Consider the following 60,708-nt stretch of genomic DNA (forward strand, 5'->3'; position numbering starts at 1 on the left):
CGACGTGCTTCGCGTCGCTCTCAGCAGTGATGAAGATGCCTACGCCTTGCTTGCAGGCTACAGCGAAGCAACGAATGCATTGTGGATTGTGGACTGGGAAGTCACTAATCCAAAAAGTTATTGCGTCACGCAGATTGCGTCACCGTTCATATCCAGATGTCTGCAATATTTTCTATTACGCACTAGACCACTGAGTTCGCTTCTCTGATTTTGCAACACACTGAGCCAACGAAGAAATATAAAATAAAAAATAATAGAATTAATTTAAAGGTAAAGTATAAAGAATAGTTCAATCGTAACATTTTGCAAGATGTGCTTAACCAGGCGATTTTCGAAGCACCTGTTTAGCACGATCGTGTTAGTAACGTCATGGTAAACTATTGATCCTTTTGATATCTATAGAACCAAACAAAAAAAATTACGAATCTAACGCGGAGTCAATTTAAGAATAAATTAGTACCTTTGTCAGAAACAGTGGGCGACTGATTTTGTTATATTAGTTCGCCGCCACTGGTCGTCAGAGGTCGAGTTCTCATTGCGTAATTACTGAAGAACCCAAAGGCTCGCGCATGGTGGGCTAACCCAGGTAGCACGCCAGAGGAATGCCCAACTTGGGCAAAAGTCTGGCAAACATAAGGGCCCAACTTTGGCGCAGTTAGGTTTTCGCGCCATGACACTCATCAGTGCCAAAGTACGGTGCCTAACTATATCCTTAGTTGGGCGATCCTAGGGCATGTCAGAATTTGGCTGTTCTCTGGTTCGCCAGAGGAGTGCCAAAGTTGGTGCCACATTGGAGCCCATAACTGCCATAGTAAATCCTAATCTGGGAATTCGGGGCATGCCAAGGTTTGGCGTTTCTCTGGTCCACCAGAGGAGTCCCAAAGGTGGTGCCATACTTAAGCCATAACTGCCATAGTTAGTCCTAATCTGGGAATTCGGATCATGCCATGGTTTGGTGTTTCTCTGGTCCGCCAGAGGAGCGCCAAAGTTGGTGGCATACTTCAGCCATAACTGCCAGAGCAACACCTAATTTGGGTATTTCGGACTAGGCAAAGTTTGGCTTTTCTCTGGTACGCCACAGGAGTGCCGAAGTGTGCCATACTTGAGCCAAAACTACCAAAGCAAAGCCAAATTACGGTATTTCGGCCACGCCGAGTTTGGCTTTTTTCTGGTCCGCCACAGGAGTGCCAATGTAGTGCCATATTTGAGTCATAACTGCAAGAGCAACGCCCAATTTGGGTATTTCGGACATGCCAAAGTTTGGTGTTGCTCTCGTCCGCCAGAGGAGCGCCAACGTTGGTGCCATACTTGAGACCCATAACTGCCATAGTAAATCCTAATCTGGGAATTCGGGGCACGCCAAGGTCTGGCGTTTCTCTAGTCCGCCAGAGGAGCGCCAAAGTTGGTGCCATAATTCAGCCATAACTGCCAGAGCAACGCCCAATTCGGGTATTTCGGACATGCCAAAGTTTGGCGTTGCTTTGGTCCGCCAGAGGAGTGACAAAGCTGGTGCCATACTTGAGCCATAACTGAAATAGTAAATCCTAATCTGGGAATTCGGGTCACGCCAAGGTTTGGCGTTTCTCTTGTCCGCCAGAGGAGTGCCAAAGATGGTGCCATAATTCAGCCATAGCTGCCAGAGCAACTCCTAATTTGGGTATTTCGGACACACCAAAGTTTGGTGTTTCTCTGTTACGCCACAAGAGTGCCGAAGTGTGTCATACTTGAGCCATAACTACCACAGCAACGCCTAATTTCGGTATTTCGGCCACGCCGAGTTTGGCTTTTCTCTGGTGCGCCACAGTTCTGCCAAAGTAAGTGCCAGACTTGAGCCATAACTGCCGCAGTAAATCTTAATTTGGCGATTCGGGGCATGCCGAAGTTTGGCTCTTCTCTAACTACCCACTGAAGTGCCAAATAATTGCCAAATGTGGCAAAGAAAGCCGAGATGCCTGCCCAAGTTTCGAATATGTCTGGTGTGTCACAGAAGTGCTCTTTCACACGTCCCAGAAGATAATTAAATTAAATAAGCGTTGGAAACACGATGGCAAGATGTCATCACCTCCGTTCCCAAGGCGCACGGCAATACTTTGCCGTATCGTGCCAGTGCCGGCCGAAAGTCGGTTCTAATATCGCTAAAATGTCCGGTTTTGCACCGCCGATTGATATCCGGCAGGTATTGCCGTACAGCTGCTTTGTCCCGGCCTAGCGTTCGCGCAATATTGTGCGAATACTCTACGATGCGTCTGCTCCGTATTGGCCGAACGTCGTGCAAGTATGTGTAGGTTGCATATCATTTGTTGCATATCCAATCACATATACGGACAAACACATTTTTTTATCACACCCAGAAGTTTATTAAACCACTATCATAACACACACTGTATTCTCGACATATTTGCAAAGGTCACACTTCTCTTACTCTGTAAAACGAGAAGCAAATTATAAAATAGAATTAACACTGTCCTCATGCCAAGCAAAACTAATCACACAAAAAAACCGCGCGGATTGAGAGGAAAGCAGGATTACTATCACAAGCATGCTTTCAGTGTACTTACTAATAACCCAAGCAGCACAGAGTGGGCCAGTCATCAGCCAATGGCTGGCAATGGTCCTTGGCCAAGTGGCCAGACAGTGGCCAGAGACTGCCCGGTGACTGGACGTTATCTGGCCATTGGCCAATGGCCACTGGCCATCAGCCATCGGCCAAGCATTGGCCAATGAATGGCCACTCTCTGCCAACTGGCCAAAAGACCACCGCCAGACACTGGCCATTGCTTGGCCAAACACTGTGCTGCTTGGGAAAGCTTTTAGTGTAATTACTAATAAAAGAGCAATATCATGTATTCCTTGATAGATGCATAATCTAACTCAGGCACCTCACAAACATATTCGAGAAAGAAGGTTGCGCACATTCAACTGACGTCTCGTCGTCGGCGAAGAGCAGTTTTTGTCGAAGCGTGTCCAACAGACAGATCACAAGAATTCCACGAACTCCAGTGAAAAAAATGGCTGTTACCGAAAAATTGGCATGGACGTATTCCGACCGTTTACGATGAAAAAACACGGCCGCGTCTGCAACGCACGAAAGCAACAGAACACTCAAGAGCGCAGTTCGAAAACCGGACCTACGTGGCCCGCCTATTTCTATAACTGGGCAAACGGCGAAAACAACAGCCCCAGAGAGAGAACGTCACGTGACAAATTTTTTGTCCAAACATTTTTGTCCTACGCATCCTGCGTAGAGAGGTCGCGCCGGGTCACGCGTTTCGCTCCACCCTTTTGATTTGCTTCAAGCGGCTGTCACGCTCTCTGACACCCAAACGAAGACACAAAAGCAGGTGGGGAGGATTTGCAAAAGGCGAGGCCACTTCTGCCGGTGACCTTGTCGGCTTACCTAGTCTGTCAGCGTTCGGCTTCCATTCTGGGCCTCAGAAAGATAATCTTCTTTCTTGGTGCTTATGCTTTGCGGGCATTTCGCCATCCGATAGGCCTCAATTATTTCTCTCCCGACTCGCTCCCAGTGGCCTCCCATGGCTGTCGTGCCGGCGAAATTAGGAGCGCAGCCGGGACATTTTCTCCCGTGAATGACGATCGGGTGCTTAGAATCCGAAGCATCTCTCTCGGTGTCCATTTGATGTTCTCGGAGTCGGTTGTTGAGCCATCGCCCCGTTGGCCCGATGTACCTGGCCCCGCAGGACAGGGGGATCGCGTACACTTCCTACGCTTCCTCTCCTTCCCCCAAGATTTCCCTTTCCGGTACTCCCACGGACCGGGTGGGCTTTGAGCTTGAAGCCGAAAATAAATGTTGTTAAAGTTGAAAGATTGTCCCGTCTGTATCATCCCTTTTGTGTCTCCACCTTCTAAATGTTTTAAAAGTACCAACACGCTAAAATAGTACAAGTTCCGGGATTTCATTTTCATTCCCCAAGTGTGATGCGGGAGCCGCGCCACGGAGCCTCGGTCGTTTCCGCTCTTTGTTATCGCTAGGATTTGACAGTGCTCAATCACAATGCAAGACACGTACAGAGCCACGCTCGCTTTTGCAATGCGCCGCCTAATAATGATATCTCTTGTGGAGACGTGTGCACATCAGTCTCGCGCAGTGCTAGCTCAATGGCAGCACTTTTTGTAAAGGTGGATTCACACCGGGGATGTAAGCAGTCGCGCGATCTGAGTAAAGCGCATTGCGAAAAAAAAGTAATTAGATTATCAATCTGGTGTGCGCGATAAGCGAATTCAACGCCTTCGTTGGCGCGTCGCTTCTCAAAAGCTCCGAACGCCGTTGATTGTCTCGGCCTCTCCGCGACTAGAGCGCATCGCAAAAAGTCGGGTCAGCAAGCGACTGCTCAAATCCCGTCGGTTTTTGCTCGCGATGGTCGCTTTTGCGATGAATGTTATCGCGCGACTATATCTCATCGCCGGTGTGAACACGCCTTAATGTCGAACCGGTCTCACGGCGCGTCCCGATATTGGCGTGTGTACCTACGCGCGAGTACAACATCCGGCACAAATTGCGTTTGCAAAGCCTGGCCCAGCCGGGTGAAAACATTCAGCCAACCTTTAGACTGAAGAAATCAAGAGACACCCAAAAAAGATAAAGTTGCCAGCCTAATAAAACGTGATTTCTATTTTATTAAGATGAAGACCACCCGCGTACATCAAATACCTAATCAGCCGAACTCCAAGGCAGTAAGCTTAGTTCTGGCACTCGTTTGGCGACTTTGGCCCGTAGCTGCCAGATGACAGCCGAACTATCGGGAAGCGAAACCTAACTTTGGCACTCGTTTGGCGACTTGGGACCAAAGATGCCAGATGTCAACCGAACTACAAGGTAGTGAGCCTAACTCTGGCACATCTGTGGCGATTTTGGCCCGAATGTGCCAGATGACAGCCGAACTATCAAAAAGTGAAGCTTATCTTTGGCATTAGTTCGGCGATTTTGGCCCAAAAATGCCAAAGATCAGCCGAACTACTGGGCAGTAAGCCTAAATCTGGCATTTGTTAGGCGATTTAGGCCCAAAGATGCCAGATGACAGCCGAACTACCAGGCAGTGAAACCAAAGTTTGGCACTTGTTTGGCGAATTTGGGCCAAAACACCCAGACTGTTGCCAAGGGAGGTCAGCTTTGGCTCTATTTTGGCTTCTTCGGGCTTTTTAATGCCCTAAATTCCCAGACGCAAGCCAAGTTTTGGCCCAGAACTCAGTGCTCGCCTGGGATAAAACACAATTTATATCACCAACTCGCCTGCGCGTCGTCAATGTTTGTACCTCGGTCCCGAATTTCCAAGATGTTGAAATTTCACCACCTTGCCTGCATCTTGTTTATGTCGAGCTCTTGCCGCCTTCTTCCCTGATGATGCTTTTCTAAAACCGGCGGCGTACCGCACTCGTTGCATTGTCAGTCACCATCCCCGTCGAGAAGTGCAGGAGAAACAAATTTCGTGGCTCCGGAACAAAACAACGCAGTAGGTGCCACAGTGAGTGACAACGCAAAAACCGAAAGCCTGGTTGACTTTACGCAAACTGTGTGAACTACAAAAAACAAAACCACGCCACCGCGCGAACCGCGCGTTTAAGTGGATTTGGATTTAACTCTTTTCACAGAGTATCTAGATAGGTACATGTTGCCAGCTGAAGAGAGGAAAATGGGGAAAAATCATTGGAAAACCACGATAATGTTAATATCGTGCAACGAGGCGTGGATTTGTTCCAGTTAATTGAGCATTAGTAAACTGGAACAAAAACACGAAAAAACTGCTCAAAAGACGGAAGGTAAGTTGCAGTGCAGACATATAACGCTGTGTACTTTTTAACTTGCCTTCATTCCTTAGCGGTTTTTTTTCTCACTTCTTTAATTTGATTTGAACGCAGGTCTAAGTCTAGAATACAATTTTTTTTTGAGAAAGGACAACTTAATCGAATACGGTAACTATTTTAATATTCATACATAGAAGGTACCAACAGTTGTACTACTGGCTCTCTAGGACTGGCTATACTCTGTATTGGGGTGTAGCTCGCGCCACCTAGCCTAGAAATTTCGTCTTAATTTTACTCTAAATTTTTTTTAGGGCATTTGCATATGTGTCATTTTGACTGCATGTTCGTGGGGCTTGACCGACATTAGAAAAGAGGATGACATACAAAACTGTTCCGCTGAGCTTCGCTTCTCCCCTCTTCCTCGTCCTCCTCCTCCCCCCCTTTCCGCCCTGCTTGTTCAAGTTAGACGTGTGTCGCGAACTTTTGTCGAACCGGATTTTTAGGTCAAATATTCGGGGTTCCACTGGTTTGAACCGGTTCGACGAACCTTTGTAGTGTTAACCCGATTCGACGGGTTTGACGAACCTTTTAACCAGATTCGACCGTTTCGACTTTGCGGACAGTGTGACCAGACCTTGATACAAGCATGTCTAGGTTTTGAGTATTTTTGTTATGCGAAAGGGCATCTTAATTGTATCAACAGTTGCTATAAAACAAACCAATTCTAATGATCATGGAAGTTAACCTAATTTGTTGTACTGTATTAACTGAAATAACCAGTCAGTGCTGCCCTTAATTTGTCCCTTAGACATTGTTACGGAAAAGATCCCGGGCATGTCCGTTTCGATGGTGTCGGCTTATCGTTCTCTCTCGCGCCGTTTATGAGCTCGTGGTTCTGTGGCTTCCGCTGGACACGGGTCTCCCTGTATTCGTCTTCTTCTTCAAACTGGAAGTGGGGTCTTATGTCTTCGGCGGGTAGTGAGCTCCTGGTCATACCTCTCTAACGGCGGTAGTAGCGGCGTAAACAGGGTCTCCCAGGCTGCAGCCATCGCTGCGGTGGCGGCTGCTGCCGCTGCGAATCCGGCACGAGCACAACGTCATGGAAGCCGGCCGAGTCCTGCGCACCGTGGCGCGGGTTGGGCATCGGTCGGCGTTGACTCCGTCTAGGAAACCAGCGACCTCTGAAGCGTCTTCCTTCCATGATATAAGGGAGGCACTGCACGGGCTGGCCGTCGGAACCTGTCACATTGGCGGCCTCGCGTCCCTTCTCGCCTACGGCGACGTCAAACTCGACGGTCTCGCCCTCGTAAACGGTGCGCGTGAGCTTCTGCGGGTGGTTCCGCGTGATGGCGGTCTGGTGGACGAAGATGTCTTCCCGCCTGTCGTTGCGGTTGATGAAGCCGTAGCCATCCTTTACGTTAAACCGCTGGACGGTGCTCAGCACCCGCTCAGCGAGCACGGGTTTCTTCGTGGTCATTTGCATGGCGCCAATGTCGACGGTGGGCGCTTTTCGGCGTTGCCCAGTAACACTTGCTGAAGTGTGAAAGATGGCTTGGGAGTACATTCCTTGGACCATCCAGCCAAATATGGTTTCTACAGCGGTGAGGTCGTCTGTTATGCGCTGGATCCGTCCTGTGACGACTTGCCAGTAGAAGTCAGAGCCTATAAGAACACTAACGTCGTTGTCCACTTTGCCTTGAGCTCCAGCAGGGATGATATCTGCGGCTTGAAGTCCGCTGGAATGAAGTTGCCTCAGTATGTTGTCATCTAGCTGCTGGTGTGATACTCTACACAGGTCTGGGACTTCCAGTGCTTCAAGTGATGTCTTCTGCTTGCTTTGATGGCTATGGAGGGTCACAACCACTCGTCGACAGGACCGTTTGGTGGCTGTGTTTCCAAATATGTATATATTAAGCTCCTCCTGGCCAACGACTTCACAGCCCAGTTTTTCAGAAATGTCCTGCCGGATAAACGTGCGCTGACTCCCACTATCCACTAACAGCCTCAGTAGGGGGTGTTTCGGTGTCCCTAGGGCCCAGGTTCTAGCAGTTTGCAGCAAGACAGCAGAAGAGCGGAAACTGGTGGTTGGGGCGCTCACGACTGTTGCGGTACCTTCACGAAGTCCTCCTGGGTCTGGGTTGTCGGATGCGGCTGATGTGGTACGTGATAGATCGCAGAGTATAGTCACGTAGTGACCTCCACAAGTGGCAGATGTCAAGTTACTGCATGAACGGCAAACACGAGCGATGTGATTTCGCTTGCCGCATTTGAAGCAGCAGCGTGCTCGCGCAAGCTTGGTTCATTTTTCTTGTGTTGAAAGTCTAGCCTGGCAGTTTTGCAACGCGTGCTGGGTGGTATCACACAAAGGGCACGTGGCCGCTCGGTAGCCAATAGCCTCAGTCGAGAGCGCGAGTGCTGAAGGGTGGCTCGCCTGTACGGATTCTTGACGTGGTATCGGCTATGACCCATACCGGGGAGAGTGACTTGGGTGTTCCATTTGGGCGTCTTCTCGAACCTCCACTTGAGTCTGTAGAAATAGCATGATGACGCGGACCTGCTCTTCCGGGCGCATGTCAAGTGTGTCGGCTGATGGTGTTAGTGCTGCCTCCCTTAACTTCTGTCGGTATAGCATAGATAGGTCAGCAGGAAGGCACCGCATGAGGACACGATGTAGGACGACAGCGTAGTTGCTAGGCGGGACATCCAGCCCTTGAAGAGATGTTGTTCGGAAGCGTATCGCATCGTAGAGTTCACGAAGCTGTACTGTGTTTGTTGAACTGTTGACCGCAGGCAAACTCAGAAGCCGATCAATGCGATCATCAATTAGGATGTCCCGTCGTCCAAATCGGTCTTGTAGTGTCTGTACCGCGAGGTCATAATTTTGTTCTGATAGTCGGATTCCTTCCACGGCTCGCTTCGCGTCATCTGTGAGGTACGTGAGAAGGTACTTAAACTTCTCGATTGGCGGGAGTTCGGAATTGGTGTGTATTGTACAATTGAAATGATCCCAGAACCCCTGCCAGTCGCGACGGCTCCCGGCAAAAGTCGGTACCTGCAGTTTCGGTAGGGCGACCGCCCTTTGGCTCCTTGAGGTCAGAGTTGGAAGAAGACCACCGGACTGGGCCCTGTCGAGAGGGACGTTGGGCGTGATGTTCGTGGGTTTTGGCACAGGGACTTGAGAGTCGAGGGCGTGTCGGACGCGCGTGAGGCTGTGACTGATGCGAAGACGGTACTCCTCTGCTCCCTCAGGCTCGCCCTCAAGATCGTCATCTGAGGTGGACGTCTGGATGTCACGGTCAAGGCGGATTAGGTCGCTTTCTTTCTGAAGCAGGTAGTCCAGTTGTAGTCGGAGGTCAAGCTCTGTCGTGTTCTCGTCTTGCAGAAGATTGTCTATTCGGGTTAGTGTTCGGGTGACGGCTGAGCGGACGATGCCGCGGGTTCTTTGGCTGCGGTCCATCTCGTTTCCCGGGTGTCGGAAGAGATGTGTTAAGGAAGCGATCCCGGGCACGTCCGTTTCGATGATGTCGGTTTATCGTTCTCTCTCGCGCCGTTTATGAGCTCGTGGCTCTGCGCTCCTCTATCTCCTTTTCCTCTCGTTACCTGCTACCAGATGGCATAATCTACAACAGCCATCACCATCCAATCCGAAGCCAACCGGCGAGCCTGTCGCGCATGCTTTTAGCAGTCGAACCTGAGTCAAACCTTACGTCGAACTTTTCACAAGTTTGAAAAAGTCGAACTTGGTCAAACTTGAACCTCGACCGGTTCCCAACATCCCTGGTTAAAACTATGCCAAAAGGCTGCCAGCAGTGTTGCCCGGTATGTATGCAAGTCGAAACCGCTCTTCCACGCAACAATCAATCAATCTTTATTTGCATAAAAAAGTGGAACACGGGAAGCGTGCATGGCTGGCAGAAAGGTTATGAAACCTGTACACTGAAGCGCCTGCAAGCCAACACTCCATTCTGGGCCAAACTTCAGGCGTTCTTTCTGTGTCATATCAAATTCATCTAAGAAAATCTATCGCTGCATATATATCTGTCAGTTGGCATTTAGGAAATATTTCATTTCTTACACATGAAGTCAAAGAATTTTGCACTTTCAGCCGACAAGTCAAACCTAACAGACATTTATTTACTTACCGGCTCATTGTGCTCAAAATCCCCACTGGTTCTTTCGTTGATACATGTGGCGAAGCAGTAATTGCCCATAATTCTCAATTGATGCCGGCCACTCGAATCTGTTGTTGCACTTCACCTGTGACAGCTGTTGGGACCCAAACGTTTCAATCCACTTAAGACACCATGTCGCATCGCTGCACTACATGGCGCACGACTGCTATAGGAACAAAGAATTAATAACTTGCCAATTGTATGTCCGGGAAAGGAAGCCCCAGTTTCATTCCCTCACATTCTATTATAGACAAGCTTACAAACATTACAGAACGAAAGAACTACATGTGAAGCAGTGTCATGCTGCGGCACACTGTTTTTATGCCAATTCTGCAAACTTGAGGCTGGTTCACACAGCACCTTCTTCTTATGTTAATTTAGAAGTCACCAAAACATTGGTATCTCGAATGCCGCGTGCCAGGCTATCTCCTTGAACTTGCAGCCACGCTTAATATGAAGCACAGATGTCCCGGTGACTTGTGGCGTAAGCAGACATAAGCTTCCCTAACATAAGACAACGTTAGAAAACGGAGCTGTATGTAAGAAAACAAGCCTTTAGCCTCACAACTGATTGCATTTCAAACTGTTATTGCAATGTTACTCAGAAAAATATGAATAGGAGTTAATATATTTGTTAACTATACGACTAACTCTGAAGGTTATCCACCCATTTTATATGTGCTGAAACTAATCAATTCACAGTGAAGACACCATTAATCTAACTGCCACTACAATTTCTTTTGTTTACACAACTGTTTGAATGAAAAGCACTCTATATTGGAAGGAACAAAAATGTTTAACTTGTGAGATCATACCTTATGTTCACATTAGGCATGCTCAAATTTGTAAGTAAACATATTCGACAGATCTGTACTCAAATGCTTGCCAGATCACCAACTGCTTCAAGAACTAATTTCAGTCGAACATGCCTTGATTGAAGCTGAGAAGCAATTAGTAATGGTAAAACTAATTCCCTTCCTTCTTAAAAGGATGGTGTTCCACAAAGTCTGTCGATGCCAACAAAGTGACAAAAGCAAGAGTTTTGGTGTGAACTCCACAAGTTGCGAAGCATTTGTAGACATCAAAATTAAAAAGATCACCAAGGCAACGAAGCGATACGACCCCTATTTGAAAGGAATGGCACCACTGAGTGCAGTCGTCAAAGTTCGAGAAGACCATAATCATGCCCTGGACTGTGCTGATGGACTCCGCCTCCTTCGGCCCAGTCCCGGCACCCGAGCATCGTTCTACAATTACTTCAAAGATGGCCTCAGCCGAGCAGAGGCCATGACACTACACCGACAGAAGCTCGTAGCTGGGGAGAACGATGCCATCCAGCTGCCCAGTGGTGCCCTCATCCCGTCTGGAGGTACTGTCTACCACTGGTTCCGCATCTGGCGCAAGGAGCACTATGGTCACACAGTGGACCCGCTGTCAAAGCTGGCGGGAAAGGCTCCATCGTACCTCCAGCATGGTGAGTTGTCATTTGCCATTAGAGTTAAGTATGTTTTCCCAAAAGTTGCCGCCCCTAAATTCCTATAAGGTTGTCATGGCACCTTTATAGTTTTTGGTTTTTTCAATATTACTAATTCCGGAATTCAGCGCCTTCTGGTGGCTGAAAAGGCAGTTTAACTTTTACCAAACCATTGACAGCGGTGAACCTGTAGTCTGCAGTATTTCATCGGGCACCGTCACTTTCGCAAGTCAACGGCAAATGTGAATGTGCGCTTCACCGTACATTTCTTTCTCAATATCTTTCGGTTACGATGGCGGAGAAGATGCGACCAGCCAGAACAAAGTGCCAACCCACATAGACGCCTTGATAAAGGTCTATACATCAACGGTCTTTGAAGCCGATTGTGTGCTATAACAGGTTGACTGGGCCGGAAATAGAAATGAACGCTTACGCAGCTCTTGCATCCAATTCCTGCTTCACGTCGCGCTAATGTGTAGAATGTATAGGCCTCGAAACATCTGCTTATTAGCATCTTCAACTTCTTCCTTTATCAGTACTTTATCAGTAAACTAAAGGCCGCCATTAGTATAGCACACATGCCATTATTCACATGATGGCAGTCATCAAAGTGGCCAGACTCAATTTTAGAAAAGGTCTATTGGTCATAAACTTTTGTTTTCCTGTTGCGACAGGAAAAGAAAGACAGAGGGAAGAATGGTGGGTGATCAGTTAGTATAAACCCAAAGGACAGGTAAAAAGGATGCAACATACTGAAAGAGGCCTTCTCTTCCCAGGCTTGATATTTCATTAATTTTGCGAATTGTGGGTAGTTGAACATTTTGCTATTAGGAGCAGTATGCTATGTATTCGCTACCATGGGGTAATATATTGCCGCAACCCATTTTTTCCATTATTTTTAAAGTCGGGAAATCTGCGAAAAGTACATCCTCGTCAAAATTACGTCGTTGACAGTACTTAACAGAGCACAACTGCATTGCCACAAAATATTCTCATATTGCAAATAGCCTACGCATGCAGTATATTGAGTTCATGGTAACATTCCAAAAGATTCTTTTTAAAAAGGCATGCCGCATATGAAACCATTTGCAGGTATCATATAAAGCCTTAATAAAAAGATCTAGAATATGTAAACATGTTCAACCCTCTTGCTATCAAAATACTCTTATACAGAGATACAGAGAGGAATTCCGTGGCAGTACTGCGGTTTATAAGAACTCCTTTTCCCCTAAAACAATACAGGAAACAGACTGCCAGTTCCTGTGGCTTGTGTTTTACCTAATGAGATGTTTCTTCTACATTGACCTCATAGTGTTCCGTGTATTTGTTAATTTTCGTTAGGACAGCCGGCCAATTGCTATAAAAGTATTGTAAATTTTAATGTTCTATGGTATTTCGATTGTGATATTTGTTGTTTTAGTATAACCACTACCACTTCCACTCCCAAATTTCTCCCCCCCCCCCATTATAATGCCTCATAGCACTGTAGGCATCTCAATAAGTATATAAATACAAAGAGTGATAAAAACGTTCAAGGACAAATGTTTTTTTTATTAATGTAAAACATTATTGTACATTGTCCATTTAAATTACTCCCCTTGGAAAACTATACAATTTTTCCACTGCGGTTTCCACTGTTGGATGGATGAAAACTCATCTTCTGGAATGCTGTTCAGCTCCTCCAGTGATTTGTCTTTAATTTTGTCAGTTGAGTCAGATCTCTGCCCTTCAAGGGTCTCCGAGTTAGGGAAACAGGAGGAAGTACACAAAGGCCACGTATGGTGAGTACACTGAGTGGGGACAACGGTCATGACATTTTTTGAGCGAAAATTACGAATGAGCCACGCAAAATGATCAGGCGTGTTGTCATAGTGTAGCACCCACTCCCCATTTTGCCACAGCCTAGGTCTCATTCTCTTTACAGCCTCGCACAAATATCTCAGGGTTTCAAGATAACCAAAACGATTGTCTCGGTTCGTGCAAGGAAGTCGTAGCAGACGACACTTTTCTAGTTAAAGAAAACAGTGAGCATGACATTCACATTTGATTTCACTTGTTGAGCATGTGTCGTGTTGGAGAGGATTTCGTCTTTCAATGGGATGATTGGACTTTCGTTTCCACATCCTACTCACGAACCAATATTTAGCCCCCAGTAATGACACGTTTAAAAAAGTTTTCAAGATTATTTGCAATTTCAAAAATTTCCTGACAAACCTGAACCCTGTGTTCTTTTTGCTTTTAAATCAACTTTGCAGCCACTCGGCACATTTGCAGTTCAGACAGAATTTCTCGACATGGGCCAAATGAGATGTTGCGTTCCTCTGCCATTTCACGGATGGTTATTGGACAATTTGATCGCATGAAAATGTTCACTCTGGCAACATGATCGTTAGCAGTCAAAGTTGATGGGCATCCTGAACGAAGATTGTCTTCCGACGATGTCCAGCCTTCTTTGAACCACTTGTACTACTCATGAGTTCGTGATCGACTCAGACGTTCATACTCTGCACTCTCTTGCAACACCTGAAAAGTTTCTGGAAACTTTTTACTTAACTTGACACAAAACCTGAAACAAAAGTCTTACTCTTCTTTTTGATAGAATTGATAGAGAATCACAAAAAGCCAAACACAACAAACTTGTTTCACAAAAACGCCTGTTACTTGAAAACAAAGGAGTTTGCAGAAAATCTACAACAGCTCAGCACAGTAAGAGACACAACAGCTAATGCTGCCCGTACCACCCAATTGCGCCCGTAAGTGTAAAGTCACCACTCCAAACTGTCGATAGGGACAATGTCTCGGAAGGATAGATGGGACTGAATTTCGCTCCAAAAGAATGATTGTTAAAAAATGAGACGTGGAATTTAGGCGTCTACAAAGAATAGACACAGGGAGCCTAGATTTCACACTTACCATGACAGAAGCTTGCAGAGAATCAGCCGTTTCTGAAATATTTGCGAGGAAAACTTCCGGTACTTGAGACGCCTCGAGATGCCTTCTGCAGACAAACGCATAATAAACGCAAACGGAATGAATGAAGTATGCCTGCTGCAACAGTTTGAGTCGGTTGCACAATGATATGATTTTGATTTTGGATTTATTTGGGACATGGCTGGCCTAAGAAAACTCACCGGATTTATAAAAACTAACTGTATTTGCGTAGAAACAATACTGTCTGATGAAAATCATTGTACGCATGGAGATCTGCTAAAACTATAGCGAGACAAGGCATCTGCTTAGAACATATCACGACAACTTCGGGCCCTCTTTTTTTTCTTTTGCAGCTGATATGCGTTGTAATGAAGGAGCGATTATTTTGAATCTAACATGAGCGGTTTCAGACCTCAAACTTCGTTCCGCCGGTTCGCAATATGGATGTCTTGTACCTGCTTCTAATCACCACACTGAGAAAAAAATTCTACTTGATTTTTCAGTTTTAAGTAAAACCCCAAACAGCCAAGGAGCTGGATAATAACATTGGGTAAGTTATAATGTTGAGTACATGACCGAAAAGGAACACTTCTCCTTACATCTAGAAGATTTGCGTTTACTCTTAGTCCGAGTGTAGAAGACAAGGAGGCCTGAATGACCTTGCCTAGTCAGTCTCACAGATTCTAGGTCGAATGTTCGAGATGCTGAGAGTGGTAGATATGGGTTTGAGTGTGAGCTTTGCTGACTCACTCAGATTCTCCCGACGACGAGGCACATTCACTCTCGCTCCAGCCAGTTTCTATGCTGAAGCGGCGACAGACGCTGCTACTGTTGCGACAGATCCCTTTTTTGTTTCCGGCACAAGCTCGCCAATCAAACCTTTATTTTCATTTTACACTCATCGAATCTTTTCCATCTGCAAGATTTCTAGAGAAGGTCCGGGGTAAAGCGTTCCTTCTCAGTCATGCACGTGGCAATATTGATACGGACAGTTTGTTTGAACACACAAATGTGCACTGAATAATTGTGCTGTCAGAGACCCTTCAAATGTGTGCTGGCCTGCACTTTGACCTTGAACACTTTGCGTCGCAATCATACGTGGTTTTGGTTCCCCAGGGTTTTTATCTCCTCAAATATTGTGGAAGCCGAGCTCTACGGAAAGGCAATCGTGTGCTCGCGCGTGGTATGGGGAACAGAATAAACACACAACTTCTTATGGTGTGTTCTTCATATTCGTTGAAATACGTTTCTGAACAACAATAAAAGCATTTACTTTTCCTCGAGTTCGAAACGGACGAATTAAACAACCAACTCGAGCGGTTCTCCCTTGAGCTGCTGGCACTTGACAGCTCATCGACATGAGACCATGAAACGAAACGGAGCACTGTGTCCAGTTCTCTGGTCCAGAATAAATCACAATCATTATTGTTAAATGACAATAGACACTTGGTACCTGTTTTCATAAAACAAAAATCAACTGCTTTCATAGCCTTAAAAAAAACCTTTTTGTTTAGATTTGGCAGAACATTTGCTTTTGTGAGAAAGTGGCTTGGCACACAATGGCACAATTGGCACTGCACTTCCACCCTTGCATGTACCAATTCCTAAAAATATTTGACCGAAGTCCAAAAATTCTTGCCTAACCCTCTTAAACAGACACTAAACTCTCAGAAAACATTTTTTAGGAACCTAATTAGGACACATGTCGTGGAATTAATATTACCCACCATAAAATAGTTAATACAAAATTTAGCGTGTGAAACCCACTGACTTAAGGGCGATTCTGAACATTATTCTATTGCTAGATCGACGTCATGAAATAGAAGCATGTTTTTGAATAGCTCCTAGCTCAAATTGTGTCTTGCAACATAAATAATGTGCTAGCTTTTTTGCCTGTTCAGTGCTTTTTTTTAAAGTATCGTCCCTATTTGCATCTCTTGCAGGAGTCGACGTGACAACTACCAAATCCTCAGATGGCACCTGCTGGGCAGTCCTTGTAGTCACGGGGATCATGAAACGAGCGCAGGGATTGGATGCCGCCAGGGAGATCGTCTTTCTGGACTCAACTGCATCATGCGACGAGTCCCAGTGCTCAGTGACGGTGGTGCTGGCAGCAACCCCAGCCGGTGCCATACCCCTGGCTGTACTGCTGCATAGTTCTCAGAGCACTGAGAGCTATGCAGCTGCATTCGGACTGCTAAAGCGGAAGTATCCATTTTGCATCGGTGGTGCTCATGTAAGTTGGCTATGTGCAGATGCATCAAGGGAGAACACCGCCCAGAAGGGTGAACGTTTAAACCCTCAGCTTAAAATGAAAACATTTTTTGTGTGTGCTACTTGATAAATAGTGCACTAAAATAATTCAGCTCTATACATTAATTGTGAAGGAAATTATGATACTTCTTATAGTCAATCTCTCGTCGCAAAAATAATAGTGTTCACCATTTCATTTTTTTCAGATACAATGCAAAACGTCTGGAAAGACAAACTGTGAAAAAAAAAACTTTGTAAGATTTAATTAATCTTTATAATATCATTTTATGGCAAAATCAAACAGGTTTTATGCCTTCTTTGTCTTTAAGAAAGTCGTAGTATCTTTTCTTTTACAGATATCAGTAATGTAAAAAGAAACAAATCTAGGGGCACATGCCTCATTCAATACACGAACTCAGCTCTGTTACATAATAGGGGTGGTGCGTCGGGCGTACTTCCGGTCTGGGGCTGTGGGTGGAAGTTACCATATGGGATGTGCATTCCTGCATTGTTTTTGTAGAAACCAGACAGAAACCCACCTTGTTGTCAAAACGCCCCGACTAGGACTGTGCCAAAAGAGTCGGGAAATGTGTGAAGATCAGTGTTCACATGTTTTCTGCCTGCTCGGCTCGCCCGAGAGCGTGGATAGGGACTATGAAGAAGTAAAACCAGATGTCGTCGGACCACGACTGCTTGTGCGGGAAGCACTTTGGGTTAAATCCACGAATACTTGTGGTCGTCAGATTTATTTGTTTTGTTCCAACAAGAACGCGGGAAAACCGCAAAGTTGTACGGACCACCTGCGGACTACGTTCAGTATGTTTTAAACTTCGAACGGGCGCCTGGTTGTTCGAAGTGTCGTCTGCTCTCTGACTTTTCTGCATGTCGTCGTCTGCTCGTTCAAACGAAGCGGCCCGTAGACCAAACGTCCGGTCATTGCGATAAGAGGTAAGTGCAGGACACGAAACACTTTTAACTTCGAAGGCTGGCTGGAATAAATAAGCTCGGCGTAAACAGTAGATACAAACATATGTTGATAGCTGTTACCAGTGGCCATCACCGATTTGTTATGCCTGATTCACTTGGTCCGATTCTGCTTGCGATTTCCAGTATGGACGTCGACCATCTCAGCTACGGTTCACGCTTTCGCTGTTCGAGCAGCGTCATGACTGAAAACAGGGAGCAGAATGTAATCATGCGAGCCAGATTTTAGCGTCCATTCTGCGACGTCCACGTGGAATGAATCGCCGCATGTCAGATGGTTCACTGGATGTTTTGCGGTGTGACGAGCCTCGTTACTTTCGCTAAGACCACTCGAGTAGTCAGACATTGCCAGGAAGACGTAGAATCAACACTTCCAATGCAAAAAAAGGTACGGGGACTCACACCGACGCCGACAACATCGCATTCCAATGGTTTGCTTATGGGCGACTGCGAGCATTTTCCTCACATTCCATAAAGCATGCAGGGCGCCGATAATGTCAGCTAGGGGCGCTCCGGTTTGTTTGTAAACATGAGTTGGTGTACACCGGTCAGGAAAAACAAAAAATCACCCTTTCCTTAAGTCCTGTTTATAGAATGATGGACTGACTAAAATAAAATTTATATCAAAAAGCGAAATAGAAGCATTCAAATTGTCCACATTTGTACCATTTATATAGTACCAAGGTATTGTAAATAACCTATGGCAAGCTAACTATGCAGTAGAAATTAATAGCACTTTGCCAAAGTACTCTTCAGATGTTGGTGGACCTAAACATGGCTTTTAAACTCGATAAGTACAGCAAAAAAAATATTCGTCTAGGTAATGCTCCTTCTACATATTCTTGACACTCATGACTACTGTGTAAATTATAACCAGGGTTCTGTGTTTGAGTATTTCTCGTTCTTTGAACTTGGGAGCGTTTTTTCAGGGTTTATTTTTCAACAGATGTGGTGTAATTTTATATAGACTGTCGGTGTTGTTTCGGAGTATGTGGTAGAAACTAGGACGGATTTCCCAACCTCCAGGGAACATGCATGTGACCCGAATACTTAGATAATGTCCCGGTTCTTATAAGAGGGGACAAGAGAAAAAGTGGGATTCCCAAAGGAAGAAGCAGTCTTGCAAAACGTTTAGCGGGGGCTGTGTTCCAGGTCAACACAAAATAAAGCTGTACATAAAAATTTTCTTCCCATGAAGCCAGGCTTTTTTCTTATTCAAGATCAGCTCCAATTCAAGATTTTTCAGTTTTTCCTAATTATGATAAAACCGGTTGAGAGGTTCACTTTCAGGGCTCACCGGTATTCACTGAAAATATGGAACCATAATTATAGCTACAGTAATGGAAAGGACAACACTAAGGTATCTTTTTCACCATCTTTGCCCCAGTGCTAGCCCAATGACTAACAACAAGGACGTCTATGTTGGAGGGAGGTGGCCGACACTGGTCTTGTCATTAACAAGTACTTACAAATTTGCCAAGACATTGTTTAACTTTATACTAAATTATAATTAACGCAATCATTTCTGCCGCACATCCGCCCATTCCAAACTAAGCGCCCATTCCCAAATTTATAAGATGTGATAAAAATATGCGCACTACATTGATATGTGAAATTGATGACCAGATAAGTGCTCATCTGCCATTTTTTTATGATTATCTCTAACTTTTGAGTGGGCACTTGCCAGGTATTTTACGGTAAGTTGAATACTGAGGTAGTACTACAGTGCCATTTTATAGTGTTTCATGTTTAATTACTCAAATGGAACTGCAAAAGGCATTTTATCATGATATCGTAAAGATTCAAGTGTGACCTAGCTGTACACCAACGGACGTATTGTGTGCATCTCAGCCAGGAGTGCAGAAAATGGTGCCTTAACTGTCAGGCACTATACTCGGCGACACTTTTCCTGGCACTGCAGTGGAAGGTACTGGCATGCGTCCCCTCCCCCCATTTTGAGCACTGAATAAAGCTGTGCACGGGTCTCCTCCTCTCCACTGCATTGCCAAGAAACTTTGTCGCCGAGTGTAGTCCCCATATTGCACTCTGCAGTGGCTGCTACAATGGGTAATATCATAAAAGCATATTTATCCACATTTAAAACTATTTTCAATTATTTTCTGCACTCGGTCTTTTGTGCTTTGCTTTGTTCAAAATTTCACAGTAGTATACATCTTTGCTTTAAAGAGATTTTATCATTATTTTTGTCAACTACTTCATTCAATTTTTTATCATACTATTTGGAACTGAATTGCAAACCAGTCTGTTCACGAGTTCTATATTTTATATAAGAGATAACTAGAGACGGCAAAATTGTTAGCCAAATATTAATCTACATTTTTTCGGGCAATTTTTGCGTGGTTTTAAATTTATATTCATTAAAACCTATGAATATTTAGCCAATTAAACTATCCACTTTATACTAGAAGACAGCTGAGGCGTTCAGTAGAACTAAAATAAAAGATTTTCCAAAACAAAACTATTGATGCAAATGTCATACTAAGGATCAACAGCTCTTGAGTAAACACATAAAAATCATTCTACTTCTTACTAAACCCCAAAAAAATCCAATCGATCGGGCAATGTATGATCATCATACATTGCCCGATCGATGCCCATACCAAAATCTGGACATCCTACTCCTGCATGAATGCACCAGTCAAGCAGGATTCGATGAATATTTTGTCATCTGGGAAGACAGCAATGCCTTTCGGTAACATTCTGCAGGAAAGGAAACCAGGATAACAATTAAAACGACCATGCTGATGAATAGATACGAATACTTGAAAGGATATAACATGGAGGACGGGGACGGAATCAGGACTTCTTTCAAGAAGTCTTCTTTCCGACCCGTCCTCGATGATTTATTCTTTCAAGTATTCATATCAAAACTAGGGGCAGCAATTTTACATGTACTACAGTAGTACTGCTTTAATCGAGATGAAACAATGGAATAAAAAGATACTGAAGTCTAATCGATTCTTGCTTCACTAGTTTATACCGAGGTGATATCTAAACTAACGCCATAGAAGAAGTCTGCTTGCATAAACTCCTCCCTCTGTCGCTTTTGTGCAGAGTGCATGCGTATGCAGAGGGAAGCTCTCTTCTCTTAACAGACGAGCCTGACGAGACGAGATAAATTTGTGTTTCTCTATCTAGGAGGGGAACTTCAATTTCAATGATTCAAGTTAAACAATTACTAAATAACTGAGGCTATTAGATACGTGCAAAATATGTACAAACATCAAAATAAATATTATTTTGTCACACAGGGAAGGCAATTGAACTGACTTGTATTGCTACTTTGGTTTAAAATTTAATTTATATTTTAAACTTTAAAGCATTTGCAGGCAGGCTTCTACATCCCTCCTGAAATTGTCTTAAATAAAATACAAATACAATGCAAGTTTGATTGAGATTTATACCGTAGATAATATCTAGTCACTAACCATGCAATGCTTGAAGGGTTCTCTTTGGATCTATTTTATAGAAGCTGCTCTACATAGTAACGAGATTTGTTCCCTTGGTTGAGGACCACGTGGGAGGGAGTTGTCTTGCCAGTGGGTTTATATACATTTTTGACACCTTATAATAGCAGGCAACTTTCTCTTCATAGAGAGATCAGCAGGATCCCCAGACACTTCACCCACAAGTCATGGATCTTCATTGCGAAATCTGCTAAGTGCTATTCCAAATAGTGTTGCTCCATAGGCATAATAACGGCATGACAGAGAGTCTCCCAGTGGTAGCACATGGACACAGCAGCAAAAGTGGAAGGTTATTGTATAGTCATTGCATTGCTTAAAGTGATGCGAAAGATTCATTCTCGATTGAATAAACACGAGTGATAAATAGGAGAATCATTTCGTTTTGAACGAGCATGAAACACCTCCATGTTTATTATATTCTGCAGGCACCCAAAGCATTCATGACTGATAATTCTGCGGCGAAAAAAGCTGCTCTGCAAGCCACCTGGCCTGAGGCAACCCAGCTTCTGTGCCATTTTCATGTTGCTCGAGCAGAATGGCGCTGGCTCCAGGCATCGCGCAACAACGTCAGCCGGGATGAAAGGCGGGAACTAATGTCTGCATTCCAAAAGGTGAATGCATATTTACTGTGTGTTCTTATCATGTTCTGATGCAATCCCTGCTGCCACTTATTACGGCTGTATGAAGTTTTGCATAATGGAAAGCCTTCTTGGCAATACGTTGGCTGCAGTTTTTGAAGATGCAGTTTTTCCCTTTTTTGTAATACATTTATTAAAAAGAGAATGATTTGGCTGCAAGGAGCGCCTCACACAAATAGGTCAGTTAGTGTATGTCCCTTTATAACTTAGGAGAAATAAGTTTCTGGTGAAAAGTATAGCTCATTCATCCATAAAATGAACATACTTCCAAAACTACTGAGATGAAAATGTGCAAACAAGAACAAAAAAAAATGCTACAGGTTTTTTTTTTCTTTTTCCAGTAGATGTTTCTAATATTTTATATGAAATATAAGAAAGGTTAATAATAAAAATGAATGGGCCCCTGTAACACTTTCAGCGATTGTCTATTTATGGCCATAACTGCATCTATGGGCTCTAAGTATCCTAAGTAACCAAACATTACATTCATGTTTGGCCGACTAAAAACTAAAAATGCTCTCATTGTCCTTTAAAACTGCCACATGAACCTTCGAGCGAACTTACTATTTCTACAAAAAAAAAAAAAATTAAACATAGATTTTTTAACCACAGATTTGAGATGTAAGTTCATACCACATGGTACCCTCCAAAATGTGTCTGGGTCTGGATGCTCACATAAAAAAAGACACAAGGATAATGTGCACACAGTCATGTCCAAAAAAACTAACTCAGTGCTACCACTGCGTCCATTCACATTTTTTTATCATTCTGTGCATACACCAACCTATGTGTACAGACAAGCCGGAGTGCTCCAAGCGGCATGCATCAACACGGTGCGTGCGTGACGGGGTGTAGGCAAGAAGCTCCACGCCCCGCATCAACAAACAATTTGAATGCAATGTTGTAGGCGTCGGTGCAACTCCTTGTGGTCTTTTTCGCATTCAGAGAAATTAGTGAGGCTCATTACTGCGCAAAACTTTACACAAATAATGTGACGTGCGGCGATTCACTCCTCGTGATCGCTGCAGAATTGACGCTAAAGTCTGATTCCCATGATGAGATTCTAGTCGCTATTTCCAATCGGAACGTCGCTCAGACTGCAAACATCTGTACAGTAGTTGCGATGCTGACCGAGTGAATTAGGCATAACAAGACAGTAATGAACCACTACTCAGTGTTTGAATGCATTTGAATGCAAGCGCCGGCATTTGGCAATCGAACACATTCGAAGAGTGAGTAGAGACGAAGGCAGCTAGTTTACCGTCTACCCACTAATCATTCCAGTCTGAGCTCAGTGTTCTGATGTCCCTGTGCGCTCTCGTCTCGACCTCGATGTTTCTTGTCGCATAGCTTTGCAGTTCCTGCATGAGCACTCAAGTGTTTCTAAAAACGAACTGATTTAGTGGTTTCTAATGATTTGCAGAAAGTTTCTATTAGGAACCATATCATTCTTCACTAATTAAAAATTATATTAACAAATTTTAGTTAGTTTTTTTTTTACTTATCGTGCTGATTAGCCCCCAATAATATGTCCATCTGGACATATGACTCACCTGCACACACCACATTAGTATAGCTTTCACAGCTTTTTGAAAACAAATCTGTAAAGCCAAAAAATACACTTTGCATAGAGAGGTCTAACCTTTGTAAGGTCGGTGCTGGCTACCATAATATTCTAAGAAATGACCCGTACCTGAAAAGAGGGAGATAAGCTAACATTGCTGACTGGAGAGAACAGCCTTCTCTGCTTTTTTGCCCCTCCCCCCCCCCTTCCCCCCCAAAGTGATAACTAGGCATATCACAAAAACCAAAATTAGTTCGATTTTTTTTTTGTGGTTCCACATTGAAGGTTATTTTACTTTTCATTCTTACTTGATTCGCTCTTAATTTGAGGAGGGACATCTTTCAGAATATCATAGTAGTATAGAATAACTCTAAACAAATTTTTCAGTACTTCTGTTTTCAATGAAATTTTATATTAATATCACCTGATATTCTAGCATGCAATATTAATTAATGTTACAGAAAAGCAAATAGTATGGTGTAGTGCATAAAACTGCATTTCATAATGTCACTTGCAGATCATGTATGCATCATCTCCCGATGAGCTGGATGCTGCGAAGAGGAGCTTTGGCAGACGTCCCACCAGGGATATGTCGCACGAGTGGGAGCTTTTTTAGGGAGAGGAAGGAGGAATGGGCGCTCCCTTTTCGATCCAGCACCACAACAAGGGGCCGCAGCACCAATAACTTTGCAGAAGCGTCAATTCGTGTTCTAAAGGATGTGGTACTCTGCCGTCGCTAGGCGTACAATGCGGTTGCCCTCGTATTTCTTGTGGGAACTGTGTGAAAGCACAGTTCCCACAATTTTGAAAGCAACCAGAGGAGGTTGCTTTCAAAATAAACCATATTTATTTCGGCAGAAGACATGTCAATAAAATTAATGTTAAAATTGGCAGCATGCCTGCGAGTTGATCTGGAGTTGTTAGCGAACAGTCCCGATATTTTCCAACTGAAATCAGCAATGACCCTTGTGGTCGGTTTGCCTTGCTGCATACCCGACCCGGAAGAATAACACGCAGCCCCCAGTGGTTTCAAGAAAAAGAAACTACATTTACTTAGACATGAACAAAATGATGAAGAGCACTCACAGAAAACTAACGAGCACTTGCGGCGCTTGAGTCCAGCGAGCGACTGTCCATGCGCCGCCTCTGATCTGCCTATCTAGGCGGCGTGCGCGATGTACGCGTTGTCGGCTTTACTCCGCCGCCACGCGGGAAAGTTCGTCACCTGTGCCCCGTAGTCAGACAACTGGGCTGGGAAGCCGCCAGGGTGCCCATATTCACCCCCCCCCCCCTCACACTTCTTCCGGCATGTCGATAATGGTTTCGTCGTTGTGGGCCTCAGGGGGTAAAATGTGCTACTGGGCAAACCGGCCAAGGTGGTGGTGCCGATAGACAAGCGCGATGGCCCGTTCGGGGTCGCGCTCACCGAGTTGGTTAATGCGCGCGATGCGTTCGACGTCCGCCCTCTCCCCTTGAATGTGCGCGAGTTCATGTTCCGCCCGACAGTTTTCGGGCATCTTAAGGAGCGGAAAGAGCAGGCGCAGCTCTACTGCGGTGTAGAGTGCGACCGGCTCTGTAGGGTGACTATCCTTTAAGGTTCGGCCGCGGAACGGCTCGGGAATGGTTGTTGGTGTGCCCTCCCGCGTCAGTCGGACGCCCAGCTGACAGAGTTGTGCTCGTCGAACACGGTTCAAATAGCGATAGTCCGTTGTGGTCGTCCGCTGCATCGTCGGCGTAGGCCGGGTCCACAGGGTGTCCTGTAGCGGGTGGCCGCGGTCCACGGTCCCCTGGGCCGCTTGTGACGCGCCGACGTCCTAGGTGGCTCGGTCCACCACGAGCCCGGGCACCATCTCGTTCCAATGGCGGAGTGTGGTGACGGTGTTGTCCACGAGCCATCTTTCTGTCAAACGAAGGAATCAAACGACATGGGGGCTTACCGGGCGGTTGAGCCTGACGTTATCTTCGCAGCTATTCCAGAAAGTTCGAAATAAGGGATCTGAGGTAGGTACACAATCTTCTCCCTCGTCTCTTGAAAAACAAGTGAGACCTGTGAAAGTAGGAAACTACCCTAAAATGCGAAAGGGGCAAAGCAGTGGAGGCAAAACAAAATGGTTCCTCTCTCTTTGGGGTCACCCACGTTGCTGGTTATACCGCCGCCCTGGCGCAGACGAAGGGTCTTCTGCAATGTGACTGTCGCCAAAGTCGTTGTGGTCCTGCGAGAAATCTTCGTCTTCTGCTTGAAAAAATCATTTGAGGTCGTTGACATAAACAGGTCCGGTTTCTTATCTAGGCTCACGGTGAACTAGTTTGTAAGTGAACGGTGAGCACTTTTCATGCATGCGAAACAGACCTTCCACCTGTTTGCGAGGGAGGCTGCAAAGCGTCGAGCGTCGTCACTCAGTGAGTGAATACGCCGGAGCACACGATTTCCCACATCGCACTACAGGTCACGCAAAACTCTGGTTGGAACATTCCGATTGCTGCACTCGGGCGACGTCGAGATTTTGTCGGGCCTCTCATAGGTTCCGGAGAAGCGCTCTCGCAAGTCCTCTGCGAACTTCACGTAGGGGCGAAGCCTTCCCCCAGACTCTGTAGAAAGGAGACTGTTAAAAAGGAGAAACGCCAACACCTTGCCGAAATTCAATTGGGCAGGAGCGAGTTCCGTTGACAGATTAGTGGTCGTACGGGTTGCGAATGCCTGCACCGGCAGTTTCGCATCCCAGTCCTTGTGGCGCTCTCAGTTTAGGCCAGTGACATCATCTTAAGGTTACGATTTACCCTTTCCGTGATGTCTTCTTGTGGCTGGTATGGGAAGTTCTTTTGTGTTTAATTCCCAGTACCGCTCATGCGTCCACGAACACATCACTTATTAGTTAAAACGCCTTATCGCTTACAAATTTTGCTGGAAAGCCGAATCTAGCGAATGTTACAAGCAGGCATTCCCAGATTTTTTGGGGAGTTTAGCTTTTCCGAAGGAAATAAGTGAACCCACTTCGTCAAGTGGTCGTTTACCACAAAAAAGTACTGATTGTCGAGGGGACTACTTGGTAGAGGCCGATGACGTCACAGCAACGAATCTGCCATGGGCTTTGGCTCACGATTGGTTGGATGAGACCGGGGGTCTGTGCACCACGTGGTTTTGCCTTTTGACACACCGAGCAGCTACGAGCGTATTGGAGCACATACTGCCTCATGTCTGACCAGGTAGCGATTCGAGATAGGTTTTAATAAGTCTTGCCTCAACTGCTGTGGTCTGCCAAGGCAGAGTCATGCATGTAGCGAATGAAACGCTTACGTAGCTTGCCGGGTATCACAGTTCGGAACGCCGACCCATCCGGATTGTCGTCGGCTTTTAGAATGTAGTGCAGTAGGACTCCGACATCGCTTATCAAGTAGAAGTTGAACCGCCGTTACTTGGGCGGTCGACTGAACCTCTTGCCACCAGCCAAGCGGACACGCTTTGGCAGAGTCCGTCATACAGCTGCGCCTTGCGAAGTTACTCGCGGCTCCCCAATGTATCCCACCGTGAACCTAGGGATCCTCGTACCGTAGCCGCGACGGTCACCAAGCCATGAGAATCCTGCGAGTGCTCCTCTAGAAGTGGAGCATGAAAGAACGCGTCAGCAACTTTGATGGTTGACCCCGGCGGTACACGATGGAGTAGTCGTACTCTTGTAGAGTAAGCGCCCAGCGAGCAATACGTCCAGCTGAATTCTTAAGTCCTTTTAGCCATGAGAGCTCTAAGTGATCAGAATGAATCTGGAACTCTGCGCCATCTAGGTACATGTTGTAGCGCTTCAAACCATCAATAATGGCGAGACATGAACGTTCTGTGACACTGTAGTTGCGTTCGGCTGGAGTTAACGTGTGGCTCGTGAAAGCAACCGGCCGAAGTACGCCGTCATTCTCCTGCAGCATGACAGCAGCAGTCATCTAGATAACAGCTGCTTGCATTTGACTGCTGAACGAACGACTTGTTCAAGTCTCGGAGCACTAAACGAGCGCTGTCAGACACTGATATTTAAAGGGATCTTAATGCGCACTCTTGTTGCTCGGCCTCACACCATTTGACACCCTTTATTAGAAGGTAATGGAGCGGTTAAGATATCACGAAACAGTGCGGAATGAAATCTCTGTAGAACGCAATCATTCCGAGGTATCTTTGTAGGCTCTTTACGTGATGTGGGTTTGGGTGCTCCATAAGCGCGTGCGACTTTACTTCGGTGGGGTGGAGCGTGCCGTTATCCACCACGAATCCAAGGAGGTTAATCCTGGGCGCGGCCAACAGCCTTTCCAGGGTGAATGGTGAGGCCAGCATTACGCATTTGGTCAAGTACGATGCGAAGCCGTTTGACATCCTCCTCGATAGTTCTCGAGGAAACAACCACGTCATCCATGTATGCCAAGGCGATTTTGTACTTTGAGTCACCAAGATCAACACCCATCACGCGTTGAAAACTGGGTGGAGAGTTAGACAAACCAAACAGCTGTCGAGTGTACTCAAACGACCCTCTGTGTCAGATGGAAGCCGTTTTTGGAAAATGTGATGGGTGAATCTTGATCTGAATAGCCCGGAACTGTAATCCAGCGTTGTAAACACGGTCGCGTTACCGAGCCCGTACATCACAGAGAAAATACTGCAGAAAGGGTAGCTGTCTCGTACGAACACATCGTTAAACCGCCTGTTATCCACACAGAGTATGGCTGTTCCTTTGTTATTCAGAGCAGTAACAACAGGGAACGCCGAAGGGCTCTTTGACTGACGTACTGAACCGGTGTCTATCATCTCCTCGAGCGCTGCATCAAGGAGTGCCCTTTTGTGTTCGCTGACTAGGATTGCCATTTTGCGGGTATCTCCGGGGCTGCGCGTCTCTGGTTTCAGCGCGGTGCAGCAGGATGTCAGTCTTTCCAGGTGTTTCCGTAAATATCGGCGAGAAAGGCTGCAGGCCGGCTTGCAGCTCCTGTGTCTGCTGGCTGTTTTCCGGGGCTCTTTCGGAACGATTGTCAAACGCCGGCAGCCAAAACGTCGTGTACCACGGTGAAGTGGGCTGCAGTGGGCGACTACGAACGCCGCCCTGCCGTCTCGTAAACAGAGTCAGTTATGGTTGTTGTCCCACCCGGTGTCCTCCGCCAGAAAAGGCAAGTGTCATTCTTTCGCCTGTGATGAACTTTCGGCCCAAGGTCACGGGTACCATGAGTCCTGGCAGCTAAAGAATTTGCTGACGCCGTTTATTTGCATTAAACAGAGTCTGGAGCCTTACGGCCCCTCTAGCAGTTATCGCTGTACCTGAAGCTACCTGCAAACGCGTTCGGACTTCCCGAAGGCTTATCTGTTTTGCTTTGCAGACTTCGAAAAAGAAATTCCTGATAAGCGGGATAGCGTGCCAAAAATTTTAAAGTGCGGCAGTGGGAACATCAAGCAGTGAACTTGTCATGTGCGGTTCAATGAAGTTAGGCTCGGGCTCGATTCGACATACCCATGAATTTTGTACAGCGACTCCACTGCTCCCAGGGACTGCAACGGCCGTCAGCGAGTGGCTCTCTGGTTTCAGCACCGCCGGCCATAATAGTTTCCCTGGCTCTGGTTCCGGACCTTTCCCGCCGTCTCTTGCCAGCTCTTGTTTGTCGTGTCCAGAAGACTTGGACACTTCTTTCGGTGTTGGCGGGCTGCTCGCACCCGTAGCAGCAGTGGGACGACGGTTGACTGCTTAGGCCACCCGAACCGAGGTGCCCGCCAGACCGCCTCCAGCGATCGCGTAAAAAACCTCTATAGGAGGGCCTCCACCAGGCTTGCAACGGGCTGTTGTGGGGAAACCTTGTTCTGTTGTGGCGGGGGTCAATGCTGCAGTGCAGTGGGATTTAGACCGCAGTGTGCCAGTTTTTTCCAACACTTGCAGGAGCAGACTGATGAAAATAGTTCGCTTGGTGGTGATCTCCGTTGTGCACCAGATTGCAATACGGCGCGGCCAACGGCCTCCCACCTGTCGTGGCGACCACCGCCCGAGACCCTCACGGGCCCGGCTGTGATGTCCGGGGACCTCTCGATAAGCGTTAGGCGAACATCCGCTTAACCCGCACGAGAGAAGGCCAGGCATGCCGCGCCAACTCTCCTGCTTTACGTGGTGGGGAATGGAAGTCCCGTTCGGGTAGTCAACTTGCGTGGAGGCCTCGGAGCCCCACCATGCGCAAGCCGGTTCGAGCGCATACTTGGCTGGTGGCGGGGGCACGTAGTTCCACTCAGAATAAAAAGCCTCCTCGATGAGGCGGGCGCCCTGGGTTAGCTCTTCAAGAGTCTCAAAGGTGCGGTTAATGAAGTACACGTGGTATCTTGGGCGGCACTGCCTTCCGACCTGAGCTACTTTGTTCGACTCCGGTGAATTTGGGTCCGCCCTCTTGAAGAACTCTTGCATGATTGTGCAAGCTGGTGACAGTCACGCATGATGTGACTGTTACCAGCTTAGGTGCCAGCGCATCGTTATGCCAGGAAAGAGCTTTATATGCTCTTGCCAGGCAACTGGAAAATGTGTGGGCAACCTGGGGATTCCAAGCGTTTCGCTCAAGTTGCCCCTCTGAAAATCATGGGTGGTCATCTTGACCACGATGAGGCCGAGGGCAACTGGCTACGCGAGCGGCGCTCCGCTGCTCGTAAAGCGCCGTCGCAGCCTATGCGCGGGGGCTGTTGGCATCGCGGCGCACGCGATAGCGGTCATTAAATGTTTACCTGCTGTTGAACCGGTGGGCTGTGTCATTCCCCGAGACGGGGAGCAGCAAGGAAATCCCCCACTTGCGCCCAGACGTGATATACTGCTCGTATCGGAGGATGGCCGCAAACTGGGTTCATTGTTACGTTTCACATAGTTAATTTTGCGCTCCTTAGTTTTGATTGAGGGGGCGTTTCTTCGCAAGCCTAAGTTCATTGACCTGCGGAAGCCTCAGCTACAGCACGATGCCGTCTACAGAGGACGCCGACAGAGACGTGAATGAGGACGACCTTTTGACGCTCGGTGCACTCACGGATAACGCCGCCAGCGACATAAAACCGGACGCTAAGCCTGCAGTCTCAGTTTTCATTTCACGACCGTGCCTTCATGCTGAACTTTCGCTTGGACCTTATTGGCTGCTGTGAACCAGTAAAGGCCGTGTAACCAGTTAAGGACGCGTAAGAGCCAGCTCAGTGACCCAGCAGCTAGGCTCGGTTCGTTAGAGCGAGATCCCATCCGCTTACCGTCAAATTTGCGGAGTCGCAGAGGAGGGTTTCGCGACCTTCGTTGATGTTCTCGAACCGAAATGATTCTTTGCTGAACTGTAATCACAAGAATCCGACCAAAATCACTAATACAAGCACATGAACGCGGACAAAGACTCCCCACATTTCCTACGCAGCTCTGTAGGCAACGACCGCGTTGACAAGATGGCGCGCGTTTACCATCTTCCCTCCCAGCGGTCAGAACAAACTTTAAACGAGAGAAAAGCAGGAGAGGTGAAAAGGATGAGAGGTGGCATCAAGGCTTAGAACCCTTCCCCTCCTCAATGCGAAGGAGGGTGATGGAACGCTGACGTTTCAGCCGCCAATCAAACAGCGCGAAATATGTGTCACCGAGTACAGAGCCTAAATTGGAGAGAGGGTCCCTCTCACACCGCGGAGATCGGTGGCGACTCGCAAGTGCGCATGCGCTGCGTTTGCGCGCGGCGACAAGGAAAGCAAGAGAAAAGGCGGAGACGTTTGCAGACGACTAACGTTTTCGTAACCCCATCCAGGTTCGTAGGACCCTAATCGAGCTCGTGGAAACTCTCTGTAATACAGGCTCTCTTTCATCGAGCTCGCTGGCGAGCGCCAGGCGTCCATGCCTTGAGGCACGCAGTCAGTGCTGCCAGGTTTACTAATATATTACTATATCTACCTATCTTGCACGCTGTCTGCTGATTCCCTGATAAAAAAGAAAATCTACTGACTTGTTTTAATAGAACACCCATTTCTAAGGCCTAACAATACGCACTTTGAAAAGGTGGCTCTCATATTAACCAAGAAACGCGTGTAAAATTCTTAAACACGAAAGAGTACATATGTGTATACGTATCCCTCGATTCATTCAACTATCCACCCAAACCGGTATTACCACCAACGCAGCCGATTACGAGTGTATTTACGAAACCGATACGGACTTCGGTTTTGCCTTGTTTCGTCCACGTATGATAATGAGAGTTGACTCTTCAGATAACAGCAACAGCACGGTCAGCACCCCTCCAGCCCCTCCCAAAAGAAAAAGTGTATACGAAAATGTAATACAGCGTGGGAAACTATTAAAGTTAATCAATTGGCTCTCTTCAAGGAATGTTATATGCACTTGGCCACTGGAAAGTACGATTGAAAAAAAATGCATACAGCAGGCAAAAAAACGCATCTAATTATTACGTGTGTTTAATATTGGAATGTTTATTGTAACATAGTATCTAAAAAGAAGGGTCTGGAATGAAAAAATGCTATTTTATTATCTACTGATTGTTTGGGTGACCTACTGAAATGTAGGGGATTCGTCTACTGACTGATTTTTTTCATCATGTATTATTGACCCCGTAAGTGATGACGTCACAACATGGCGTCTGGGTCCAAACAAACCGTTGCTAGGGACGTTGCTATGGACTAATGCATGGAGACTCCAGATGAGATTTTTGCTTACAAGTAAGTAAATAATTTTTTGTAAGCAACCTAACTTCTTGATATCTAATTATGAAGATGTTCTTGTCGTCTCAGTGTCGTATATTGCAACAATGAAAGCCATTTCTGAAGTATTACACTCCGCTTTGCATTGGTAGCAGGCGACACGATAGATTCGCTGGCCTCTGTTGGAGCGGACGTCTTCATTGAATTGCGTCGGTAAACGAGCGACAAAAACAAGTGCATCGCAGTGGCCGTAAAGGCCTCCACAATGTGCATTTTTTTCTGTGAAGAACCCAGTTTAGTTCAGAGGGGTGAAAATACCGTAAAATCAAACCACGTCGTGCAGATCATTTACGACGACGACCTGAAGTGCATTACCGGCGTAGTGCAGGTCAGCATAAAAAACAAATCGTACGCCGTCGAGGTACGTCGTTTGTTATTGTTATTATTGAAGTTGTCAGGTCATTAAAGAATTCCATGTCTGCCGCGATTTCGCAGTACTTTGGTTTTTTTTTTTACCATTTGGTATACATCGAATTGCGGGGATGTGCCCTTTTGGTGAAGATCTCCATCGAACCCGCGATGCGAGTACAATCTGTAATAAACTCACCTTATGTTTATCCAATTCTTTCGCGCTTTGGGGTCTTGCGGAAATCTGAAGAAACTGCAAGAATCTTTCTCCACGTGATGGTTACAACCAGGTACGAAGCACCCTCCCGTAGCGCGAGTCCGCAAACAAAATTCGGGATCTCAACCGATCACTTGAAGTGCTCTTCTAACGGGTGCAATGCGATCTTTTAGCAGACGATCATATCGATCGACGCCCGGACTTTTGATAAACCATATTTTGCATGGCACCCCACTATGAATTCTTATAAGTGTCTGAAACTCATTTTATTTCAAATAAATGCAATATCGGAATATCGTCTTTATTCACACGATTCAGACACCGGCGCCGGCTTGGCCGGTGGGCATGTGGCAGACGGCATACTACGTGCATTCGTCGTCTGCTGCGGGCATCTTGAGGACCGGAAGTTGCAGTCGTAAATATTTCAGAAACAAGCGATTACCGGCACACTTCTGTCGAAACATATATGACATTCAAGCTTTCTATATCTGTGATTTTTAGAAGTTTAAACCCTACTCCCGATTTTTGAACGGTCGGGTTTTCGTAGCGAAACCTAGCCACATGTATTTGTCCATAACAACGACCCTAGCAACGGTTTGTTTGGACCCATGACGTCACGCTTACGGAGTCAATTGCGTGCAGTAGCTAGCCAATTCGCCAATCGAAACTGGACGAGAAATTAAAGTGTCGGTGATAACGAAAATCGGCTGGCAACAATCCACCACGCCGAGCCAAGCTGAAGTTCAACGGAGAGAGACGTTGTTTTGCCCAGCAGAGAATGACGCCTCCCTAAGAATTTTCAACACGCTCGTCGAAGTCTTTCTTCGCCAACAGGTCCAAATGCGGCACGGATACTCAGGGTTGTCTCCAAAGTAGGATTGGCGTCCGAAATGAATAAATAAATAAATAAGAGAATTTGTCATTTGTGTATTTGCACGCACGGTATCGCAGTAAAATATGCTCTGCGAGTTACCAAGGCAGCAAGCCTTTGAGAAAACAAAAAAAAAGTGTAGTGTGTATGTTTATACAGCTAGTCTTTGAGCCTTTAGGCATTCGCTGTGTTTACACAAAACATATTCTAATGTCAAGCTATGTGGCAATTTCAACTCTTAATGTGCAATCTAAACTGAGTTTCCGTTGGGAAACAGCAGTCTTAGTATATTCAACATGGTTAACATCCACCAACTCGCCTGCACCCTTACTATTTTATCAGTGAAAACACATTGCACATTGCGTTTCTTGCAAATGTTTGATGACTCATTAGGAACACATCAAAATCAAGCCGGAAATTCAATATTAGTTTTTATAAGGGTTATTTGACCCTTAATAATGAATAAAAAGAAGTGGGCAAATCAGTTCGTATGCAACACCTTCACTCTTCGATTAGTCCGCAGAGTCAAATGGCACCAGTTTTTAATTTTTTTTCTTGTCACAATTAAAGTGTCACGTTTATCTTGCTAACGGCGGTTTCCGCTAGATTTTTACGTCCAATATGTCTTCGCAATCGGAATAAATAGCTCGTGCATTTTTTACATACTTTTCAAACCCTTTCGACTCGGTATCTAACTGTGTACTAACGAATACTCATGTAACGCACGAACGAATACCCATGCATACTACTGTAGACTACTTAGAGAAATATTAGTATGCAAGTGCCTGCTGAGATTACTAAGTAGGATGATCGGGGAACGTTTCTTCTTAAAGTCTGTTATACTTTTTTTTAACATAAGGAGCTGAAGGGCAATCAATTACCTGGCCTTGCTTTTAAAGTTCGTCTACCATATATTAAGCATGACATAGATTCTCCAAAGAAATATTACTCATTGGAAAATATTACATGAAGACATCCGGTTTATACTAAACCAATCATTATTACTCATACTATTCGAGACTATTTCAAATATTAATCTATTAATAAGAGCGGTGCTAAATTTAATTTCAATCCCGCTGTGCTAATGCGAAAAATACCAATGTGTAGTGTGATTTCTTCTTTTTTTCTTGTGCTTGGCGATGTTTTGTTTGTTATGTTTAATGATAATTTTTTATGGGCACGTTTGTTACCTGAGGTGTGTCACAGTTCTGAGTTAGGCGTGTGGGCGCTTTTTGTATGCATTCTTTCTATGCACTATTCACTTAAGAGAAAAAGCTACACTCCCCCCCCCCCCCCCCCCCTCCCTCCCCCGGGGAGTGTGCGGCACGGGGTCTTGACTTCACGGCTTCCTTATGAGGCGCAGTGACGTCGAACTTCACTGGCTCATGGTCGGAGGCGCGGAGGCAACGCCCTCGGCGCTACGAACACACTTCGCGGAGCTGTGATGGGAGGCGCTGCGCCGGTTTACATCACGCAGTTCTGTCCAGGTGATTTCCCTTCGTGTGAAAACTGCATTATGCAAGCAAGCCTTAAAGCGCGTCAAAGTTATTTCCAGAATAGTCAAAGTTATTAAAAAGTTTCTTGTTACAGCTCTTGGTAGAAAACCGCCAAGCAAATTCCATGGTGGCCCTTCGTGAAAAATTGTGACGTGCCATTAATCACCTTACTGCTCCAGCCGCTGCTGCTGCGGCTGTATTTAAAAGAAAATAAGAACTTTCGCCCGTCGAGCCGCGATAAACCAGCAACGTAAAAATTATAGCAACGGTTTTCCCTTCAATCTACCACTCTGGAAAAATAATCATTGACAGGCCCAATTTCACTGAATAAAAGGCAATATACATATTTCCAGTATCTACATTTCCTCAGCCCAACTTGCGATCTCCTCCGCCAAGCACGCACGTGTTCGTGGCTTCGGAAAGTGAGCAAATCATGCGCCATACGCCAAACACCGGAAGTGCAACTGGCCAGGGTCCTTTTTTTATAGATCTATACAGTTCATTTATTTCTATTTTCGATAATGCATCGGCGTCTCGTTAACACTCAGCGTTGCGCGAAGCAGGAGGACGGTCAGAAGCAATGACCGCGTGATAGAGGCTTAACATCCGAGCGTTGGAAAGGGATACTCTGACATTCTTACCGCCTCTGGATGTTAAATTAAAACGTTGGTTTGAAGGACATGGACAGCGCCGGTCCATGTCTTATATGCTTTCTAATTGTCCTTGTGTCTATATTTTATGCTTTTAAGGTTTAACTTCTTGACGCGCTCGTCTTCTAAGGTGGGAAATAGTTTGTGTGGGGAACGCATCATATCACGTTCAACGAGATGTATGAACAATACACAATATTCAAAAGGGTTTTATTTCATGTTTAGATATAATTTGTGTCGGGAAATGATTTGTTTCATGGGTGCAGAGTAATGACAGAATCAGAAACAAAAACCAGCGGTGTATGTTATTTCCTTAAAGGGATACTGAACCGAAATTTGGATTTCGCAAAGTAAGGCTGCAGAAGTGTTAAACGGGACGCTACGAACTCCAAAACATCACTCGTACTTCGGTATCTCAAACGGATGGCCGCACTTTTGGAAAAGAAGGCCGCGATCAAGCGAGTTCTTTGACGTAACTGTCCTCCGGGAGAATCTCAAAATGAGGAGAAGCGGCCTCGCTCTCTCCTCCTCGCATCGGTTCACCAGCTTGACGGGAAGTAGCGAGGAAGAGAGACAATGGGAATCGTGACGTGCCTTGTCTCGTCGGCCTCGTAGGCCGGGTTCAATCGCGCACTCCTTTTCCAAAAAATACGGCGATCCGTTAGATATATCGCCGTATGAGTGATATTTTTGGTTTTGCAGCTTCCTGCCTATCCGCCCGGCCTTGTTTAGTGAGCTCGAAATTTCGGGTCAGTATCCCTTTAAGCATTTGATCTGAGAATCTACTGCGCTCCACCCACACTTAGAGATGGGCCCGCAGCCACGTGACAAATGTGTACGAACGGCTGCCGCAAGGATAGTGCCCCCATTGAAAAAGAGGCATGGTCGAGCGCTCCGGTTAAGATTGATTGCGACTGTGTATCGCCGCGAGCGGCTTTACCGCCGCCGAGTGCCGGCGTTATCGCAATCCCTTCAGGAGGCCGAAACAAGTGCAACAGCCCACTTCTGTTTTTTAACGCTAGACTTTGACAGTGGTCAATCACAATGAAAGTCACGCATCAAGCCACGCTCCCTTCTGGAATGCGTCGTTTAATAGATTTCTTTCGAAAAACTGGCCCCTGTTGTCAGCTGGTGAGTCTCTTTTATGCATCCGGTAAAAAAAAGTGAAAGCCGTTTACAACTCCCTGTAACGCCTTATTTAAGCGCAGCTCTTGAGGAGAAGGAGGGAAGGGTACTGGAGGGTTGGGTCACGTGACCTTGGGGGGTCACGTGAAGATACCGATGACGTCATCAGTGACGATAACGATGCGGATACCGATGACGTCATCAGTGATGATGACGATGACGATGCGGGTACCGGTAACGTCTTAAGTGACGTCACTGATGACGTCATCAGCGATGATGACGATGACGATGCGGATGCCGGTGACGTGATCAGTGACGTCACTGATGACGTCATCAGTGACGATGACGTCATCGCGTCATCAGTGATGATGACGATGACAATGCGGATGACGGTGACGTCATCAGTGACGTCCCTGATGACGTAATCAGTGACGATGACGTCGTCGGGGGGTCACGTGACCCTGAGGGGGTCACGCGACCTCGGAGTGGTCACCTGACCTCGGGGGGGGTCACGTGACTTGGGGAGTCACGCAACTTTGGGTTTCACGTGATCTTGGGGGTCACGCGACCTTGGGGTGACCTTGGGGGTCACGTGACCTTGGGATGACCCTGGTGGTCACGTGAGCGTGCGGTGACCTTGGCCATCACGTGACCTTGGAATGACCTTGGGGGGTCACGTGACCTTGGGTTGACCTTGGTTACGCCGACGTCGACGGCGACGCCGCTCAAGCCAGGAACGGGCCCCTAAGAGCTCCGCTCTAAAAATGAAAGCCATTTACAACTCCCTGTAATGCCGAATTAGAGCACAGCTCTTGAGGAGGGAAGGGCCTGGGGAGTGGGTCAAGTGACCTTGGGGGTCACGTGACTTTGTGGGGGTCACGTGACCATGGGGTGTCACGTGACATCGGGGGATCACGTGACGATGCCGATGCCGGTGACGTCATCAGTGACGTTACTGATGACATCACTGATGACGTCACCAGTGATGATGACGATGACAATGCAAATGCCGATGACGTCATCGGTGACGTCACTAATGACGTCATTAGTGATGACGACGATGATGATGCGGATGACGGTGACGTCATCAGTGACGTCACAGATGATGCCATTAGTGGCGTTGACGTCCATGGGGGTCAGGTGACCTCGGGGGGGAGGGGGTCACGTGACCTGGGTAACCATCGTGACCCTCGTGAGGTTAACCCTAGTAACCGTTGTGAGGGTAACTCTCGTGACGCTCGTGAGGGTAACTCTCAACCATCGTGAGGAGGGCAACTAACCCTCGTAGCCCTCGTGATCCTCGTGACGGTAACCCTCGTAACCCTCACGAGGGTTACGAGGGTTACTCGCGGTTACGCCGACGCCGACGCCAACGGGGGAGGGGGTCACGTGACCTCGGGGGGTGTGTTACGTTACTTCGGGGGGAGGGGGTCACGTGACCTCGGGGAGGGGAATCACGTGACCTCGAGCGAGGGGGGTCACGTGACCTCGAAGAGTGGTCACGCGGCCTTGGGGGTCACGTGACCTTAGGGGTCACGTGACCTTGGAGCGACCTTGGTTACGCCGACGGCGACGCCTCTCAGGCCGGAAGCGGGCGCCTAAGAGCTGCGCTCTAAAATTAGAAGGCATAAGCACACTCACAAAAAGAGATGATCAGCAAAGCGACGCTGCACTTTCAACATAGTTTTATTGTCTCGTCGGTTCCTGTGTTGGCCGCGCTCTGAAGTTGGCTATCCCAGGGAAATCCACGTTGCACAATATCAGTGGTTCTGCCATTCAGCAGTGTCTCCGACATCCTGGTCCTCCGGACCTGACTTTCGAAAGGGGTCTTGCACATCAGTCTCGCCCAGAGCTCGCTCGATGGCAACAGTTGCTGTAACGTCGAACCAGTCTCACTGCACGTGCGCTGGAGCATATGTAACTCTCCAAGAGGATATAGACGTAAACTACTTTTTCAAAATCACGCTTCTCTGGTCCAGCCACGGGAATGCATTCGGCCCGCCATCAGGATGGAAAAATAGAGAGTCACCCAAAATAAAATAAATATTTGCAGGTAGAAGCGAACTTAATTTGTATTTAACTATGTCGCAGACTGCCTGCTTTCTACCAATGACTCATCGGTCACCTATTTGCAATCATAAATACGCATCAACGGCACCCGCCCTGATTACCTAACTCCGGTCATTTTCTAGAATACACCCTTTTCAAAAGTCCATCAGGCAGCAAAGGCGGACACCATTGCTTGCTCACAAAGCGCCCGACTGGATCAACTCCTCGCCGAACTCTGACGCAGCGCTCGTGCTGAATTCTAACTGAGCCGAGTTCCCGCCGATCGCTAAGCCGCGTGTGTTTGATAACATACTCAGAGTATGTGAGCAAGCAATGGAGGACGGGTGTTGGTGTAGAATTGAAAAGGGTCTATTGAGGCACATAGATGCCCGCTTTTAATCGGACTACGACAGAGTGAAGCCTAACACCGACACGTCGTTGGTGATTCGCGACCAAAGACAGCAGATGACCGCAGAATTTTTACAGAGGAAGCATAACTCTACTACTCGTTAGGCATGTTGGGCCCAAAACTTTAAGATGACAGCCAAACTTTTCGCATGTGGCCTCAATTTTCGGCAGTTCTTTGGCGATGAGGACCCGAAAAATGCGAGATTGGAGCCGACGTCTCAGGCAGTAAATCTCACTATGGCACTTTCTTGGTGCCTGGTCCAGAGCTACCAGGTAAGAGCCGAGTTTTTAGAGAGTGGAGGCTACCTTTGGCACTTGTTTGGTTATTTAGGACCAGGGTTGTAAAAGTTACTTCAAAAATGTACCTAAGATACAGTTACAGTTACTCATACGAAAATGTACCTAGGTACGTATCTAGCTACTCGCTTAAAAATGTACCTAGGTACAGGTACAGTTACTTCAAAGCTACTTTTTTATTTTCACGCCAAGTATTTTTCTCAAATTTGTCACATTATTATTAGAAGTAAATCTTTTGTATACTGGGATGTACACAAAAACAAGTTTGATAAGCATGCTTTATTGGTGTCAATGGGCCCGCCCTGTTCCCGTGTGCTAGCTACCAGCGAAGTCAAAGCTAGCGCGAGCCCAATGCTCTGTGCATTCCTGACTCGCGCGTGGGCTCGTGCAGCGTGGGCACCGTTACGGGCTCCATGCGCGCGCTTGTAGCTTCGGCTGCGCTCGCACCGAAGCTGAAACAAAGTATAGTTGAGTTACACCAAACTCTGGATGTAGTGCTGGTAAAGCCTCACCGTCCTTTTCGGAGCACAAAGCACTGCGCGACTCGCGCGACTGTGGTGTCTGCTCCGCGGGTGTCGCTTCTCTGCAGCGCGTCGGTGCATGCCAAGGAGCGCACTCAACGGGTTAACTCGACGTGATCCGATCGTGACTTCGCCAGCACATCGAAAATGAATCGGAATTTTTGAAGCAAATATCAGATACCGCAATATTAGAAGCTGCTGCCCAAAAAACAACTCTAATCTGAACTAAAACATTTCACAACAATGAGGGTCGTTAGATGCTGCTGCAGATACCTGAAAAGAAGTGCAGGCTGATAAAACTAAACATCCTGTACCACCAGAACTCAGTGTTACATATTTGATTGTATTTTTTTATCTGACGAGCAGATAAACTTTATTTAAAAAAAAAAATTTTTTTGTGTGTTTAATTTGTTGAATTTTATATATCCTGTCTTAAAAAGGCGACAGGCGCTGTGTTCCAATAATAGAGATGGGCTTTATATAGCAATGCGGAATTATTTTATTTTCAAGTAATATGCCAACATATGCCGGACCCTGCTCCAAAAGGGCCACTACCTGCTCCAAAAAATATTTTGCCTGCTACAAGGCCTGCTCCAAAAGGTCAAATGGCACTTCCATCACTGTGTAAGGTTTGTTATGCTCCGTACTATGTGCGTTTACGTCCGTCAGTCGGCCAAGAGATTGACGCTGCGTCGCACGTCAGGGTAGCAACTTTTCGTGCGTACAATACGCCTGCTACTGATTTGTCGTTGTTCTCAACTGCGGATGTTCGATAACTGGGACTTAGAACTTTGCAGAACTCCCTCGAAACCGTTGTTTAAAGCCTGTCCCTGCGTCAACTCACTCTTCGTTTTCGACGTGTTTCGACCCATTCACCACTCTGACTTCACCTATATATTATATATGACGAAGTAGAGGTCCATCGGTAGAACAACGGAAACTTTATTTTCGACGTTTCAACCGGAGTCTGGTCTTCGTCAGGAATGGGTAACAAAGAAAGGTTTGGTCATACTTATACAAAATTACGGTGCAAGTCCATTTTTCACGGCGTCTGGAGCGATGGTAAGAAGTCGTTACAAAGATGTCCGGGTGCGCTAGGTAAACTAGGCTTCCGAGAAAATGAACCGACCCACAACAATTATCTGTAAGCTGCCTTGTCATTGGTCATTTAGATATCGTCTTCATTTTAGTTTTACTGGAAGCAACCAATGTTTCCCTTTTTAATGCCCGCACGTCCGGAATTTTCCGCCGCTGTTGATTATCTTTGGCGTCTGGCAGAAATATCGTTTTCGTCTCAAGTGCTAATGCTGAAACCTAGTTGGATTAGTGTCCTGCGCCGCTGAGCTGTTCTGATACGGTGCAATAAGTATTAACTAGCCATGCTTTACTTTCTCAAGAGGTCTCACAAGGAAGCACTAAAGAGTGTCGACAAGAGCAAGACGAATGTCGACGGGGTAAAACGGAAAGCCGCGGCACCCAAGGAAAGACCCGAATGTAGCACAGGGCCTCCACAACATAGAATAACAGCAGCCCAGCCATCAGTGGCAGACTACATCAGGAGCTCGAAGTCTCCGTTCGGCCAGAGTACGAGTGCTTCGATTATCTGCCCTTGATGTTTGTATCCTTCTACTGCTGCAATAATTTTTGACAACGAAGCCTGCCAGTTTTGTTGTGCTTAATTATGTGAAATGAACATTTACAAAGGTCTCCCAATACTATTTCCCGTACGTAATTATAACTGTGACTCTGGAAGTGGTATTTGTAGGGGGTATTTTAGAAACCAGGAGGGAGTTTCTTCAGACATAGGTATTTTCAGTTTTGTAAAGTGCAAAATTTGAGTTCGATTTATTGCGTGGAAACACTACGTGATGTTAAATTGCTTTAAGACTGTAATTATAATTTATTTTCAGTTATATGTTATATTGTATTTTCTACGATTTTGACGAAGTGAATAAAAAAGTACCTGTGAAAAGTAACTTCACTTAGTTACAAGTTACTGGAAAATGTACCTAAGATACAGATACAGATACTGAGAAATGAAAGTACCTAGGTTTGTACCTCAGGTACAACAAAAGTACCTAGTTACCGATTTACAGTTACTTGTACCTAGGTACTTTACAACCCTGTTTAGGACCAAAGATACTTGCACCTGTTAGGTGGTTTTTGCCCCATCAGGCCAAACGACAACCGAACTAGGAAGTGAAGCTTAACTCTTGCACATCTATGGCGAGCTAGATCCAAGATAACCAGACCCTTGCCAAAGAAGGTCTGATTAGGCTGTACCTTGGCTCATTAGGCAATGTCAAGGCCCATTAATCCCAGGCAAAGGCCACATTTTGGCCCAGGACTCCGTCCTACCTAGGCAGTTGGAGCTTTGTCGAAACTCAGTGAGTCCGGTATGTTGTGAATTAGGAGATACTGGGCACGTGCACCTAAACAGCTACTCTTCACAGTTGAAGGTATTAAAATTATTTAAACATATAAAATCAGGAACGGTGTGGGGTTTAGACGGTGGAAAAGTATTGGTGTGGTCATTACTGTCCTATATTATATATATTAATTTATTTTCTAGAAAAATGTTCACGCCACTTGTTAGAACTAAGGCGTGCTATTCGGTGCCCGCTCTTTTTATGCTTATGTTGCATTTGTTATAACACCAAATTTGAATTAGGTATCATGAAGAAAGACGCAAGAGACAGTAACCACCCATTACGGAAGCATATTGTTTGTCGAGTTAGAACTAAGGCGTTTTGTTGTTTTTGTTTTTGTTTTTGAAAAAAATATGAGTGGAATAGAATGTTTATGTTATTAGGTGATAATGTTGGTCGTCAAATTAGGCCCATGTGTCGCATCTTGTAACAGATCAGTCTAGCTCCGCAATGCAGAAAATGAGTACAAAAGCGGAAAGTAGGTTTCAAATCACGTAATATTTTTTCTCGAATCCAGCTCACGACAGGCAAACTAGAAGCGGATCCTCAAATGCTTTGCCTGTTCGCGGTAATACAAGGGCTACTGAGAAGGTGGTAAGGCAGAAAAGAAATCGAAAACTCAAAACCATGATTACCCAGATAACAAGGCAGGCGAAGGAAAACGCCGAAAACTGAAAAGCAAAACTGGAACTAATTGTGCAATCAGCTGCAAGAAAACCTGGGAAATCCTTAGGGCCCTGCTGAACAGGGCGAAGCCCAAGGCAACTCTGCTAGAGAAGATCCAGAAATTCATCTTGAACTTCCCGGACAATAGTGAGGGGATACTCGAGGCGGTGAAAACAGAGTTCTTCGGGGAACATCCTCTACAGCGCACGACGAAATACCCAAATTGCGAGGGAGTAGACAACACACAGCTGGAAAAATCATTCACTAGAGAAAAGATGGAGGCTGCTCTGGGATGACTGACGAGTAACAAGGGACATACGAGGAATCGAATCAAAAACTAGACTTTCAGAAACCTTGATGCATGATAGTAGACTACCTGCTAAAACATGTCAAGGAAAGCTGAAATACTGGGAGGATTTTGTCCGTCTCGAGACCTGCCGATGTAAAGACGATGTCTAAGATAGAGAGCACGATAGCCGTTCAGAGTATCTCTGACATCCACGTGAGGAAGTTAGTCGTTCCGATGCTGCTTATCAGAGTGACGCTCTATCTGGAGGAGAGAGACCATTTTCCAAGTACCATGTACGGCTTCAGTGGCATTTGTCGGAGCAAGATATCTTACTGTAGTTAGAGCAGCAAGTCATTGACAACAAAAGCTCTAGAAGCAACAGCGCCGTCCTAGCTATGCATGCGAACGATGACTTGGACAATGATTTCCACGTGGTGGTACTCAGGAGCCTATATGGACTGGTTGCATAATGAACGCCTATGGGCCTTCCTGGCAGACCCGACGGCGATGTTGGAAGTGTGGACTGGAAGGATTAAGAAGTGATTCTCCAACAGGAAAGGACTCCTCAGGTTCCTAATGAAAAATACACCAGGCAATCCTGTTGTGACATCACAGAATCCTGGTGGGACTCCAAAATATCTGATGTGCCCTCCAGCAATGCTGGTTTATCAAACACACCAGCCTGGTGCACCCACCAGCAATGATGGTGTATCGAGCACATTAGCCTGGTGTGCCCCCCAGAAGTGCTGGTGCACCCACACACCATTCTCGTGTGCACAACAAAAGAGTTTGGTATAATACTACACGGGCTCGTGTGCCCACCAGGCAGCCTGGTCTGCATTCTACGCAGTTTATGTGACTCCTGTCCCTACTGAAAAAAATCCACCAGCCCGGGTCTCATGTGCTTCTGACGTTTACACCAGAGCGGAAATTCAGACAGGGGTCTTGGCGTGTCCTGGTGTCTTGGCGTGTTCGGCGTGCTCTGCTGTCTTGGCGTGTTCTGGTGTCTTGGTGTTACTGTCAAGTGTGTTCTGATGTGACCCGGCCAATCTAGTGTCTTCTGGGGTGACCTGGTCATGCATGCGCGGTATAATTTAGATGCAGAAAATACTGCTGAAGACAACAGCTAGCAAATTGTGCAAAAAGAACACCAGGTTCAGGTTCAGGTGTTCATTCTGCCATGAAACAAAAGTACAAAGAAAAAAAATAACGTAGCAGCTAGGGCGAGTTGGTTGTGTGTAAGGAGTGAGTGTTGTTTGCGAGAGTGCGCTGTGGTGTGTGTAATAAAAGAAAATAAAACGCACTATTTTATTTTTTCCTAACACGCACCACTCGCGCACATTCCCTTGCACACAGGGCTGTCCATGGCTTTTTTCTTCCATGCCGTTTATCCCAGCACATCTGGATGGCTAAGATGATGGCTTGGGCAAGTTGGTACTGCGTAATGAAACCTACAGTGAATGAAAAAATCATACACGAGCAGTTATTAAAAAAAATCTTAAAATAATAAAATCACAGCTACAACAGTAAACAAGAAAGTTCTGTCGTGTCCAGCCTGATATTCAGTCAATTTATCACTCGGCTGCCCTCCCGCGCTCAATCTGCTTTCTCCTACCTGTGGGAAACATAATACAATCAAACCTGATTATATCAAACTCGCAAAAAACCGTTTCCTACTTCGATATAGCGGGCAATTCTATATAAGCATGGTAATGAATTTGACAACGAACAAGCACGCTACATTTAGAAAAGTAGTTTACTTTTGAAGAGGCATCTGTACGTCATTAGGGACACTCACCGCAGCTGTTTAGTGGCCACTTCTGCGTTCACCGGCTCAGCATCTCCCTCCGCGGAAGAGATTTTTTCTTACTTCTGGGCGGTCGACGCGGCCGCCCAAAAGAAAATAGCCAGCTTTCTCTGCAAGGTGGCTTTCCCCCAAGAGGGTTTTGGCGCAAGGCGGAAAGCCAGCTTGCAAAGCTCAGAGGTGCTGCTAGTCGCAGTTCGATCTATTGGGAGAGGCTGCCATTTTTTTTCGATAGAACCGCATTTTTCGCTATGCATTTTATTGCAGCTACTAGTCCGTTCAGATAATAGTTCGAATTAACCTGGTTCCATATTATCGGCTTTGAATGAAGATGGAACCTCGTGGCCTTGCTCCCAGTGCGCAAAGCAAGCGCTGCGCCCGACGCGGCATTCCACCTGGTCTGCCCGCATTCACCTTGTTTCACCTCATAGTGCCTCTGACTGTCCATGTGTGCTGCACAAGGCAAAACCAACAATATTTTCATAAAAATATCTCAAAGCGCAGTAAATTATAACTCATACTGTACACACATTATGTGCACAGCTCAGCACAGCACAGCCGCAACAGATCCTCTGCCCTTCCAGGTTGGTCAGAAACACCCACCTGGTAGAGCGTCAGTCCTTTCATCTGTTAAAGGCTTCTTGCCAACTGCACCCTCCTGGAGGAGACGCCTGCAGGCTTGCCCTGACATACTCCTGTCAAAGAGCTCCGCAGGCTCCCATAGTGATCGGCTGACCATTCTGAGAAAGCGGCCAGGAAAGGCAGCCTTTTCCACAGCGTGGAAAAGGCTGCATTTTCCATGGCGTGGAAAAGGCTTGCATTTTGATGCCATGGACAAGATGAATCTGCAGTGAGTAACATTGACCAAATATGTGTTTACAGTACACTGATTGATGACACCATAGTGATCGCTCGTCATTTTAATGGATATTTCCAGTCAGTTTTTTTCTGACGCTGAAACGTACGAGTGTGAAAATCATGAGCCGTCCTACCTGAATGCTGATTGCGTATCGCTTGCAGGCGTATTTTCCATGTTATTGAACTTGAAAACGAAAAAGTCACCTGGGCCTGATAAGATCCTCAATGCCTTTCTGCGTCGTTTCGCGGAACCCTTAGCACATTTCTTAACAGTGATATTCCGCACGTCATTTTTATCGGGAGTTCTGCCGAATGATTGGCTCCTAGAACGTGTTGTGCCGGTGTTTAAAAAAGGAGATCACTTATTTCTGAGCAACTACAGGCCAATCTCGCTTACGTGTACATCGTGTAAGTTACTAGAACATATAATTTCAAATATGGTAACTGACTTCCTCGATAAAAATAACTTAATAACCGAGTTTCAACATGCATATCGAAAGGGCTATTCAACAGTGACACAGCTAGTTACCACGGTGCACGAATTTGCCTCCACTTTGGATAAATCTTGTCAGATAGATGCCATATTCATAGACTTCAGCAAGGCATTTGACAGAGTGCCACATGGTAAACTGCTCTTTAAATTGAAAAGTATTGGTCTTGACTCAGCCATCGTTAAATGGATCGGATCCTATCTACATGGTCGTAGACAGTATGTCGAGGTTGGTTCAGGTTGCTCAGAGATGCTTGATGTGACTTCCGGTGTACCCCAGGGAAGTGTCCTTGGGCCACTATTGTTTTTGATATACGTCAATGATATTGTTTCTGTTGTGGACCCAGGAGTGAACATTCGTTTATTTGCGGACGATTGTGTATTGTTCAAAGATGTTTTGTGTACTGATGACCAACTCGCACTTAACTCAAGCTTAAACTCTATACAAGACTGGTGCTACCAATGGAAAATGAAATTGAATCTCGAGAAAATTGTCTTTCTTAGAATCACAAACAAAAAAAAGTACCTCTCCTTTCAGTACAAAATAAAATATTATAACGTCTCTGAGGTAGACCATTACAAGTATCTAGGGCTGACAATTGATAGGTATTTGGGCTGGTCAAAACACATCGACAACCTTACATCTGCTGCTTTTAGAAAGCTAGGCCTCATTAGACACAAGTTGAAAAATACACACCCGAACGTAAACTTGTTAGCGTTCAACACGCTTGTGAGACCTAAACTGGAATACGCCAGCGTTGTATTTGATCCCTTTACCAAAAAAGACATAAATTGGAAAGGGTTCAAAGACGGGCAGTCAGATTCATTTACGATAAGTTCAAGCGATCAGATTCTCCCTCCTCTCTAATGCAGATAAACAAAATTGAATTGTTGCAGGAACGAAGGCAAATAGCAAGGCTAAAGTTTCTGTTTCTTCTTGCAAATGACAAGCTATCTATTAATCGCCATGCATATCCAAAACCCATTGCTACGAGACAGACCAGACATCACCAACCACACTCACTGACTCCTTATTTTGCTCGCACTAATCTTTTCAAATTTTCCTTTTTTCCAAGGACACTCAATGACTGGAATTTTCTGCCCACTGAGTCACTTCCTTCTTCCTACCCCATGACCGTATAGGTTTTTACTGGTAATGTGTATCTTGCTCTTGAAGGCTTCGTGTCCTGTATTTTGGCATTTGTTATTTACTGTATATTTTAACCTAGTGGCCTTTTTATATATTTTGTTGAAGACTGTTTTTGTCGTGTATTTTACGATCTGTATTCACTCCTGCTTGGACAATTTAGGTCCGCAGTATGTCATAAATAAATAAAATAAATAAAAAATAAACATTGTCAAGCAAGTGGAGAACTACAGGCAACACAAATGGGCTCTTCACTTTCGTCTGCAATCATGTTCCTGGTTTGTTTTACAGATATGCTGAATTGTACTTATCCTACTCCGTAGGATTCCTAGATGGCCTATTTATGTTCCTAACTCAACCTATCTGCTCTAAGTATCCCAAAAGTCCAAAACTTACAATCATGTGCGGCTTATTTCACTATTAAAAATGCGATCAAAGACAGCCTATGCGGTTGAACCAAATCAAGCCGAATAGGATGAAACGGCGAAAGACACTCGTCAGTCAAGTGTAAGCGAGGGCTTCCTGTGCAGACGAACAGGACTGGTAGGCTGCTTGTGCCCACGTGAAGCTATCGCTTGTGATTGTCTGATGTGCCCTGTTCGTTGTTCGTCTACATTCGGCCGGCTTCAGTGGCGCCCTTTGTACGTCGGGGATTCCAATTGCTTTTATCACATTTTTATTAGTGAAATAAGCTGGACATGATTGTAACTTCATATTTTTGGGACGCTTAAAGCACAGAATGTGCTCTAAGCACATAGAATGTGTTACGACCTTCAATAGGCCATCTAAGAAGGCACCGCGGGCACCCCTTTAAGAGAAGGACTTTCAGATTCGGAATATGCATTAAGAAAGAAGGTCGATTATTGCTGCATACATCAAATACTAATATTGAGATAAAAAAATTGTTCCATGTGCTTTTCACGCACATTATATTGTAGGTACTTTTTAAAGAAGCATTTGACAATTTTTGAACTCAAAATTGCGAAGTACGAAGGAAGTATGCTGCTGTGCACTCCCATGCTTTGTACAAATATGTGCAGCCCCGAGCAACGAGCGATGTGAAAAAAAAACACCTTTGGCTCAACTTCATGACAAGACATGAAACGAAAACACGAATTGAGTGTGCCATCACCATAGCTCACTACCTTTCCTTTCTGTGTTCAGAAATACGCATCAATATGTCTCACCTCTGTCTTTTTTTTCTAGTCTACAAGTGAAGCGGGCTAGCTTACTAACCCCTGGATAGGTATCATTGGCACTGCTAAACTGTAATTTGTGGGACACGGCTGTCAGACGACACTGTTGTCACTCTCATCCGCATGTACACTCTTTCGAAGATAGTTCACCTTCTCGTCCTATGGCAGAACATGAACTATCTTCTCTTATTTCAATTTGTTTTATATTTTTAGTAGAAAAATAGGCATTGAACGAGCATAATTTTTGGACATTTAGGATCTTTAGAGCCCGTCGAATGAGTTATCACCAAGAATAGACGATCTCAGAAACGTCTTTAGTCTAGCTTAAGCCAGCACCTGTGTTTGTCTCTTTGTGTGTCTGCCTGTTTGTGTCCTTGTCTTTTGTGCCATTCAACGTCAGGAAAGAAACAAAAGTCACCGCCGCAAGTTTTTGACTGGCGAAAGCAAGACCGGTGTTTCGGTGAGCCTGCGCAGCCCGTGTTTACGGACTCTGGTGATGTCAAAAACTCACTGAAATATTTTCAAGTTTTCATTGATGAGAAGCTGTTGACGATTGTTGACGACACAAACCTCTATTTTGTGCGTCAGGCTGAAGCGTATAGTTAAAAGTTTTTGACACCGTGTCAGCATGATAACGCAAAGTGCAGGGTTTCACAAAAAAAATACACGTTTTTTTTACCGCAAAATTAAACTACGCATCGCCAAACGCTCATTCTCCGGCCAAAGGTCACAACCAGATGCCAAAGTTTCAGCCCGATCCGATACCTTAATCAAAGGTTATAAATGATTTTCTGAAAATTTCAATGGAAAATGGTGGCCCACTGAGTTTTTGAATACATGGGGTTCTATGGCACCAGAAACCGAAAAAGGGCAAAAATGAGCACCATTTTTTCATTGAAATTTTCATAAAATCACTTATAACTTTTGACTAAAGTACCGGATCGGGCTGAAACTTTGGCATCTCGTTGTGACCTCTTGCGCTACTTTTGGGCGAAGAATGAGCGTTCGGCGATGCATAGTTTATTTTTTCCGATAAAACAAAAACAACACTTTTTTTGACAGCCTGTACATATTATTCGAACTGAATCGTTGCATCGCCCCTTAAATTACGCACCTTATAAAATCAAATGTGGTGCTATAGCTGTATACTTCCTATTTATTTCGCAAGAAAACATGTTTTCATTCAACACCAGACATATATTGCCACGCGCGTTGGCGAGCAAGTACGTGCGTGGCCGAATGGTTACCAGGCTTGACTGTCGCGCGGAAGGTGTAGGCTCGATTCCAGTTAGCGGACTGTTCTTTTATTTATTCTTTCAACTTGGCCTTCTGGTAAGTTTGAGAGCATTCTCGTCTGATCGAGTTCCGAATGTTCTACGCACCGGAAATTCTACGCCGAACGATCTAGAAACTGTACATATGGCATTTCAAAAGGCGAGCGGAGTCAGTCTCGCACCAGCGTTCCGCTCTGCTCTTATACCTACTTCGACGTTCGCGAGGCTGAACTTTTATCATCTGTCTCCATTTTCGTTTGGGCACAAGTTCGCTCCATTAAACGTTCAGTTTACTCAGTTATTCGCAGCCTCATCATTTGTCATTCGCGACATTTTGGCGGATGTGCGGGTTATAGATTTCTATGCCCGTTTATCGTACACCTCCGAAGACCTCCCGGCCAAGTGAGGTGCTCAGCCCCGGAAGGCTACACTTCGCAGAAGCCCCGTTTCCCGAGCAAGCCGCCGTACCAAAGGCCAATCCCCGGAACTGGGACCCCTGCCGCAGAAACAGAAGACGACCGCGAGGATGACCACTCCACCCGCCGTTGTCCTACCCGTCGCTGCCAGTACGCCTGTGTCCTTCCATGGCGAGCCATATGAAGACGTCGAGGGCTAGCTAGAGCAGTACGAGCTAGTGACCCAGCACAACCGATGGACGGAAGAACAGCGCCTACAGAGTTCGCGCTCGAAGGAACGGCCAGGCACTGGTTCGAGAATCGCGAAACTTCTCTGACCTCGTGGACCGCCTGCAAGGTTGCTGTGAGACGGACTTTCACCAACCAATATCGACGGGAGAGGGCCGAGGACCTTCTACGAATGAGGATCCAGGGCACAAACGAGGCGATCACCAGTATTGTCGAAAATGTTCTGCGCCTGGTCGCTCGCGCCGACCCTCAAGCCACCGACGAAAATAAGCTTCGGATTCCGATGCGAGGTGTAAAAGATGATATCTTCGGTGTCTTTGTCAGCAACCCCCCAGCCACCGTCGAAGATTTCGTCAAAGAAGCCACCAACATCGAACGTGCCTTTCAAGCACGGGCCTCCCTTTACCAGCGACTTCTCGGCGTCGCTGCCCTCTCGACCTTCAGCTGCAACGACCCGGACCTCCGCGAGATCGCCCGGGATGTCGTGCAGGAGTAAATCGGGAAGCTTTTTCCTGCTGCCGCAATCCCGAATTCGCCCTCAATCGCTGAGATCGTCCGGAAACAAGTTCAGCAGGCGCTGCAGCCGCAAGTTCTTGTCAGCGCACTCCCGAACCACCGACGCTGAGTTACGCCGCAGCTACCCGAAGACCTCCACCCCCTGGTCACCCGTATAAGACGCCATACCGACGTGAACCTCCAGCGCCACGAAAGACCGTCGTGTGGAGGACGGCCGATCGACGCCCGTTGTGCTATGACTGCGGTGAAGCCGGCCACATTTACGAACGACTACGAACAACTGGGGCTGCGCGGGTTCCGCCTGAACGACCCTCGCCCAAAATGCGACGTAAACCCTCGCGACATCAAGGAGTACCTCTGACGCTCGCTCTCCCCAGTGTCGCCTCTCCGCCGTAAAGCACGCTCCCCATCGCCACGACGTTCAGCGTCCCCAGCGCCACGGCCCTGCCGAGAGAGCCTGTCTCCCCTGCGTCGCCGGGAAAACTAAGTGCGGAAACGCCTGGAAGTTACGTTCCGAAAACGACGGAAGCAGACAGCCTCCAAGAAGGTCGGAGCGTTCCCACTCTCCGATGCCCCGCATCGCACCGACGCCCCTGCAACGGTGTTTAACAACCTAAACGTTGTTATCGACGGTCTCGACACATCGGCACTCGTGGACACGGGAGCAGACTACTCAGTCTTGAGTGGGAGGCTCTCTTGCCGCCTGCGAAAAGTGACAACGCTTTGGAATGGGCTTCAATGAAAACCGCCGGAGGGCATCTCATTACACCAGTCGGGAGATGCGCCGCTCGTGTTAAGTTCCACGGTGAGACGTGCCCTGTGAAATTGGTCATTCTACGAGATTGTGCCAGAGACGTCATTCTCGGCATGGACTTTCTGTGTGAATACGGCGCCGTCATCGACATTGGTAAAAACAGATTGACGTTGAAGACGTCAGTTCCACCTTCAGGAAATCCCCAAACAGCGTCAGCCGCCGTCCGAGTCTCTGCCGACCACGTGAACCTGCCGCCGCGATTAAGTGTTGTCTCACCCGTCCTGACCGATGCAGCTACCTGCGGGGACGTTGTTCTGGAACGCAACCTACAATTGCTCCTGGGAAGAGGAATAGGCGTCGCAACAGGAGTGACCAAACTTCAGGATGGGCGCACCGTGGTTCTCGTGACAAACTTCCGACAAGAAACGCGCCACCTCATAAAAGGTGCCGCTTCGGGCCACGTCGAGGAACTTCGGAACTCCGCCGAAATCGCCGGGCTTGCTGAAGAATCATTACCACCTCAGCAAGACATTGCGCCGCCAGCGCAGCTTGATATTGACCCCAAGCTTTCAGGCCTGAAATGACGGCAGCTGAGTGACCTCCTCGCCGAATACAGCGATTGCTTCACGACGTCGTCGAAGGTGCGCCAAACCACCGTTGCGAAGCATCACGTCGTCAATGAGGATGACGCGCTTCCTGTGCACCGATCGCCGTACCGAGTCTCCATAAAAGAACAGGAGGTCATCCAAGAGCAAGTATAAGATATGCTGAACGACGACATAATCCAGCCTTCAAGCAGTCCGTGGGCCTCTCCAGTCGTGCTGGTTAGGAAGAAGAACGGAACGCTCAGGTTCTGCGTAGACTACCGGCAGGTCAACGCGGTAACGAAGAAAGACGTATATCTACTCACCCGAAGCGATGACATGCTAGACCGGCTGCGTCACTCTCGATACTTTTCATTGATGGACCTGAAGACGGACCTGGACCTGAAGACCTGCACGGCGCCGGCAACGTTCCAGCGTGTCACGGACACGGTACTGACAGGGCTGAAGTCGCAGGACTGTTTCGTCTACCTCGACGAAGTCGTAGTGTTTTCAAGTGACTTCGACAAGCACTTGCGACGACTCCGAGCCATTCTCCAAGCCATTCAGACTGCCGGACTCACACTCGAGCCGTCAAAGTGCCGGTTTGCCTATGACGAACTGAAGCGCCTAGGCAACGTGGTTAGCAACAAAGGCGTCCTCCCAGACCCCGGAATAACTCGCGTCATCGCGGCATTTCGCTGCGGACAGACAAAAAGTCCGTGCGAAGATTCCTTGGACTTTGCGCCTACTATCGACGCTTCGTTCGGGATTTCGCAAAAATTTCCACCCCGCTCACAAACCTCCCGAAGGACGCCGAGAAGTTCGATTGGGGCGAGGAGCAGCAGCCGGCATTCGACGAGCTGAAACAACGACTCCAGACTCCTCTTGTGCTTGGACATTTCGATCAGGAGGCGGAAACCGAGGTTTACACGGACGCAAGTAACGCGGGACTGGGCGCAGTACTGGTCCAAGTGCAAGAAAGCATCGAGCGAGTCATTACCTACGCAAGTCGGATATTGTGCAAGTAGGAGAAAAATTACACCACGACTGAGAAAGAATGCCTTGCTTACATCTGGGCAATCACGAAGTTTCGTCCGTACTTGTACGGGAGCCTGTTCCGCGTGGTGACGGACCACCACCCGCTTTGCTGGCTGGCGAATCTTAAGGAGCCGTCACGACGCTTCGCTTGATGGAGTCTCCGACTACAAGAGTTCAACAAGACTGTGGTCTACAAGTCAGGCCGCAAGCAAAGCGATGCCGACTGCCTGTGCAGAGCCCCCGTCGAAACCCCTTCAGGCTGCAGCGACGATAATGATGACGAGTGCTTCCTAGGACCAGTGAACACCGACGACATGGCACGACGTCAACGGGATGATCCTTAGCTACACGCATTAATCGAGCACCTGGAAGGGGACGGCAGCACCGTGCCACGTGTCTTCTCACGAGTACTGCCGACGTTCGCCATTCGACAAGGTGTACTCAACAAAGAGAACTTCGGGTACAACAACACACCGTGGTTGCCGGTAATCCCAACCAACCTTCAGTAGGAGAACCTTGAGGCATGTCACGACGACCCGACGTCCGGGTACCTCAGTTACAGCCGAACACTAGCCCGTATTTGTGAAAAGTATTACTGGCCAAAGCTCCCCAGAGCCGTTCACCTCTACACCCGATTGTGCCAGCGACGTAAGAAAGCGCCGACGAAGCCGGCAAGGCTCCTGCAGCTGATTGCTCCCTCGACCGCACCGTTCCAACAGATCGGAATGGATCTACTTGACCCATTTCCGCCGTCAACATCGGGAGATCGCTGGAGAATCGTCGCCACAGATTATCTCACACGGTACGCCGAAACGAAAGCCCTTCCTTCAGGGACTGCAGTGGAAGTCGTCAAGTTTTTCATCGAGTCCATCGTCCTCCGGCACGGCGCTCCCGAACTTCTGATTACAGATCGCGGATCATTGTTCATGGCATAGATGACCCAAGAAGTCTTTCGGCTCAGTCACACCAGCCATCGTCGCGCCACTGCGTACCATCCGCAGACCAACGGGCTGACGAAGCGACTCAACAAGACAATCGCCGTCATGATCTCTTTGTACGTCGACGTAGAGCATGCGACGAGGTGTTGCCCTACGTTACTTCGCCTACAATACGGCGGTTCAAGACACCACTGGATTCACACCTTTCCAGCTGGTACATGATCGGAAAGTAATGACCATGCTGGACGCCATGCTGCCCCATGAGCCATCTGAAAATCAGAGCGACAACGCCCAGGTGGTTCCTCAATGGGCCGAAGTAGTCCGCCAGCTTGCCCGACTCCTGATTCAAGACCAGCAACGCGGCGACGCAGGCCGCTACAACCTTCGTCGTCGGGACGTCCACTCTCAGATCGGAGAAAGTGTGTGGGTCTGGACACCGATTCGCTCCGGAGTCTCAGCGAGAAACTCCTGAAGCGCTACTTTAGCCCCTTCAAAGTGCTTCGTCGATTCGGGGATCTGAACTACGAGGTGATGCCCGACGGAACACGAACTTCATCACGCCGCCCTCCACGACCGGAAGTCGTCCACGTCGTGTGCCTCAGGTCGTACTACGATCGGTAGGACTGTGAATTGTGTTTTGTAATACGCTCGAGAGGATTGTGTTGCACAAGTCTACGTAGTTTGCCATTGTTTTTTTTTTTTTTTGCTGTTTTTGTTTTCCGGCACGTCGCATCGAGACGATGCGCTTTTAAAGGGGGTTATCGTGCCACGCGCTATGACGAGCAAGCGCGTGCGTGGCCGAGGGATTACCGCGCTTGACTGTCGCGCGGAAGGTGTAGGTGCGATACCAGTTAGCGGACTGTCCTTTTATTAATTCTTTCAACTTGGCCTTCTTGTAAGTTCGAGAACATTCTCATCTTACCGAGTTCCGAATGTTCTATACACCGAACGTTCTACGCCGAACGATCCAGAAACCCACGAGTGTACATAAAGGAATCCGAAAGGCGAGCGGAGTTAGTCTCGCCCCAGCGTTCGACTCTGCTCTTACGCGCACTTCGACGCTCGCGACGCCAAGCTGTTATCTTCTGTCTCCTTTTTTATTTTATTTTGGGCACAAGTTCGCCCCATTAAACGTTCAGTTTACTCAGTTATTCGCAGCCTCATCACTTGTCATTCGTGACAATATCCGTGATGTGTGCACACCAGAGGCACCTGGTGTGCATGTCAGGCGAGTTTAGTGTGCCGTGTTGTGCACATTAGACTGGTCTGGTGTGGCGTAGTGTGCGCATCAAGCCATCCTAGTGTGCCGTGATGTGCACATCAGATCAGCCCGTTGTGTCTTGGTGTTAACATCGGACCACAATAGGATGTGTGATGGGCACACCAAACCAGCCTAACGTTTTCTGGTGGGCACACCAGAACACGATAGGCGGGTTTGACGTGCGCAGCAGAACACACCACGCCGGTCTGATGTTTACACCAGAAACACTAGTGCACACCAAACCGGTTTGGTGGATATTTCAATAGGGGTGTTGTATTTTTGTTTTACCTTTCCCCCCGCCCGCGAGCGTGTTTTTGATTAGTTTTTGTGACGCCCCTTCCACCGACGTGGTGCCTCGTTCCCTCCCGTCTTGGTGGTCACCGAAGACCCCGCGGCGGGCTTCTTTTTGCTCAAGAGGTGCCACCTCGTCGCCAGGACTTTCCCGGATGGCCTTGAGCAGCTTCAGGCGCTCGCCTCTTCGGTGGTTTAACTTTCCCTTTCCGCCAGTATTCTTGTTGAAGTTTGAGAAAACAAAAAAGTCTTCACTGTGAGTCGAAGCCGAAAAGATGCGTATTGGTGTGCTTTCCAGACTTACGACGTGCCGAAGATAGTTAGACATAGTCTGGTAGAAAAACAACAAAGAAAGCTGGTAATTATTACAGTTTTTGGTGCCGAAACTTGATAATCAACGGTCGGATCATGCCTACTACGAGCCAAGAGGGCGTCGACCGCCTGAAGCAAAAGAGGACTACTCTGCGAGCCGCCACAACAAAAGATCTTCAACGAGATTGGCGTTTTGCTGGCCACAGATCCATCCGACATCGGTGAGCTCGAAGGAAGATTTGATATTCTTATACTTAAGGAGGCTTGCCCGAAAGAACTGGACAAGGAAATCGAGCCATCTGTCGAATATGATGCATTTAAAGAGGGGATAACTGGCGCGAAACGGTACGCAGAAAGGATCAGCGTAACTAAGGCATGAGTCTACCTCAAGCTGAAAGGCCATGGATTGTGGAGCGACGGGGCGCCGGTTTCTTTGACGCAGGGCGGTGGCTCCGGACGAAGACAGCTTCTGTTCTGTTATGAATGGACATTATTCTCTCCCTCTCTATACCCCAATTGGAAGTCCAAATGTGAGATAATATCAGACTTGTGCATAGTTCAGCCACTCTACTCAACTAACTGTATTTGAACTGCTTTTTTTAGTAGTTTAGTAACATTAAATCACATTTTAGAGCGCAGCTCTTAGGGGCCCGTTCCCGGCTTGAGCGCCGTCGCCGTCGCCGTCGGCGTCGCCGTCGGCGTAACCAAGGTCATCCCAAGGTCACGTGACCCCTCCCAAGGTCATCCCAAGGTCACGTGACCCCACGTGACCCCCTGGTCACGTGACCCCTCTAGGTCACGTGTCCCCTCCCAAGGTCATCTCAAGGTCACGTGACCCCCTGAAGGTCACGTGACCTTGGGAGTCACGTGGGGTCATCTTGGGATCACGTGACCCCCAAGGTCACGTGAACCCTCGAGGTCACGTGACCCCTCCCAAGGTCATCTCAAGGTCACGTGACCCCAACCCACGTGACCTTTTGAAGGTCACGTGACCCCCAAGGTCACGTGACCCCAAGTCACGTGACCCCTCTGAGGTCACGTGGTCTCCTCCCCAAGGTCACGTGACCTCCGAGGTCACGTGACCGCTCCCAAGGTCATCTCAAGGTCACGTGACCCCCCCACGTGACCCCTCTGAGTTCACGTGACCCCTCTGAGGTCACGTGACCCCCCGAGGTCACGTGACCCCTCCAGGTCACGTGACCCCCAAGGTCACGTGACCCCCTGAGGTCACGTGGGGATCACCTTGGGGGTCACGTGACCTTGAGGTGACACCCAAGGTCACGTGACCCCCAGGTCACGCCTCCCCGAGGTCACGTGACCCCCCTCCCCGAAGTCACGTGACACCCCCCCGGAGCATATTAAAGAATGAGGGGAGGAGGAGAAGGAGGAGGGGTCTACCCTCCCCTCAGTACCCTTCACTCCTCCTCCTCAAGAGCTGCGCTCCAATTCGGCGTTACAGGGGTTTGTAAACGGCTTTCACTTTTTTTATTTCGGCAATTAGTAGTTTACTTTAATTACTCATTCGGACTAACATATATTTAGATTACAAATTACTTTCGAGTATTTACTGTCGTGCTTTTTGTATTTTTTGAATGAAGTAATTATGACATCAGCGTTATTGTCAAGCTTATCATTGTACCTGTTTTCTGAGTAAAGCAACACCCAGTCAACAGGTTGTGGCATGACACCACAACAAAACCTGATGTCACACCTGAGCACCAGATGGCTAGTGTCACACCACAACACCAGATTGCTGGTGTGAAAATGTCCCAAATCACATCTGTGAAAAGTCTGGTGTCACATCAAGTCACGCCAGCCCTCGGCCTGGTGTAGTTTTCATTAGGGGTGTAAATTATTTCACGACTCTTCTTCAACCTAGTGTTGAAGGCCTACCGCAGAGGCCGAATGGTATTGGAGGAATCTATCACGCCATCTATGCCACTGATTTGAAGTTGTGGACGACAACCGACTCAGCAGGAAACGAGAGGAACAGCTCGCAGGAGGCGGTGTACAGGACTGATGCATAACTGAGGGACTGCAGCCTGGCGTCTGCTTCGGAGAAGTCAGATCTGTTAATTCTAAAGAAACAAACAAATGAAAAGCTTCACGGAACCAGCCAGATCTAAACCTTACCCTCGACGGACTCCCCATCTCGAAGGTCAATACAATCCGGATGCCGGGGTGGAATGGTCAAGGAGATAGAGTGGGAGCAACCGCACTGCATCGGCTGCAGGAAACGGTCTCCTAAGTAACACACATAATGAAAAGGGTGAGAAATTGCAAGCATGGACTCAAGGAGCAGGACTCACTGAAACTGGCGCACGCTTCGGTGGTCAGCAGGATGACATATGGAATACCGTTCTTTGGGATTAGAAAAAAACGAATAAAAGAGGATATATAGGTGCTCGTCAGAAAACCCTACAAGCTGGCATTGTGGCTGTTTGCAACAATCTTGACGGAGAAGGTCGTAGCACTTGAGGTCCAGGGCTTGTTGTAGGATATGGTAGAGGCCCACAAAACAAGCCAACTGGAAAGACTCAACCTTACGGCAGTGGGCAAAGCCACATTGGAACTGCTCGGCTACCGTACGGAGGGTTAGACAAGAGAAAAACAAAGGATCCCGTTAGACCGGGGACACAAGATAACAGTGGAGCCCATCCTGAGAAATATGCAACCGGAACACCACAGGGAGCGGAGAAGAGCCAGGGGAGAATCTCTCAGGAAACGACAGGAGGGAAACATACACCGATGGTGCTAATTATTCAGAAAAGGGAACACATGCTGCCTTCTCGGTAGACGTCAGCGTAAAGGTAAAGGAGCTGCCCGATGAGACAGTTGGGACCCAACTGACAAGCGGTGGAAGAAACGGCCGTCGTTTTGGCGGCTACGACGAGCCGGGGTTACATAAAAGCAATCATAGACTCAAAGGCAGCATGCATAAATTTTCACAGTTGGAAAGTTGCAGCAGCCGCTCTTCAGATCCTGGCAAATAACAGCGCTTGCGAAATAGCAAATAGTCTGGACATCGGGGTACAAAGACCTGGCAGAAAAATAAGGCGGCCCACGCTTTGGCCGGAGATTATACTCGCCGGGTATCCTTGCCGATCGATCGAGCCATGTTCCTCCCGGATGAAGGCGTCCCGAAAAGGAGTGCAGAGATGCTAGAACACTACACGCTAGGAAGAGAGGTCTACCTGCAACCTCACATGAAGCTATGCAGTTAGGATACAGTCTCTTGGATGTAGCTGCAAAAGAACACATCTGCATATAGTGCACATTACCCATTAAGACATCCAGCCTCCTACGAATATGACATCCAGCGTCCTTCGAATATGGGCCAAACAAACTTCACCCCATGGCTGGTGGATGACAGAGCAGCGCGGCGAAACAACCCACAGTAAGACTTACCAGAGAGCACTGGGAGAGCCGGCTGACCATCGTGAACCCTGGTGAACAGCCGAGCTGATTGACAGAACCCAACGGGCAGCCGAGGACCATGGTCTCCTGGTCTGGTGGGACCGCCCACCATGAGACGAAGTCAGCTTCTGTTCTTTTATGAATGGAGATTATTTTCTCCCTCTGTATTCCCCAAGTGGAAGTCGAAATATGAGATATTATCAGATTTGTACGTAGTTCAACTACTCTACTTAACTTGCTGTAGCTCAACTGCTTTTTTGAGTAGTTTAGTAACTTTAAAATACATTTATATTTTGGTAATTAGTAGTTTACTTATTTAATTTTTCGCAGTAACTCCTATTTAAATTACAAATTACATTCGAATTTTTGTGGTTGTTTGTCTATCACCAAACATTACTGCAGAAAAGAGATAAGTTGTTGAAAGATCAGGTGATATTTGGAAAGAGGAAAAAGCATACGGCGTAGGAATGGGGAAGAGGGGGAATGGTTTGGACAGTCCGACCCCCCCCCCCCTTCCCCCCCCGCCCTGCAACAGCACTGCTACGACGCGTGGGGAGCGAATAGACACGACCCAAGACAGGCCGAGTAACTGCGAGGTTAGCGCTGAAGACTGGCGTTTCTCAGTTTCACGAAGTTCAAGGAGACGACCCATTTGAAGAAAGGGCTGGTCGCCGCTTCTCCACAGCGTAGAAACTCTCGCCCACTACAGGAGGTGTACACGCTGCATCCTCACTCGAAGGAGACAACAAAATGCAGCACCTGCTCTGAAACTCGAGTGCTCCCGTAGTTTGTACTGTACTCGAAGAATCGCGTGCTAAAGGGCAACGACGAG

General features: G+C 47.1%; 1 protein-coding gene and 1 pseudogene across 1 annotated transcript; one reads left to right on the forward strand and one right to left on the reverse strand.

Moving 5' to 3' along the window:
- Nucleotides 1-6,574: 6,574 nt before the first annotated feature.
- Nucleotides 6,575-10,767, reverse strand: LOC115331188 (annotated as a pseudogene).
- A 155-nt stretch (nt 10,768-10,922) lies between these two features.
- Nucleotides 10,923-43,359, forward strand: LOC115331187. Its single transcript, XM_040222051.2, has 5 exons — nt 10,923-11,406; nt 16,281-16,573; nt 21,488-21,673; nt 42,915-42,991; nt 43,104-43,359. Exons 1-5 carry the CDS (start codon nt 10,923-10,925, stop codon nt 43,357-43,359), a joined length of 1,296 nt encoding a protein of 431 aa, XP_040077985.2.
- The last annotated feature ends 17,349 nt before the right edge of the window (nt 43,360-60,708 follow it).

Source organism: Ixodes scapularis, unplaced genomic scaffold, assembly GCF_016920785.2.
Source record: "Ixodes scapularis isolate PalLabHiFi unplaced genomic scaffold, ASM1692078v2 PGA_scaffold6__148_contigs__length_123643588, whole genome shotgun sequence".
Taxonomy (NCBI): Eukaryota; Metazoa; Arthropoda; class Arachnida; order Ixodida; family Ixodidae; genus Ixodes; species Ixodes scapularis.

Bases quoted from the DNA above. Each gene is read 5' to 3' on its own strand.
- LOC115331187 (XM_040222051.2), top strand. From the start codon at position 10,923: ATGGTGTTCCACAAAGTCTGTCGATGCCAACAAAGTGACAAAAGCAAG. The intron at 21,674-42,914 runs GTGAATGCATAT...TCTCGAATCCAG, and splicing joins TAATGTCTGCATTCCAAAAG to CTCACGACAGGCAAACTAGA. The intron at 42,992-43,103 runs GTAAGGCAGAAA...TTGTGCAATCAG, and splicing joins CAAGGGCTACTGAGAAGGTG to CTGCAAGAAAACCTGGGAAA.